Source organism: Ipomoea triloba, chromosome 8 (genome assembly GCF_003576645.1).
Source record: "Ipomoea triloba cultivar NCNSP0323 chromosome 8, ASM357664v1".
NCBI classification, from domain to species: Eukaryota; Viridiplantae; Streptophyta; class Magnoliopsida; order Solanales; family Convolvulaceae; genus Ipomoea; species Ipomoea triloba.
The window spans coordinates 14,601,898-14,673,986 of NC_044923.1; the positions used below are offsets into that span (position 1 = coordinate 14,601,898).

The following is a 72,089-nucleotide window of genomic DNA, read 5'->3' on the forward strand; positions in this document are numbered from 1 at the left end:
GTACTTGGGCACTATTTGCCTCTGTGTATTTGGGCACTATTTGCCTCTGTGTATATTTGGGCACTATTTGCCTCTGTGTATTTGGGCACTATTTGCCTCTGTGTATATTTGGGCACCATTTGCCTCTGTGTATATTTGGGCACCATTTGCCTCTCTGTATATTTGGGCACTATTTGCCTCTATGTATTTGGGCACTATTTGCCTCTATGTATTTGGGCACCATTTGCCTCTCTGTATATTTGGGCACCATTTGCCTCTGTGTATATTTGGGCACCATTTGCCTCTGTGTATATTTGGGCACTATTTGCCTCTCTGTATATTTGGACACCATTTGCCTCTGTGAACTGAGTTTGGGTTTGATGATTGGTATGAGGAATAGTATGTTGGTTGGAGGGTAAGGGTTGTGCTTATCCTTAGGTTGAGGTCTGTTTGGTCTCTTACTTGATTCTTGAGTTGTATCATATCTCGTTGATTGTTGGTTATTCTTGGATATATTCTGGTTTGGTTGTTTCTTATGAGTATTCTGTTGAATTCATGATTCGGATGATATTCTGTTATAGACTTGTTGTCTTGTGCAATTATGTTTAATATTGGTATTGTTGAAAAGTCTTGGTTTATCCTTTATTCAGCTTGTTGTTGTTGAGTATCCGATTTTAAATACTGAACAGTTCGTTGGTGTATATATTCTATATGGGTGCGTAAACCTATTTACAAACTTACTATATATATGTATGTCATTGCGGGTGTGAATGGTGGTTGCTTAGCAGTCTTTTGCTAATGGTTTCTTACATGTTTTCCAGGTATGGAATAAGTCTAAGCGAGAGCGCGTTAGAGCTTATCTTTATGAGGTGGCTTAGACATAGTTGATGATGTTTTAGACTTGTGTTTTGGGCCTGTGTGCCAATGATGAGATTTTTATATACTCTTGTTTAGATTTTGGATGTTTTGACAATGTTTTGAGGATTTATATCTATGCAGTTCAGTTTGAGTTTTGGATAGCCTGTGCATCTAGGCCGTGTTTGTCTTACCTAGATGTGGAATGATACCCCTTAGGTTATAATTCGCTTCCGCTATGTTATGTTTGATAGTTGAGATAGACAGCTTTTGTGTTAAAGTTTAGCTATCTCAGCTTGTGAAAGGTTGGGGTGTCACAGTGGGAGTTCTTTGGACTTTTCCCATGCCTTGCCACGTGTGGGGAGGTCTGTAGACTCCTCCGAGCTTTTCTCCTTCGCTTCGTTTTGCTTGCCAAGTCTACATGCTTTGTGTGTTCATCTCCGAAACCTATAAAAATATTCAAAGTGTCCAAAAATAACATTTCCACTAAATTTACACATTAGAGCTTAGAAATGCCTTAAATAGTTCGCAAAAGGGTGCAAAACCAATCTTAAATTATCCCAACTTAGACCCTTAATCTTGTTATCTTTGGTGCTTATCAACGTGTTATGCCATCTTTGTCACTGTCAATCTGGTACCATTACATAACCTGAGAGAGTGATTTATGTTTCTCAAAATCGTCACAGGGGAACCAACCTTTAATGTTAAGGAGTAATTAGGTATGCATAATGCTCGTATACCATTTAGGAATTAAGGTGTGTGGACGTCTGTGAGAATGTCATCATTCGACTCAGATCTACATACCATGTCACAACTCAAATATGTTCTACTTTTGGCCTCATGCATGTTATTCATGTACTCATTGATTGAATTGACCACATCCAGCGTTGGAGCTAGTATCGCCTGGTTTTCTAGAAAACTGTTAAAACAATTGGAACTGCTAAACATAGGGAATGTATTTTCCACTATAGTGGCAATGGGATCACCATTAGTGGTCAATAACATGTCTTGTGTGATATCAACTTCTACACAACCATCATTTTGATCCCGAACTGTCCCATCTCCAAATGCCGCAATCCAATTTGCAAAATGTTCAAGCTGTTGTAATTCAGCACCACCGTCCATACTATTCAATAAAGGTTCTTAGTCAATTTTAAAACATTGCAATTTTCCCACAAACATGATGAATTTATACTCGCCAACACGATATCCTGCCTTGTGCCTTTGGGAACTACAGGTAATATCTATCTGCAATCACCACCCAAAATAATCGTTTTTCCACCGAATGTGTGATTGTCACTTAGGATTGACAAAACGTAAGTCCCTCATTGTTCTATCTAATGCTTCAAAGCAATATTTGTGCATGCATCATTGGTGCTTCATCCCAAATTATTAGCTTCATTTTAACAATTAATTCAGCAAGGCCACTACTAGGCTTGATATTGCACGTCGAATCTCATGTTAGAGATATAGGTATTGCAAATCTTGATTGTGCAGTTCTGCCACTTGGAAGAAGTAACGAAGTTATACCCCTTGATGCAACATTAAGAACCACCTGCATGATGCTAGTATGTTACTCGTGTGATGCATGGACTAAAGTTTTAAAATATTATAATTATGCTATGTTATTAAATATTATTAATGTTACTAAATTTCATATATAAAAAGAAAATATGAGGTTTATTCATTTATAAAGTTTTATTATTTAATAATTATGTTGATTTGCTACAATAAAGTTATGAATATAATTATTTTGTAATTAAAATAAGAATTGATATTTAAGGTAGATAATTACTGCAAATAATAAAATATATTATAAGTTTAATACAAAGTATTTAAAAATACAAATTTTTAAAGACTTAGTATACTCCCTTTTCTCTCTAAAACCAAACGTCTTTCTCTGCTGCTCAACTTCAGCTTCCACCGCCGGCCTCCGGCCGGAGCTCTAATGGAGCTTTGAGCCGGCGGTTTTGGTCACCTTCTACCTTTGCTCTCGCTCTTCTTCCGTCTCGACCACCGTTGCAGCNTTTGCTCTCGCTCTTCTTCCGTCTCGACCACCGTTGCAGCTCCGTCTGCCTCCGACCACCGCCACAGATCTTTTTCTTCCGTTTTCTTTGCCTTTGAATAAAATAATAGTAGGTATGTATTGGGGTTTGTGTTGGTAGTCTTGAACTCCCAACCCTACTTTGACTTTATCCACTTTTTATTTTCTCTATTATTGTGTTTTTCTCTCGTTACTTTCACGAGCATTTTCCTCTCGTTACTTTCACGAGCTTTTCATTTTCATTAGCATAAATCGTTTAGTTTGGTTTCGGCAAGTGTTGATCTTATCCTGGGCGAGCAAAAAAGAATAATGACGAAGACCCAGATCATTGATGAAGCTTTAAGCTCCCTAAAGGAACATAGCTTCGTAGTTATGAAACAGTCTGCGATTCAAGTTTTCTATAGCATAGTTAGAAAAGTTGTTTCTATGTCTGACTGTAAGGAATGGTTTACCATTTCATTGATCGTTAATGTAAACGTTTTATGTTATGAATTAATGGAATAGCTACTTTTATCTTCAAAAAAAAAAAAGACTTAGTATACTACATTAGTAGTTGAATTACAATTTTCAGAGTCACCACAAATCAAAATTTTGAGACTTTTGGAATTTCTAACTCTAGATGCAACAATATATATAGTTGACCATGAAAAAAAAACTGGTTTCCTCAATAGCAATCAAACATGAGATAGTGTTTGCCCTAGACTTTTATTGATTGTCATGCAAAAGTAAATACACAATGAAATGTATTGCTTTTAACTATAATATATTAACACTGGATAAAAAAAGTATATATATATTTTTTTAAACAACATATTCTTTAATATTTATTAATTAATTTCAAAACATAATATGTCTTGATATTAAAAAAGAATGCAATTACTATTATAAACAATATAATATATTACGTTCAATAAATGTATGTATAATATATTAGGTTTAATACAATCATAATATATGTATAATATATTACACATATATTATGATTGTATTAAACCTAGGAAGAAGCTCCTGAGCAGATTCAAGCCTAATCTTCATCGCTTTCCCGAGGTGAAGCAATGCCAGTTGTTGTTCAATTTGGAACCTTAATTCCACATAAACGTCTCTAATTCTTGCCTCCAAAACATTCATCGCCTCCTCATCATGCATACCCACATTGGGATCATCTTCAAGATTTGACCCTCCTTTTGGTGCAGAAAGTGAATAGCGGTTTGGATTGGAGGATTGTGTGGGGGAAGGCTAGTTAGAATTGTAGGAGAATAAGGGATCTCTTTTTATAAATTAAGTAAATAAAGTGTTAATATTCTATACCTTAAGGTTTCTAACTTTGTAATTTCTATCTCATAATGTTTTATTTCTTAGGTAAATTCATTTATTTGTTGGGTTATTTCTTTATGATGTTTTATCATGAGAATCACTGTGTAGTTCTTTAATAATTTCATGAGACCTTTTAAGTTCTACTAAAGCTTCTTTGTGTAATTTTATTGATCTANTTTGCTCTCGCTCTTCTTCCGTCTCGACCACCGTTGCAGCTCCGTCTGCCTCCGACCACCGCCACAGATCTTTTTCTTCCGTTTTCTTTGCCTTTGAATAAAATAATAGTAGGTATGTATTGGGGTTTGTGTTGGTAGTCTTGAACTCCCAACCCTACTTTGACTTTATCCACTTTTTATTTTCTCTATTATTGTGTTTTTCTCTCGTTACTTTCACGAGCATTTTCCTCTCGTTACTTTCACGAGCTTTTCATTTTCATTAGCATAAATCGTTTAGTTTGGTTTCGGCAAGTGTTGATCTTATCCTGGGCGAGCAAAAAAGAATAATGACGAAGACCCAGATCATTGATGAAGCTTTAAGCTCCCTAAAGGAACATAGCTTCGTAGTTATGAAACAGTCTGCGATTCAAGTTTTCTATAGCATAGTTAGAAAAGTTGTTTCTATGTCTGACTGTAAGGAATGGTTTACCATTTCATTGATCGTTAATGTAAACGTTTTATGTTATGAATTAATGGAATAGCTACTTTTATCTTCAAAAAAAAAAAAGACTTAGTATACTACATTAGTAGTTGAATTACAATTTTCAGAGTCACCACAAATCAAAATTTTGAGACTTTTGGAATTTCTAACTCTAGATGCAACAATATATATAGTTGACCATGAAAAAAAAACTGGTTTCCTCAATAGCAATCAAACATGAGATAGTGTTTGCCCTAGACTTTTATTGATTGTCATGCAAAAGTAAATACACAATGAAATGTATTGCTTTTAACTATAATATATTAACACTGGATAAAAAAAGTATATATATATTTTTTTAAACAACATATTCTTTAATATTTATTAATTAATTTCAAAACATAATATGTCTTGATATTAAAAAAGAATGCAATTACTATTATAAACAATATAATATATTACGTTCAATAAATGTATGTATAATATATTAGGTTTAATACAATCATAATATATGTATAATATATTACACATATATTATGATTGTATTAAACCTAGGAAGAAGCTCCTGAGCAGATTCAAGCCTAATCTTCATCGCTTTCCCGAGGTGAAGCAATGCCAGTTGTTGTTCAATTTGGAACCTTAATTCCACATAAACGTCTCTAATTCTTGCCTCCAAAACATTCATCGCCTCCTCATCATGCATACCCACATTGGGATCATCTTCAAGATTTGACCCTCCTTTTGGTGCAGAAAGTGAATAGCGGTTTGGATTGGAGGATTGTGTGGGGGAAGGCTAGTTAGAATTGTAGGAGAATAAGGGATCTCTTTTTATAAATTAAGTAAATAAAGTGTTAATATTCTATACCTTAAGGTTTCTAACTTTGTAATTTCTATCTCATAATGTTTTATTTCTTAGGTAAATTCATTTATTTGTTGGGTTATTTCTTTATGATGTTTTATCATGAGAATCACTGTGTAGTTCTTTAATAATTTCATGAGACCTTTTAAGTTCTACTAAAGCTTCTTTGTGTAATTTTATTGATCTATCAAGTGTTTTCATAATTTTTCTAGCTCTAAATTTATCCTTAATACTCATGATTTTAATCTGGGTATTCTAAATTTTTAAATCTTTCTGTAATACGTGTTAATACTATTCTTCTTTTTTATGCTGCTAGTTTTTCAACTTCTACTATCTTTTTATCTAGTTTGTTTAAATTATTTATTGTTTGTTTGCATTTATCATAATGATAGTTTTTTCCTGTCTCATTTTCACACAGTATATATTTAGTTCTATGGTAATTACCTACCTGATACCAATCTCTTTTTTCTTGCTCTAATTTATTTTTATTACTAATAATTTTATTCCATTCTTTAGTAAAACTTTTAGAATTGTTACTAGTTGAAGCTTCTCCGATATACTCCATATTAATATGTTCCAAGATCTTTTAAACCTTAAAAAAGGTGGATAAGTTACTAATTTTATTTAATACGCTCAATAATTTAATAAGGCAAATAATATGAACAAACATTATAAGGAAAACACAAATCATCTTTAAAGGAAACATCATTGAGTTTAAATATCTATAACCTCCCATCAATTTGTAAACAACATACCCCTTCAGATATTACTCTTTAAAATCATCAAACAAAGTTAGCTTAGCTCATACCTTGTATAGACGTCTCAGGTCACCGAAATTACTCAACCCTTCCTGCCCTTTTGCTCCCTTGACTGTTCACTCAACACTACGGGATATAGGCTAGAAGCTGGGAGTTCTCCACGGATCTTCCTAATATTTCTACACAATATATCAAGTGTTTGCCAACAATTGTTTAATAATTTTTTCTAGAGTTTTTATCTTCTTTGGGTAGTATGTTTATACTCTTGACAATTAGTTATTGAAGAAAGAAGTTTAGAAGGCAAGGAAACACAAGAACTCAGATGAAATTGAACTTAGCTGATAACTTTTCTTATAATTTTATTTCACAAAGAGGTTCCTTATATAGAAAACCTCGTAGGAAACTTACAAAGTTTTTACAATTCCTAAAAGATAACTATTACATAAAAAGTCTTCAAACTTAGCTAACAAGTTACACAAAAGTCTTCAAATTAGTACACACTTAGTACAATAATACAAGATCTAAGTTATTACATCAAGTACAATAAGATAAGATCAAATAAAGTCTCTTTATTTTTGCTATCTTACTTTTTTGTCTTCTTGCTCCATTGTTGATAAGGCATATTTCTTGATCTTCTTTTGTCACCATTTGATAATAATACTTTCTCACTGATCTTTGGTTGAATTTTATTTCTTCTCTTGGATTTTCCATTAATACTTGCTAATACTGAGATAATACAATGATAATACTCCTGAATTTTTCGTCAGGACAAATCTTCCTTGATAATATTTTGATAATACGTCCATTGGACCGGATAATACGCCACTCGGCTCAGATAACCTTGATAATATTTTTGTGCCATAATACGCAATCACTAGGCCATGATAATAATATGTTAATACGCCCATTGGGCCAAAGAACCGTTGGCTTACTGTAGTTTTTAGGCTACATTGAGCCAGCTAATTGTTAATAATTGATAATACACCCAATATTACATCAAGCCAGTTAATACTGTGAACATAAATATAATATGTGCAGTTCAACTATCAACTTAGGCTTTTAGTTGAGATGGAGCACATGGTTCAATTTGGTATCATAGCCATGCAAAAGATCATGGGTTCGAATCTCCGCGTCACCCATAAAGAGACTTCCACGTGTTGCGCTTGGAATCCACCGCACACGTTGAGGGGGCGTGTGAATATATAATATGTGCAGTTCAACTAACAGCTTAGTTGAGATGGAGCGAAGCTCGAGCTTGCCTTGGCTGTGACTTGTTTTTCCCTTTCCTGATGACATTTGTATAATACTCAATAGTAGCTTTTTCCTTTCCTCGATGACATTTGTATAATACTCAATAGTAGCTGGATCATGCTTGTGTCCTACTACACAAGCTTTTTTATGTCTTAACATGTCTTCAATTCTTGATTTTAAAGTTACTACTCCTCATGCTCTTTTTTGACTCATCCATTCTTGGAATTTATCTAGGGTACAAGGGATTTTAAAATTGAGGCTTGTATTATTTCCTTCTATTGTAGTATTTTTTTTTCTCATTTTAAATAATTAACATATTACTATAGGTTTTCCTAAGAAGTCTATAGATGCATCAAAAAATTGTACTACCTCCGTTCCATTTTGGTTGTCTGATTCGTTTAACGAGGCTTGACTAAAGTTATTTTTAATCCAAATTTTCATAATATTAAGTTTAGCATTAATATATAAAATTTATATATTTAAAAATTACATTAAAAGTACTATTAAACACAAAAAATTAAATTTAAAAATAATAAAAAATTACTAAAGCCGTAATGTGTACTAATTTTAAATAATTAACACTATCTTTAAAATTATTAAACTACCAGAATATCAACAAAGATAGTGTTGATGGTTTTGTGGTCTATCCGGCTATATTTCTTCCGTCCACCGCTGCTACGTCTTCCTCGTTATTATGGCACATGATTTGTGGTTTCAACAAGACCAAGCCGTAATGTCCATGTTAATTTTGTCATTATTCGAGGAAACCATGCACCTAGCAGTAGGACATCGAACTTCCAAGGAAATATGGGATTCTATTGAGCGGTCGTTGACTTCCTCCTCTCGCGCACAAGCTTTGAATATTCTAGGGCAATTGCAATCCCTTCGTTAAGGAGATGCTTTTGTAGCTGACTACCTTGGATGCGCACAAGTACGTAATACTAGAGGACTTAGCTCTTGATGGCTGGCCAATCTCCATCGATGAACAGAATCTGAGTCCAAGTTATATTGTAACTCTACCTTGTACTTGTGTATTTATCATTGCTTGTTGTAGCAATTCTATTATCAATAAAATACAAGTTCCAATCTACCTATCCGATGTTAAAAAGCTCATAAACGTGAAAATCAGTCCCAGAATCAGACGAATCACCAAAAGTAACAAACTCATACCATATATTTTCAGCAAGATGACGTCGCCGACAAAGAAGTTTTAAGATAAGTTTCTAGAATTATTCTAATTTTGTTTAGATCTTCCTTATACTTTATTTTAGTACAATTTTTATTTCGTGTTTACGTTATATTTTAATACTTTCGAATTCGTTTTCTACACATTTAGATTTTTTTTTTACAAATTAATAATTTCTAATCTTTTTCTGCCATTATAGATCTATACAAATGTGCATAGCAAAAGTGAATAGTTAACCATCTTTGTTTATGCTTTGGGAATGTATTTATTTATGATGGCTTATAATATCCTTTTTTTTTTACATGTATAATGTTTTAGTCATTGAAGATGGATTTATCTCCTGAAGAGGAAATAGTTGTTTCCATGAACATGGACACTATAAGGTGTCTATGAATCAGGATTTCCCCTTAATAGTGTACTGTTATATACTAAAAATACTCTGTGAATAGTTGCCATATAGCAATTAGCATTGATATTCATGAATTGATCAAAGCCTCGTTATTGTGACATCCTTCACTTACACATACAAACTTAACATAATACTCTGTTTTACTTGTTGCTTAACACTTCTTTTTCGGTACCTATTGATTTAATCTTCCTAGTGATAACCTAGTTAAATCCATTATAGTTGTTGTTAAGATATTGCAGATCACTATGCATCACAAAACCTTTACTAGTTTCTTCAAAATGGTCTTTGTCGTTAATACATAGGATGACTACAGGTTTTAATGATTCTAATCTTAATTTGGAGACAGATTAGTACTATTTCTTTTCACAATTATGCTTGCAATAATTTTTACAAAAACAAAAAATAAAAAATAGATTTAACTATATTTTGTCAGCACGCTTAATTTATCCAAGTGTATGATTCCTCACACCAGTGTCTCTTCATTTTGAGATATTTTGATAAGATTGGAACTTCATTTTACTATTTTCACAAATACAAACTTTTGAATTCAAATCTGCTTCAGGACTACTGTAGATTGTGTCTCTTTGGCTTTATCTAGTGCACTATTTTGATGGTCAAAGCCTCTATTGGTATGTTATACTCTTGATATTATTACACCAAACAGAATATTATTGTATCTGGTGGGGTTGATGGTCAAAGTATTGGTCGTGAGTATTCTAGTCTGTATCCTGCATCCAATCTTCAAAAGTAGAAAATAAAGTAAAGGTTGCGGAAACAAAAAAAACTTACCTGAGTTCTCTAGCTCCCAAAAATATTCATCTTCCCCATATTGCATAGTATAAAACTTCATAAAAGATCTAAGATGGTGTGGAAAGGAATGGTTAATCTTCTCCGTATTGTAGCCACGACCATCCTCCCTATTCCAGCCATTCCAAAACAGAATTATAGTATTGGTTGTGAAAGATGACTTATTTATAGCGTTGAATTAGGTGTAGATGTTCATGTAAATATTGATTTTGAATTTAAATTTATTTCCAATCAATTAATGTTAGTATTGGAGATTATAAAAGTTATTTGCAATTCAAAACATGTGGTTATTGGAATTTGCAAGCATGCTTTGTTTGTTGTAGTAAATGTGAATACAATAAATACATTCATACTTTGCTAATCTCATTTGCAGTAATAATCTTACACTTGGGCGGGAAAATTTTTCCCATTTTTTCCATAAATATTGGCTTTATTATGGTTAATATATCTATGGCCAGACAGCTTTTACTCTGCTTGCTTGCCGATTAGGTGCCCAACTTAACCGAGTCAATTAAAATTGTAGTTAATTTATTTCACACGAAATGATGTTATTTTGAGCGCATTAAAGAGATTTCCAAATTCTTCCAAAATATAAAATTTCTAATGAGTGTTTGGTTGGTATGAATTGTAATTCAATTACAATAAAATTCAACATAGGTTAAAACTATAGTGTTTAGTTAGATGAAATTGCAATTCTCTCAATTCAATGAATTGCATTCCGTAATTCATATCTCCCTCATATGAATTGCAATTCAGCACGGACAAGAAAAGAAAAGAAAAAAACAAAAGGACTAAATACTCCTCAAACACAAAGTCGCAAACCTCTCGCCGCAATTCAGCACGGACAAAAAAAGAAAAAAAAAACAAAAGGACTAAATACTCCTCAAACACAAAGTCGCAAACCTCTCGCCGCAATTCAGCACGGACAAAAAAAGAAAAAAAAAACAAAAGGACTAAATACTCCTCAAACACAAAGTCGCAAACCTCTCGCCGCAATTCAGCACGGACAAAAAAAGAAAAAAAAAACAAAAGGACTAAATACTCCTCAAACACAAAGTCGCAAACCTCTCGCCGCAATTCAGCACGGACAAAAAAAGAAAAAAAAAACAAAAGGACTAAATACTCCTCAAACACAAAGTCGCAAACCTCTCGCCGCAATTCAGCACGGACAAAAAAAGAAAAAAAAAACAAAAGGACTAAATACTCCTCAAACACAAAGTCGCAAACCTCTCGCCGCAATTCAGCACGGACAAAAAAAGAAAAAAAAAACAAAAGGACTAAATACTCCTCAAACACAAAGTCGCAAACCTCTCGCCGCAATTCAGCACGGACAAAAAAAGAAAAAAAAAACAAAAGGACTAAATACTCCTCAAACACAAAGTCGCAAACCTCTCGCCGCAATTCAGCACGGACAAAAAAAGAAAAAAAAAACAAAAGGACTAAATACTCCTCAAACACAAAGTCGCAAACCTCTCGCCGCAATTCAGCACGGACAAAAAAAGAAAAAAAAAACAAAAGGACTAAATACTCCTCAAACACAAAGTCGCAAACCTCTCGCCGCAATTCAGCACGGACAAAAAAAGAAAAAAAAAACAAAAGGACTAAATACTCCTCAAACACAAAGTCGCAAACCTCTCGCCGCAATTCAGCACGGACAAAAAAAGAAAAAAAAAACAAAAGGACTAAATACTCCTCAAACACAAAGTCGCAAACCTCTCGCCGCAATTCAGCACGGACAAAAAAAGAAAAAAAAAACAAAAGGACTAAATACTCCTCAAACACAAAGTCGCAAACCTCTCGCCGCAATTCAGCACGGACAAAAAAAGAAAAAAAAAACAAAAGGACTAAATACTCCTCAAACACAAAGTCGCAAACCTCTCGCCGCAATTCAGCACGGACAAAAAAAGAAAAAAAAAACAAAAGGACTAAATACTCCTCAAACACAAAGTCGCAAACCTCTCGCCGCAATTCAGCACGGACAAAAAAAGAAAAAAAAAACAAAAGGACTAAATACTCCTCAAACACAAAGTCGCAAACCTCTCGCCGCAATTCAGCACGGACAAAAAAAGAAAAAAAAAACAAAAGGACTAAATACTCCTCAAACACAAAGTCGCAAACCTCTCGCCGCAATTCAGCACGGACAAAAAAAGAAAAAAAAAACAAAAGGACTAAATACTCCTCAAACACAAAGTCGCAAACCTCCCGCCGCACTACAGGATGTCAATCGAGCCTGAACTCAATAGACTGACCCGTTAAGCCCGAAAAATTACAGAGTTAAAATCGAAAAGATCGCTTGATAAGTTGTTCGGGTTAATCGGGCCAGCCCTATAAGGTTTAAAAAAAAAAAAAAAAAAAAAAAAAAAAACTAGGGTTCTGGTCTCATGCTAAATTTCACTTTCACTCTACCGCTCCAAGCCCCAAACTTCTTTAATTTATCTTCCCGCAGACTTGAGACCGCAGTCACCGCAGGCCCGCCGCCCACCGCTCACCGGAGGCACCGCCCAGTCTCCCACTGCCCACCGCCTGCTGGCTGCCTGCACGCCCCAATCGCTGCCTGCACGGCTGCACGCCTCACGCCCTCACGCGACTCACTCCGGCACCATAGCTACTGGAGTGAATTACTACAGGTCTAGTGCACTCTGGTCTGCCTTGATGCTGAATTTGAGCAATGACAGATTCTGCCTATGCCTTGATGCTGATTATGTATTTATTTATGTGCATATAGTACTTTCAAATTGAATTCAAGAAACCAATTATATGAACCTTGTTAGTTGCAGAGTGATATTGAGCATAGCAGTTCTAAATTTAATTTTGCCATAATTTTATCCGAATTGCATGCCAGTATCTAGTCTAGTGATTGCTATTTGCAGGAAATAGTCTCTGGAAAAAGATTTCTATTTCTTCGATGTGAATATTTGATCACTGTTGATATATTACTATTACATGTTATTAGTGCACTGTAAGTCTGTAATCACTACTATTAAGTAGTGCACTCCAAAGTTCAAAGTTCAAACTTCATAATGTATGGTTAATTCCTTAATTTAAAATTCTGACTTCTTAGTGTCTCCAATCTCCATTGCTACCGGAGTCAGGACTAGAGCACTTCCATTCTTCCTGCAGGCAACAGTGAGCACTTCCATTCTTCCCACATGCAACAGTGCAGCACCGCAGCAGCCAGCAGTCCCCAAGCGTCCGACTCCAGTCTCCAGTAGGCAGTGGGTAAGTTCACACTTCTACTTTTTTGAGTTTTTTTTCTTAATAAATTGACCGGCTAAACCGCCCGTGGCTACCGACATAGTTGTTTTTTTCCGGCTAAACCGCCTGTGGATACCGGAGTCTTGCTTGAAAATTTGAATGCTTTAAATTGTGAATGTGTATTGACTGTATTCTGTAATATGTAAGACTGTAACTTGAATAATTGGATTTAGGAGATTAATATTCTTTAGTTTTTAATTTATTTAATTTGTAATATTTGTATGATAAGAGTAAATTAATTTAACACTCTCTAGATAGTTTGTTACTTTGTTTAGGACTTTAAGCTAGTGTCTTTCATGTGCATCTGTAATCTGTTAACTATGCAAGTAATGCAACTAGTGAACTAGACAACTAGTTTTGAGTTTTTGACTTTTGATGATGGGATTCCTATTAGTATTTACTATTTAGTACTCCAGTAAGTAATAACTAGTAAGGTTATTAATTTATTATGCATTGTATATTTGTATATGGATTCTAAAACAATCCAGTGAATCCACCAAACACTAGTTTCCTGTGCATCTGTAATCTGTTAAGTATGTGTTATGTATAAATTATAATGTACAGTGTACTGCCAATGTTCATCCGGTATTTCAGTTGACCCGTTTTATCGGATTCGGATCCGGTTGATCACTTGACCTGTTTTATTACTTTTATCGAATGTAAGTATTCATTTTCGGCTTTAGTCCAGATGGTTTAGCCCGCCCGATAAAACCGACAACCCGAGGTTTAGGGTTAGGGCTAGCCCGAATCCGAGAATAAAATAATATATTAACCGACAACCCGAATACGATAAACCCTACAACCCGATAGGGCTAGCCCGAAACCGACAGGGCTAGCCCGATTGACATCCCTATAGTCACTTCACACTGCCACTGCCAAGTGCTAAATACCCAAAAATTGAATTTGTTTTCTTTGCTAAATAAATGCAATTTGTGATTCAATGATTGTTAGTGGTATGCGTGGTATGCTTTGAATCATAAAAATAATTTTTTGCTGTAATTTGACAAGAGGCAGTGTGTATGCAATTTTTTTTAAATTGTTTTGGGCAATGTGGATTGCCAATTGTAAATGTGCATTGAATTATATTTTTGCATTGAGTGTGGTAGATTGGGAGTGAAATTTCAAATTCATAATTTATAATGGCTAAATCAAGTAATTTGGCTACTCAAAGTGTTGGATCTTCTAAATCATCCACACTTAAACGGAGATTAAATGAGGTAGGGTTGGAATATGGTGTGTTAGTTGATGCCAAAAATTTGGATAGAGTGAAGTGTCTATTGTGCCGTTGTGCGGGAAGGTTATGTCGGGTGAAGTGTATAGAATTAAAGAGCAAATTACTCATATACCAAGAAATTTTGTTGCCCTTGCTTAATTCCCCACAGGTGCGGGTTGGGGCAAATATATCCCCAAATGTGGGGATGGGGCGGGGAAATATGCCCCGCATATTTCCCGCCCTGTCATGAGCGTTCACTTTGTTATTATTTTTTCTTCCAAAAAACAAAAGAATAAAAGGTGAGAAACTCATGTGCAGCTATTCAATCTCCAGGAAATTCATCTAGCATGTATTGGGAATGTGGAACAGAGGTCTAAGCCGTCGATTATTCTTCGTGGTCAGGCAGTACTCCTCGCAAAGATGTGGCATTTCTCTTAATGATGATTCTGTGATCCGAGTTTCAAACAATGTTGCCCATTTGGGCTGCCCCAGGGAAGGGTCAAAGCCGCCCCAGCTCATGTCTTTACCCCCATTTCCGGGCCACTGTTTGCCTGGAAAGAAATCCACTACTGTTCCGGGCCGATCGTCTCATCGCATTACTGCTATTAGCTGGCTAAAGTATTACTTTGACGAAATACCTGGTCCTGTTATTCAATCTCATTTCAATAAGGGTCTGGTGAGTATCCTAAATGTATTCTTTTCCTTGTTTTAAGGCAAATATTCTAATTCAAAAACTTGGTTTTTGGCTGTCTAGGATTTAGGATGCAAGAACAGAGATGTAAGGATTAGATCTTAAAGGAACGAAAAATTTTCATTGCAACATAGACAAGTGGTTTGGAAATAGATATACTCCTACCTTGGTATTCACTACTCTGGTCATAATCCGCGACCTTAGGGGTGATGCTTTCAATTTTATTGACCTAGGAAAGTAAACTAGAATAGAAGTAATTCCATGAATTTTCCTGCTTCTTATCGTGCTGACAACCTAAACTATGTACTGGATCTTGCTATCGTTGCCATGTCATCAATATTTACAATTAGAGACCCATAGTTTTTTCTTCCTCCTGACTCTATGGTCTCACAGGTGCAGATGCAATGCCATGATTCATCTAGTGTCGAAAGGCCTAAAATTTCCATGAGAAAGGTAGTGATGCTTGTATGAGGATGGTGTCCAAGCTAGCAGTTATAAGTGTCATCTTGGACACACAAACACAAAAATCTCTAGATACACTTCATTTGTTTTGATCAGTTCACTTATTTTACATCTTGGCAGTTATTTTACAGATTAAGCATCATGAGGTCATGGAGATGGGTGCAAGAGTTTATGTACCTGTATCTGTTGCAGAATCCAAAATTTCCAATCGTTTTGATATTATACCAAGTGGAACAATGTGCCCCAATGCTGACGAGATAGCCTACTTACAAAGGCTTGTAATTTACAAGGTATTTTACACAACTTAATGCTTGGTCCATCAGATTGATCTATTGATAGTTAAATTTTGGTTTCTAGCACTTCCCATTAGCCAGAAATAGTGCACTGCAATTTCTATGTTGTATTTCTTAATCATGCAAAACAATTCACATGCACTTTTTCCATTATAAATGATTGGTTGTCAAAATTCCAGGACTCTGCCTTAATTGTGCTAAATAAGCCCCCTAAACTTCCAGTAAAGGTTAGCATTTTAAATTTTTTTGAAGGCTTTTCTAAGTCATTCAAGTGATTCTTTTGTCATTTCGCATAACTTATTTGTGTTATCAGGGAAACCTTCCAGTTCATAATAGCATGGATGCTTTGGCAGCTGCAGCACTATCTTACAATTATGATGAGGGTCCTAGGCTGGTAAGGGATGCTCCATAATTTTGGTATTGCTGGAATCTCTTCCAAGGGGCCTAAACCTTTTATTATTCCTCTTCTTTACTTGGGGTCTATTTGGAAACCCAAAAAATGATATCAGAAAAATGTCTTGTTTCCAAAATGACATTAGTTGATTTGTTCACTATGAGAATCTCTGTGGTAGCCTAAATCAGCTATTGATTCTAGTCTAACTAGATCTCAACCTCTTATAGGAACGCTTCATTTTGAGGTCCGGGTGTCTAAGTTTGTTATGCATGCTTATGAGAGAGCTTATCTAAAAATTCATTGGAAGTTTGACATTTCTGGAGCTTGAAATAATTCACTCAGGAAAACCTTGTAATCAAAATTTTAGTTATGGCATTAAGAATGTTTTTTTTTTTTCATTGTATCATGATTGATGAGTTTTGTGGCCATACTTGCTAATTTATTTTAACTCTTGTTTATTGAGGTCTTGTGATGATATATCACTGCTTTTATGCAGGTGCATCATCTTGATAGGGAGAGTAGTGGCCTTCTTTTAATGGGAAGAACAGAGGAAAGCATCTCCCTTCTTCATTTGGTTCTCAGTGACTTAAAGAAGAAGAAATTTCAATCACAGGTACTATACTTATGCAACTTGAGCAGCTCATGAAGTGAGTAGGATCTATCTTCTCATTTATCTAATGTCGTGTACTCGTGTTAATTTTCCCTATTTTATCTTTTATTTTCTCTCATTCTTCAAATGGAAGTGGTTTATTTGTGGGTTACTGTGCTATGCCATGAAAACTTTGACGTTTTGAATTTCAGGCATGGGATGATTCTTGTAAGGCAACATATCGGAGATATTGGGCATTAGTAATAGGTTCCCCCAAAGAAAAGGAAGGCTTAATTTGTGCACCTCTTTCAAAGGTTCTGTTTATCGTTCTCTATTGGCCTACTATTGGATATTGGCTAAAGAAAAATGAAAACCTTGATGCTTGTGGTCATTGTCTAGCAGGTGGTTCTTGATAATGGGAAAACCGAAAGGGTTATCTTGGCTCAGAACTCAATGTTAGAAGCTTCCCAGGATGCTCTTACAGAATATCGTGTGCTGGGTCCTATGATCAATGGATGTTCGTGGATAGAATTGCGCCCGCATACAAGCAGAAAGCATCAGGTAATATGAATCTGCTTTCCTCTTTGTAAAATCACAATGCACTTCCCTTTATTTTTCTCTGAAAAGAAAACCATGTTAGTATAATGCGCATATATACGAGGTATGTAATAACTAAGATGACCCTTCCATTTGTGCTGAAGCAGCTAGTCTGTTCTCTCGACAACTGTGTTTTGGTTATTCATAAGTGCCAGGCAAAGTAATAAGTTGTTTATAATGGCTTTTAGAATGAATTGCAAAACAAGCTTCAAATGTAGGAATGCAAGGGAATTGCGGTCTTGAACCATATTAGTTGGGCTGAATTAGAAAACCATGTTTCATGTCCAACTAGTGTGAGAAAATATATCAATGGAACTCTTTCCCATCATTTTCTAGTTCCATTGTTTGAAACATGTGATACTGCTCTTGGATCCTCCTGCTTTGGGGTGACGAGGGAAACCCCACAACCCTTTTGAGTGTAAGTAAACCCCGCATTGTGACCCTAGCCGGCAAAGGACCACGAGTAAATTAGCCTAGATTATCCATAGCTGACCGGCTCAAACCAAGGGGGTAAGGATTCAAACTCGTGACCTTGTGGTTACAAGTGTGGATCTCTTGCCATCTTAGCTGGGATTACCCCCACTCTGGGATCCTCCTTATTTTTGCAGAGTATAACCATGTACTCTTCCTCTTCATAGTAATTCTGTTGTTTTGCAGCTCCGTGTGCACTGTGCAGAAGCGCTTGGTACTCCAATTGTGGGTGATTACAAGTACGGTTGGTTCGTTCATAAGAAGTGGAAGCAGATGCCCCGGGTTGATATCGAGCCCACAACCGGGGAACCATACAGAATGCGAAGGCCAGAAGGGTTGGATGTTCAGAAAGGAAGCGTGTTGTCAAAGGTTCCCTTGCTACATCTGCATTGCCGGGAGCTTGTACTTCCAAACATTGCCAAGTTTCTTGAGCTTAATAGTAATAGTAATAGGTTAAGGAATTATAATGTGAAGAGTGATACTGTATCAAAACCAGATCTCCTTCGGTTTGTAGCTCCAATGCCACCTCACATGAAAATTAGTTGGAATCTCATGTCGTCTTACTTAATATGAAAACGAAAGAAGAAAAAGAAAAAAGAAACTTGAGTCTTAGTCTTGTTTCATATAAATTTTTTATTTCATTTCTAATTTGGTAATTATTGGCATCACTACTGATTTGGTCCCCCATATTGTCATTGCTTGATGAGTAGGTTGTTATTATTACTTTGTGTATCTCTACACTATATAAATTAAGTATAGTAGTTCAGTTGGCCCAAGAACATAGGATTGAATTTTGACAGTCACAGTTGGGTGAGATAAAGATTTTGCCATTTACACTCAAGTATAAGATAAATAAGTTTTTAAGTAGAGCCATCAAAACAAGTTCAAATTATTGGGTTGGGCTTGTTTAGCCCTGGGTTAGAGCTTCAACGGCAAATTATTGCATGGACCATGCTGTGTGGACAAAAAATAAAAAGTACATTATTTTTGTACTGAAGGTATATTATTTTTGTACTGTAGGTACATTATTTGATAGTATATATCAAATAATGTACCTTCAGTGCAAAAATAATGTACCCTAAAATAATGTACCTACAGTACAAAAATAATGTACTTTTTATTTTTGGTCCACACAGCTGTGTGGACCATGGTCCATGCAATAATGATTGAGCTTCAACTGGCTCAACTTGTTTAAGCCTGTGGAGTGTACTTGGGATCGTTATACCGTGGACTAGGGTGCACAATACATTGTGCACCCCGTAAGGAGATGAGTTCTGTGTATTCTAGGCAATCATTCTATGTATTATAGTCAACCGTTCTGTGTATTCATGTTAGTAACACAGGTTGTGATGTGTCTGTCATTCAAATGTTAGGATACAAAGAATATTAACACAAAATACACAGAACTCATCCTCCTAACAATCATTCTACAAACCCTTGTTGATTCTGAACTTCGTTCGGGAAGGAACCGGACTTTTGACGGGCCAGCCGCGCCGCTTTACCCTATATATATATATATATATATATATATATATATATATATATATATATTTTGGTTCAAATGCGACCGTGTTCTCCCGTGCGGCCGTGCGGTCACACACCACTCAATGTTACGAAATACACCACTCAATGTTAAGAAACACACCACAATGAAACATAATGAAACACACCACAATGTTAAGAAATACACCACAGTGCATATTTGTGTGGTGTATTTCTTAACATTGAGTGGTGTATTTCGTAACATTGAGTGGTGTGAACCGCACGGCCGCACTGGAAGGCACGGCCACACCTGAACATGACCCTATATATATATATATATATATATATATAAAGTGTATTCATATGAGGACCTATAGATTATAGAGGATTATGAAGACTAATTTGGTGCCTTAGATTGAGATTTTTAATGGTGTAGATTTATTCTTTATTTTGTGATTATTTGGTAAGTTGGGCGCGGAACGGTTGGGTATTTTTAGGATGTGGGGTATTTTTGTCTTTGTGTTAGTGGTTTTAATTTTGGTATCTTAATTATAGCATCTTTTTGATTTCCTATTCACGCCTGAATTCATCATTCCAATACGTTTCTTCTCTGTTTTGTGTTCGAATGGAGGCTTTTCGTTTCTTGGTGTTAGTTGGCGATAGCTCTAGTGGTGTGTTCTTGGCGGAGGGGAGTCAGCAGAATTCGGTTGGCGGTTGTCACGGTTTGGAAGACTTGTGGTGCAGTGATGGTGGATGGCGGCGGTGTTGGCGGTCGGCGACCTCAGCGGTCTGGTCCGGAGATGGGTCGGCAAGTCAAGGTAGGGTTTTCGTTTTTTTGTTCGTTTTTTATGTTATTTATTTATTTTTGTTAGAGGTTCATCTATTGGGTTTTCTGGTGCATGCAATCCGGTGGGTGTGTTCGGTCTGCAAGGTTGCTTTCCCGACTTGCCGTAGGGTTGATGGTGGTTGCGATGCCGTTCCTGGTCTTTTTTTTTTCGCATGTTATCAGTGTGTGGGTTTATTTATTTATTTTAAACTCGGTCAGTTATGTTACATGCAGATTGTTATGTGCCGAGATTCATATAATTTTTCTGCCAATGTTGAGTATATTGTGTGCCTAAGTATATATTGACATCTTTTCATAGACTAAGTGTGTATTACAATGCTAGGTCTGTGTGGGTGAATTGAGCATTTTTTTATAATATTGTTTATCATTTTTTTTGGTTTTCCTGGAAGGAATTGTTTCAAAACATTTTATAACCCCTAACTATTTGCAGACTATGATTTCTTCTAATTTTAAATCTTAAATGAATGGATGAGTGGCTTATTCTATATCATAGAACTATTGGGAAGGAGTTTCTTATACCCGTTTACTTGCTCCATATCAAAGAGGTGGGAAGATTGGGCTTTTTGGTGGTGTAGGTGTTGGGAAGATGGTGTTGGCCATTTGATATAATTTGTGTGCCCGGGGGTCAATGGTTTACGTGCCCCACTTTCTGTAGGCAAATTGGCTTGCTTAGATGTGTCCGAACATCGTGATGTTAGCTATTGATTATATAATCGAGGTTGTAATAACAACCATTGAGTGTTATCTTTGGTTTTTAATCTTTTTGGGGTGTGTTGTTAATTCATTGTTGGGAATTTATTTATTAAATTATGTTTGGCCAAGTATATGTCCTTTTTTTTTTGAGTCTGCTTTTTTTTTTTTTTAATTCCAAATTCAGTGTGCTGTTAGTATATGGTTTAATTGTGTTAAAATATTGTTGGTTTCGTGGTTCAGTTTCATGGTGTGTGAATATGTATTTAATTCTATGCCAATGGGGGAAATATTGTGTGCCTGAGTTTATACTGCCATCAATTCCTAGATTAAGTATATATTTGTATGCATGATTTTCATAGGTAGTGATATTATATGCCATTTGATGTAATTTGTGTGTTCGGGGTCAATGGTTTGCGTGCCCCACCTTCTGTAGACAAATTGGCTTGCATAGTTGTGTTGAACATTGTAATTTTAGTTATTGATTATATAAAAAGGTAAAGCCGTTAAGTATTAACTATTTAAACTGCATTAATTTGTTATTTTAAATTATTTTAATAATATAGTATTGTATTCTCAAACTTCTTTTATATAATATATATATATATAATTATATATAATTGATATTTTAAAATAACACCATTAATTATGTTATTAATAAAAAGTGAATTGGAAGCCCGTTTAGCCCACCAGTCTACTCCTACCCAAATTGGGCGTAACTCCCCAAATCAGTTTCAAAACGGGCAAACTTGAACCAGTTCGTTTTCATCTCAACCTGTGACGGGCCAGTCCATTTTTACAGCTATAATGAGAATGTTTAAGGGGGGTGTATTCAATTGCAAATTTTACTGTGCACCGCGGTCCAAAATGCATGGTAGTCCATGTATCAAAGTGGTGTCGTTTCTTTTAATTAAAAGAAACGGCATCCGTTCTGGGAAAAATAAATCAGTGTCTATAACATATTTAGTTTCATTTTATATACACTGTAGTTTCCTTTCAATACAATTACAGTTTCATTTCGATATAACTACAGTTTCATTCAACATTATACACTCAAATATGTGAAACTATTATTCAGTTTCATTTTATATACACTATAGTTTCATTACAACACGACTACAGTATCATTTCGATATAACTACAGTTTCATTAGACAATATACACTCAAATATGTGAAACTTTTATTTAGTTTCATTTTATAAACATTTCAGTTTCCTTTCAACACAACTACAGTTTTATTTCGATATAACTACACTTTCGTTCAACATTACAACACAACTACTTAATCATTTCGATATAACTATAGTTTCATTGGACAATATACACTCAAATATGTGAAACTGTTAATCATTTTCATTTTATATATACTGCAATTTCCTTTCAACACAACTACAGTTTCATTTCGATATAACTACAGTTTCATTTGATAATATAAAAACAAATGTGAGGCAGTATCATTTGAGATAAACTGTAGTTTCATTTACGGGGCTTCCATTAAGATGTGACGGTAGCCATTTCTTTACTTAAAGAAACGATGCCGTTTTTGGACCATGGTCCACGATATAACGACCTGTATTCAATCATAACTTTCATAAACTTTTAAAGATTTTTATGAACTTTAAATGGAGATATTCAATTCAAATTTTTATGGGGGGTTTAAAAGTGAGGCAGTATTCAATCAAGATTTTTAAAGAGTTTTTAAAAATTAGGTTATTCGATTAAGACTTTTAAAGAGTTTTTAAAAAATCATGTGGTATTAAAAAAGTTATGAATTTTTAATTTTAAAACTTTTGACTTTCCCTTCTTAAATATAATTTTTTTTTTGTTTGAGTACTACTGTCTCTTTTACAATCACAAAGAGTCAATAGTTGCTTCCACTGAGGCTCGAACCCATTCCCATCATCCATGTGAGGGTGCTTCCACTGAGGCTCGAACCCATTCCCATCATCCATGTGAGGGTGTAAACCAGGACACTGGGTGCCATTAGACCACAAAGTCTTTGGCATATAAATAGTTAAAATCCAACCTTCAACCTTAAGATTTCAAAATTTTCTTTGTATCAACTTTGAAGGTTTTCTCTCTCTATTTAAACTCTATTTTTCTCCCTATTTAAACTTTATAAACCTTATACCTAAATTCAATAAATTATATTTTCTTCATTAGCCTATATTTTTTTCATTAGCCTATATTTTCTTCATACCTAAACTCTACCAATTTTTTGTCTCTTCTAAAATTTACAATCTTCTTCTAAAAATTTCAAATAATATTTTTTTGGGAAAAGGGTCAAATTAGCCCCTAAACTTTTCACAAAAAGTCAATTAAGCACATAAATTTTTTAAAGGTGCAATTAGACACATCAACTCACCATTTTAGTGCATCTGACCCCATTAGCCGGTCACCTCTAAGGTAATTGCCGGTAAGTGTCACTGTGGCATGCCACATAAGCTTTCTTTTAGTTGTTTGGCCTGGGCCACCATCGAAAGCTCTCTCCATGATGCGTTATCTTCCTTCGGCAAGGTCCTCGAATCAAAGACCGGGAGATCCAGAGGTTTTGGTTTCGTTACCTTCAAGGACGAGCAACCAATGAGTGATGCTATCGAGGGGATGAACGGCCAGTCCCTTGATGGGCGTAACATAACAGTTAACGAGGCTCAGTCTCGCGGAAGCGGCGGCCGCGGTGGCTGTTTCCGTGGTGGACGTTGTGAGGGTGGCGGCGATGGGGGCTATAGCCGCAGGGATGGTGGTTATGGTGGCGGTGGCTATGGCCGCAGGGATGGTGGTTATGGCAGCGATGGCTACAGCAGAGGTAAGCGGTACTGTAGGGCAGGCGATGGTGGAATCTGGAGGAGCTAATCTAGAATGAGTGTTGCGTAATTAATGTTTCTCCCCTGGATCTGTAAGATTTTAGATCTTGTTAGTGTCCTTCTACTATGGTGTTTGGTGTTACTTTAAGTCTGATCTGTGTGATTGTTTGTCCGTTTCGGTTATCTGTACAGTAGTTGACTTTGCTTGTAAATCTGTATTTACAAAGTTCTGGAGGAATGATGTAAACGATGATTTTCATTTAACAAAAAAAGATAGAAAAAAAAACGTCCAACAAAGCCAAAGCAAGTCTCCTTGACGAAGTTGTCGTCCTGAAATTTGGATTTCATGTTTAACTACAAATTAATTAATCTTGGAAATTTGGATTTCATGTTTAACTACAAATTAATTAATCTTGAAAACGCATACCAGGAGATTTGGATTTCATGTTCAACTGCAAGATTTGGATTTCATGTTTAACTGCCACTGCTCTAAGGATGACCATTGCCTGAGTATCGCCGGAAAATGTATTAGAAAGCGCTACATTCACTTGAGTATCGCCGGAAAATGTATTAGAAAGCGCTACATTCACTTCACCACCGTCTGATTTTATTTTCTTTAATTTAATTTATTTATTTTACTTGTGTGGCGAGAAAAAAAACTAAAAGAAAGCTTATTAGGCATGCCACAGTGGCATTTACCGGCAATTACCTTAGAGGTAACCGGCTAATGGGGTTAGATGCCCTAAAATGGTGGGTTGATGTGTTTAATTGCACTTTTAAAAAGTTTATGGGCTTAATTGACTTTTTGTGAAAAGTTCAAGGGCTAATTTGACCATTTTCCCTATTTTTTTTTACTTTGTATATTTTGATTTTTTTTTTCTACAAACTTTTTATCCCTAACTTCTAAAACCAACTTTTCTCCCTAACTTCTAAACAACAATTTGGGACTGCAAACAGTAGCACCTTGTTGTTGTTCGCAGTCCCAAATTGCTATTGCAAATAATAGCTCTTTGCTTGATTCCTTGCAATATATATATATATATATATATATATATATATATATATATATATATATATATATATATATTAATAGTATATTATTATTATTTTTATTTTATACAACTAGTAATTATATTTTTAAATATTTTATTTGAACAATTCTATTACTACAAATTTTAGTATTCAATATTGTTATGAATTTCTTATTTGAAATATTTGTTTTTTTTGGTTGATTCTTATTAATACTATATAAGTAATTAACATATAAGTCTCACTATACTATGGATAAAAATAATAATGTTGATGTGGATGAAGAACTACATATATAGCCAGAAGAATTTTATGATATACTACCTCCGTCCCAAAATGATTGTCTGGTTCGTTTAACGAGGTTTGACTGAAGTAATTTTTTATCTAATTTTTCTTAATATTAAGTTTAGCATTAATATATAAAATTTATATATTTAGAAACTACATTAAAAGTACTATTAAACACAAAAAAAATAAATTTAAAAATAATAAAAAATTACTAAAGAAAATAAGCAAAGAAGAAAGAGTTAGTCTGACCAATGAATAGTAAATATGATAGGTAAAATGGGACAGAGGGAGTATATTATAACATGTTTGGTAAGAAAATTATAAGTGATAAGAATCGAAATCATTGAAAGTTTGTAAGGATGTATTTACCTTAGAAATTCAATGACTTTGTAGACTTTTTAAAATAAAAAAAGTTGATAAAAGTTTATGAATATTTTTTACGTAGACTCAAAAGTTCCAATGGAAAAAAATTTTCATCCAACCAAACAACGGAAAAATACATTTTCCTCCACTTCCAAACACCCCCTTATAGACTTTTACAAAGTTTTAAAAAGTTTTGGACAACTTTATGAAAATCAATAAAAGTTTATTAAAATCTATCACTTTAAAAGTCTAAAAACATTACGATTGAATACACCCATAAGCTAGACATTCAATAAATTGGTGCGAAGGATCGTTTGGGTAGACCGACCAATCGGTTGGGAAGTCTATAAATCTATCTTTTGCTTGTCATGCAAGCAAGACTTTCCAATCTTGGTGGCGAAACCAACCAATCGGTTGGGTAGACCGACCGAGTGGGTAATCCGATCGGGTGGTCTTGATTTGGGTAATCCGATCAAGATTTCAAACAGAATAATTTTCCCTCTAAAGGAATTATTTCTCAACTCTCTATAAGAAGCACTTGAAGATTGAAGACAAGTGTCACGAATTTTGGAGTGACAAATTTATCTAGCTTACATAGGTGTTATACAAAAGTGCGATCGAGAAGTAAAGTGCTAAAACTGAGAATATCTTCCAGATATTCACAATTGGGAGAAAAACACATCTAGTGTTTGAGAGAGTTCAAAAGCTTAACGTCATACATATCCAGACGGTGATCAAGGCTTTCTTGCAAAGATATATCAAACGGCAAGCCACTGATCAGATTGGAGACTAAAGCTCAACTGTGATCAAACAACCACCTTACTTTGGAGAAAGTAAGAAGAGGCGGAGTAGCTGGAGGCTGTCTTGTGAAAAACCTAGGAGAGACGGAGTAACAGGAAGCGTGTGAAAAACCTGAGGCTTGAGGTTGGCTTGGTGATCAAAGTTCAAGTGCTCGTCATTGTACTAAAGGGAAGTTAGTGCAATCCTTCTAGGGAGTTTCTAGAAGAAGAGTGGAAGTAGGTAGTGTTGGCCGAACCACTTAAAAATCTCTCTCGCATTTACATACTGCTTTTATCTCTCGCTAACTATCTTACCTCTTGCATCACATAGCATTATTAATCCACCTCTCGTGCTAATATAAAATGGGATAACATTTCCGCTGCGTACAAAACTCTATCTTCAACTTGTGAGAAGTTGGACCTAAACATCCTAAGTCCACTATTCACGAGAGGTCGATAAAGATTTGCAAAATCTTATACAAGTTTATTCACTCCACCTCTAGACTTGTACCCCATCCCCTCGGGACCGACAATTGGTATCAGAGCAAGTTCTTTGATCGATATAAACCTTTGTTTATATTGCCTAGAGATCTTTCTTTGAAAAGCTTAAAATCTTTTTAAAGCACGAGATAATTTTAAACATGGACAACATGTTATCTAGTCATCTTTTGTTTGATCTTAGCAGGTTCGACGACTAGAATACACGCATGCTTGCGTACCTATCAGCCCTCCATGATGAGATGGCTGAGGTTATAACGATAGGGCCATTCAAGATCTTAATGGTGAATACTGCTGCGGAACATACCGCAACCACACCCAAGTACATCCCTAAGCCAAGGGAAGAATGGACTAGCGATGATAGGAAGAGAAACAACCTTGACAACATTGCTAGGGACATCCTCTTCAGAGCTGTTGATGAGACCATCTTCCCACGCATCAAAAACTGCAAAAACGCTAAAGAGGTATGGGATACGTTATTGCTAATTGGTGAAGGTGATGAACAGGAAAAAGGAGAACAAACTCACCATAGCAATGAAGAGATTTGAGGACTTCAAGATGAAGTCGGGGGAAAGCATAGCAAGTTTGGAATCCAGATTCATGAAGCTTATCAGTGAGATAAGCGACCTGAAGAAGGAAACCCCCCAGAAGGACCTCAACCTGAAGGTGCTACGAGGACTCACCAAGGAGTGGGAAGTGAAGGTGATCTCCATGAGAGATCATAGAGATTTGAAGGAGACCACAACTGACAAGCTATTCAGAGATCTCAAAGCCTTCGTGTTCGAGATGTTCCCCAGAGATGAAGATAAACGCGGAATAACGAAACGTTGCACTCGTTGCCAATCAACCATCCACATCTTCCAGGTCATACTTTAACCCTAAAAACCTTATGTCTGACGAACAATTTGCTCTTTTTATGAAGAAGTTCAAAAGGTTCATGAGAAAGAAAGAACCAGAGAACAACACAAGTTCACATTCTTCCTCAAGAAGGAAGTTCGAGAAATCCTCATCAAGAAGGGTGGATGAGGAACACCAAAGTCTCTGCTACAACTGCAGGAGACCGGGACACTTCAAAGCAGAGTGTCTATATCCCTTTATGAGCAAGTACCAGGGCCAAGAAGGCAAGGATTCTAGCAAGCTAGAGGAATCCAACGAGAAGCCAGCGAGAAGTGGCTTCAAAGGAACACCAAAGTACAATCAGCGCAAGAAGGCGCTAGTAGCTGAAGAGGTCGAGATGGTGGTAGAGGAATCTGGAACATCCAGCTCTAGCGAAGAGAGCAGCAGTTCGGAAGATGAGAGGGGACTCATCTGCCTCTATACTCAAGAAGAAGAAGACTATTGCCTGATGGCAATCGATGACGAGGTAACTTCTACATCCACCTCGCGTTGTTCTACATCTACCTCTCGTTGCTCTTCATTTGATAGCGATGAGGATCCTTTCGAGACCATTGAAAATCTTGGAAGGAACCTCAAAATAGTTAATGACACTCAAGCCAAATTGGCGGAGGAAAACAGCAAGCTAACGGCTGAATGAGACATGCTTAAGAATGTCTCGAAAGAAAATTCAGAGCTAGCTCTCAAAGTAAGTGAGTTAGAAGTTGAGATAATCCTACTCAAGGAAGAGTGTAAAGTAAGAGAGACCAAGGACTATAATCTCCGAGAGGTCATTGCATCATATACTAATTCCTCCAAGATCATGGAGAAAATGGTAGATGGTCATCGACCAACTGGTGACAAAATCGGCCTGGGTTTTAGTCAAGACTGTCTCTCTAAAAATAAACTGACCAAAGTGTTAGGAACCCCGAGTTGTTGATTTTGATGATACCAACTATCCGAGGAGACCCCTAACTTTTGTCTTGTCTTTAGAATAGGTTTATGCTTTGTATCTCAGTCTTACAGGATAACCGAATCCTTAGTAATTTCTAATCATTAAGGATCCGAGTCTTATTTACCGAAGACTTGAAGACTCCAATCGAAGAGTGAAGTACCGAAGAGTTGAAGATCAGAAGTGATGAAGACTTGAGGAATCGAAGACTAGGATCATAGGCCGAAACATGGAAGGGCCAGGCTTTTATGACCGAGAAATCAAGAATGATTGTCTCGAGGAGATTAAGAGAAATGATAAGGTCAATCATTCTCGCACAACCAATGCAAAGACATTCTCTGATGAGTTGTCTTATCTACTGCCTTGAGAATGGATATAAACTGAATGTCATTTTGGGTCCTATGCAACGATCCCAAGGAGCATGTAATGATTGTCACCTTTTTGAGGGACAAAAGACAAAATGTCCTTGCACAAAAGTGGACAAACGGCTAGAAAGTACTGACATTCTGAAAAAGATGAAAACACTACCCATTAGATATTACACACTGGACAATAGGTTTTGAATTTCATTTTCCCTCCAACGGATCTGAAATTCCACCTATAAATACCCTTGTCCCATCTCACTTTGACAAGGTTGATATACACGAAATATTGTCTATCAAGTGAAAAACTTTCAGTGTGATATTCATAAGCTTACAAGTGATATTCAGATTTCATTAGAAATTCTTGTGTGATTAAGAAGCTGATCAAGGAAACTAATCACAAGGATTTCAAGTTGGAGAATCATCACAACCTTTCAACCATCTCTACAAGTGAAGTAGAAAGAGGCAGAGTAAACTTGGAAGAAGTTGAAAAACCTACAACAACAAGGCTGCCGGGCTTAGTGATCAAAGGAGCTTGTTGTAACGAAGATTGTACTATAAAGGGGAATATAGTGCAAACCTTCACAAGTTGTGAAGAAGAGTGGAGTAGGCTTAGTTAACAGCTGAACCACTATAAAAACTCTCTCTCTCTCTCTCCTTTATTTATTTTACGTATTGCATTGCATATATCACTCAAACATAATATCTTTTACAAGAAAATCCTAAGTGCAAAGTGAAGCTAAAATTTGATATAACATTTCCGCTGCGTTATCTCTTTAGAAGAAAAAGTTTTCAAAAACCTCTTGTGAGTCTATTCAACCCCCCCCCCCCCTTTCTAGACTCACATTGTTACCACCGGGACCAACAAGTGGTATCAAAGCCTGTTACCTTGAACGGTGAACACTTTGTGTATACTGCCTGGTGATCCTTTTTGGAAAATCATCAAAATATTTTCGTACTTTGCACTATGTCTAAAATGGAACATCATATGCATTTTCTCATGTTTAACTTAGATAAGTTTGATGACTGGAAAGTACGTATGCAGGCTCACTTGTCTGCCATGCATGATGAGATGTGGGACGTGATAACTGATGGACCCATCCAAATACTACAAGTGAACCCCAATCGTGTTGCTACTGATCCTACATCACCAGCGATGATTCCGAAGGAGAAATCTTTGTTAACCACCGAAGAGAGAACCCGAGTAAATATCGACAATATAGCCAAGGATATACTCTACAAGGGTCTGGACGAATCATTGTTTCCGAGAGTAAGAAAGTGTAAGAATGCTAAAGACATCTGGGATGTACTTATGCTCATAGGTGATGGAGACGAACAAGAGAAGGAGAACAAGTTAACAATTGCCATGAAGAAGTTTGAAGATTTCAAACTCAATCCAAAGGAGTCCATAACTGAAATGGAAGCTCGGTTCATAAAGTTATTGATGGAGATCAACGATCTTGATGAGAAAAAGCTATCACAAAAGGATATAAACTTGAAGATTCTCCGAGGACTACCCAAAAGCTGGGAAATGAAAGTAGTAGCTATGCGCGATCATAGAGATCTCAAGACAACGAGCACTACTCAGACCTTTAGTGATCTGAAAGTTTACGAGTTTGAGAAGGAAACACAAAATGATGAAGAACCTGAGACGAGAAACATAGCCTTAGTTGCAAATCATCAACCTTCATCATCAACACCAAGGTCGAATACTAATCCCTCATCTGATTTTTTCACTGACGATCAGCTTGCTTTGTTCATGAGAAGGTTCAAAAGATTCATGCGAAAGAATCAGTCCTACGACAATTCTGACAAGATGAGAAGAACGAAGTACCGAAGCAATGACAAAGCAAGTGGATCCAGAACACATGAAAAGGATGAAATACAAGTGCTGTGTTACAACTGCCGAAAACCTGGACACTTCAAAGCTGAATGTCCGTATCCCATTGTCAAGAAGCATCAGGACGAGCACAACTACAAGAAGAATTCGGGAAACTATCACAACCCGAAGAATGCACCAAATGATGCTGACGAGGAGCCAAACAAAAATCAGAAGAATGATAGGCGAAGGAAGGCTCTAGCTGTAGAAGAGAAGTCAGGAGATAAGAATGACGAGTCATGCACGTCCAGCTCTAGTTCAGAAAGTGACAGTTCGGAGGATGAGAAGGGACTACTATGTCTCTTCAGTCAAGAGGACTCAGATGAAGAGCTGTGCCTTATGGCAGATGAAGAAGAGGTAACTTCACAAAACCACTCCTCTAATTATAGCTCCGAATCCACATATCATGAAAACCCTAGGGAAGCATTCGAAAGAATGATGAAGAGTTTTGATGGTATCGAGGATTCACACTTCAAGCTCAAAGAAGAGAATGCCAAGCTATTGGCAGAAAGACAAGATCTCGAGGACTTAAGGTCCAAAAATGCTGAGATGCTTGAAGATCTCGAGGACTTAAGGTCCAAAAATGCTGAGATGCTTGAATCTATAAGCCAGCTTGGGTCCAAAAATGCTGAGATGCTTGAATCTATAAGCCAGCTTGAGAAGCAAAATGCTGAGATGCTTGAATCTATAAGCCAGCTTGAGAAGCAAATTCATCTTCTTGAGGAAGAGTGTAAAGCGAAGGATGATAGAGAGCAAAATTTGCGTGCGGTGCTTGCGACATTTACAAATTCATCCAGATTAATGGATCGAATGGTAGATGATCAAAGACCATCAGGGAGTAGAACCGGACTCGGTTATAGCTCTAGCTCTCATCAACATGTTCTCTTAACACGACCAACTGACCCTTCTACTAGTGGAGGTTTAAGTTCTGTCTTTGTCCAAGGACAAACTGAAAATCTTGAGCCAGTGATTAACGCCATAAATGGAACAGAACCACAATCAACGATTCGATTTAATGATCCGACTGAAACACGTATTGTGGAACCTACGAGAGGGAATTCCCAAAACGGTAACCCAAGAAGTCAGCAGGCCCCTCGATATAGACCGCGCGTACCGAACCATCATAGTCGTGTCGCAAATGGTTAACCACTTGGGAATAACCAATCTAAAGGAAAATTCCAAGGCAATAAGAGGCAACACTATTCACAGAGGCAACGCAAAGGTAGACCTCAGGGAAGATCGAGTTCTTACTCGAATAGTGTCAAGAATTTCAAAAAGTTCCCTAGCAAGCATAATGGCGGAGATGGTAGACTATACCCCAGTGATGAGGACTGGTTCATGGACTACGAACCAATGACAAGAGCAAAATTTCTGCTCCATCATAGACATTAGCAGACCTCATACACTAGGATAAACTCGAATAAATAAACGCCTTCTCTTCAAAAGGTTTATTCATCGAAGTCACCTCAAGCCTACTATGCTATCCCTTATGATTATCGCGTGTTTAACGGGTATCGTGGACCAAGGATGAACCTTAAGAGTTCTAGGTACGCATGGATGCCCAAGCTCACCGCTAACCATCAAGGACCCAAGAAGGTATGGATACCTAAAAACACCTAATCTTTGAATGCAGGGAAACATGACTATTTGGTATGTAAATAGCGGATGCTCAAGACATATGACTGGAGATAAATTATAATTGAGCAACTATAAAGCGAAGAATGGTCCTAAAGTAGTCTTCGGTGGGAACTCAAGTGGACGAACCATGGGCACTGGAGATGTTATGAAGAATGGCTTAATCATTCAAGAAGTTTCTTATGTTGAAGGATTAAAGTTCAATCTGTTAAGCACAAGTCAGTTTTGTGACAAAGGATACAAAGTTGTATTCTCATGAGACCAATGCCAAGTTATCTCAGAGCTAACTCATGAAGTTGTACTAACGGCAAAACGAAGAAAGAATATGTATGTTGTCACATGGGAAACAGTAAGACCGGATACTTGCCTGATCGCCAAAACCAAGAAAGATCTAAGTTGGGAATGACATCATAAACTCAATCATCTTAACTTCAAGGCTATCAACAAGCTTGCAAGAAAGGAACTGGTTGAAGGATTACCGAATGTAATCTATGACAAGGATAAAGTATGTGAAGCTTGTCAAAAGGGAAAACAGATCAAGTCTTCGTTTAAAACGAAATCTCTTAACACCAACGCAAGGCCATTAAGTCTACTCTATATGGACTTATTTGGACCAGTTGATCCAGTTAGTCTAAGTGGAAGGAAGTATACTCTTGTGGTAGTAGATGACTACACAAGATATACATGGACATCCTTTCTAAGGAAGAAGAATGAAACTGAGAAAGTCCTTCCAAATCTGCTCTGAAGACTTCAAAGCGAAAAGGACCTAAGTATTGTCAAAATCCGGTCTGATCAAGGAACTGAATTTGTAAACAAAGTCATTCAGGATTTCTATGGACAACACGGTATACTACATCAGCTTTCAGCAGCAAGAACCCCTCAACAGAACGGTGTGGCTGAAAGACGCAACAGGACTCTCAAGGAAGCAGCAAGATCCATGATCGCATTCTCAGGCTTGCCTAAACGGTTTTGGGCCGAAGCCATAAACACTGCATGCTACACTCAAAATAGATCTCTTATTCACAAAGATCATGGAGCTACACCTTATGAACTTTGGAAAGGGAGAAAGCCTGTAGTAAAATACTTTCATATCTTTGGAAGTAAATGTTTCATCCATAATAATGGGAAATCACATCTAAAGGCCTTTGATGAACGTGCTGATGAAGGAATATTCATGGGATACTCTGAAAAGAGTAAAGCTTTTCGAGTATTAAATAAGCGAACCATGGTGATAGAAGAATCAATACACGTAGTCTTCGACGAGTTATCTAAAGAAGACATGGTGATCTCTGAGAAACAAACCGATGAAGAAACGAAGGATAGAGAAATTGTAGAACTATCTGAAGGATCAGAATCAGAAGACGATGATTATCCACTCTTTCCTAATCATCTACCGAATACTTCATCTCAAACCGAAGTATTACCAAATGATGATAATGAACCAAATCAATCACCAGTACAACAAGATGAAAGCAATCAAGGTGAACCCACAATTGATGAAGGAGCACCACCTACTTCTTTTCAACCAGATCTAAAGTGGTTGAGAAACCATCCTCAAGATCAAATCATTGGTGATATCCATGATAGTGTACGAACTCGTGCATCCATTCGAGAATGCATGATGGCATGTTTCATATCTCAAATTGAACCGAAGACTGTAGAAGAAGCGTTAAATGACTCAGATTGGGTCATAGCCATGAAAGATGAACTGCATCAATTCGAGAGAAACAATGTATGGGAATTGGTTCCACGACCAACTCATCAGAAAGTTATTGGAACCAAATGGGTCTTCAGAAACAAGATGAATGAGCAAGGAGTCATTGTTAGGAACAAGGCATGGTTAGTTGCAAAAGGTTATTGTCAGGAAGAAGGGATTGATTTTGATGAAACCTTCGCTCCTGTTGCTAGACTCAAAGCCATAAGAATCTTTCTAGCATATGCTGCATGGAAAGACTTTAAAGTCTATCAAATGGATGTCAAAAGTGCCTTCTTAAATGGACTTTTGGAAGAAGAAGTATATGTCGAGCAGCCACCAGGTTTTATCTCAGAAGTCGGGATGAATAAAGTCTATAAACTCAAAAAGGCTTTATATGGTTTAAAACAAGCTCCAAGGGCTTGGTATGACACGTTGTCATGCTTTCTTATAAGCTGTGGATTCACAAAGGGAATAGTTGACAAAACACTTTTTAGAATAAAAAATGGAGACCATATCCTGTTGGTGCAAATCTATGTAGATGACATCATATTTGGAAGTACCGACTCGGACATATTTGGAAATCTATGTAGAACGCGATGGGATTTTTATAAATCAAGCAAAATACACCAAGGATCTCATCAAGAAGTTTGGAGTTGATGGGAAGTCCTCGGTTAAAATTCCCATGAACACTTCGTTACGTATGGATATCGATAACGAAGGGAAAGAAGTGGATCAGACAAAGTATAGAGGAATCATTGGTTCTCTACTATATCTTACGGCTAGTCGACCAGACATATCGTTTGTTGTGGGAGTATGTGCTCGGTTTCAGGCCAATCCAAAGGAAAGTCATTTGGGTGCTGCCAAGAAGATTTTAAGGTATCTAAAAGGAACTCAAAGTGTGGGACTTTGGTACCCGAAGAGTGACGCCTTCGATCAAGTTGGATATTCTGATGCAGACTTTGCTGGTTGCAAAATTGATCGAAAAAGTACATCAGGGACATGCCAATTCTTAGGGGGAAGGCTTGTCTCTTGGTTCAGCAAAAAGCAAAATTCTATTGCCACAAGCACTGCTAAAGCCGAATACATAGCAGCTGGCAGAAGGGTACTAGCAAACTCAATAAATTGAGGGAAAAGGCAAGAAAGCATGTTCCGAAGAGAAGCCTGTAAAGAAAAGGTTCTCATTTCGGTTCCTGTTGAAGGAGGGTACTAGCAAACTCAATAAATTGAGGGAAGAAAAGGGAGAACCTCTCCAAGGAGACACATCTGCACATCCTCTAGAACTCTCTGATTCAGACTCTGAGGATTACGTGCCCAAGCCACCAACCATGTCTGTCCCAGGCTTCTACTCTGGAGGATTAGCTCCACCTGACGAAGAGCCTTTCTGGCCAAATCAGGACCTTGTACCAAGACAAACTCCTACACCCTCCATAAACAACACTGGAGACGATGCCTGGAACGACATCCAAGGATGGTATCAACAGAATCAGGCTCCAAACCAGCCAGAGAATGCAGACTTTGACGAGGACTATCTCCGCTACCTTGAGGAGATGCTCGAGCCAGACGATATATCTGATAAGTCCTCGGTACTTGAGAATCAACCTGGTTATGGACCTATGGCTCCATCCTGGAACCCTGACGCTGCCCCGAGTGCTCCACCTGCTCCAAGCCCTCCTACCATGGAGAGCAGTCAAGGACAAAACCTTATGTCTACTGCTAACAGTAGACATGCAAAGAACAAGGGCAAGGGCAAGGCAAGAAAGTAGTTGTCACGCCTTGTAATGAAATCAGGGTTGGGTTGGTTAATCTAGTGTGTTGTCTTGGTTGTCACATGTTACCTTTTGAATGAATGGAACTATCTCTCGCTTGTGTAGTCTGTCTCTCGCTTTTCGAATTATTATATCTTACCGAAGAATGACAAACTCAAAGGCTGAAACACTATCAGTACCGAAGACTGATAAAGCACAAAGCAAATGGTGATAACCGAACTCATACTAACCGAAGGATTGAGCTACCGAATCCTTAACCTCTAAAAGTCCCTATGCACTACTTATGATTGAAGGGTTACAAATGTATCGTGTTGAACAAGCTTCTTGGAGAAACCCTCTTATGACCGTTTAACTTGAGAACGTGGGATCGTGATGATACACGTGTCAATGCCCTATTCGCAGAAAATGCCGAAGCATGCGCTCCAACTTCTTTGAACCGACAGACATGAAAGGACGGGCCATCAAAGATGTGATGGTAAAATAAGTACTTTTCTCTCTCTTCATTAAATGGCAATTTCATCTTATGGGAAAAATACCCTTATCAGTACAAACCACGACTATGGCTTTATGCCATTTTTGCCCCCTCATTAAAGGGCATTTAAGGGTTTTTGTCTTATGTTCATAAATTCGCTCCATTTTCTCTAAGATGACCCGATCCACTATTTCTCACCATATATAACCACTCATACCATTCACTTTTCACCTTTTACCCTCCCAAAAGCACCGTTACCCTCAAAAACCCTAAAACCTCTCCAAAAAAGACCAAGTGTTGGCTATCATGTCGTCATTAAGTTCAAGTTCGTCATCTGGAAGTTCAAACTCCTCTTCCGATGAGGTATCTGATACTCATGCTCCAATTCCAAAACCCTCACCCTCACCGGAAAAGATCAAGACTACTCAAGAAACTTTCAGACCACCAAGGATTATAACCCGTCCATGTGAGGATGTGGAAATTTTCAAATTCTTCTCCACCACTGTTAAGGGTCAAAAGTCCAACCACTGCATGGTTAAAGCCGGTTCAATGCTTGATGTCAAAGGCTTCCTCAATAAAGTGGTTGATAAAGATTTTGGAAATCACGCGGTTAAATGTCTCAAGGACGGTAATCTCTACAATTTTGTTACCTTTAAACACAATGCTTGGTATCCTATTGATGTGACACAGTTTTACATTAATGCTGAGGTACAAACTGTAAATGGCATTCATGAAATTCATTCAGGCTTCAGTTGTTCATTCAGTATTCATGAAATTCTTAGTATATCTCTCTTATACTCAAACGCACAGGCAAAACCTACTACCAAAATTACTATTACAATGGTGGAATTCCTAATGGTACAATAAAACGATTCACTCTCATGCCAAGTGCCATGCCAAATATTTCCTGCAAAAACACTATGGTAGAAACAAAGTCAGCACGACGACTGGTAAGACATACTCTACCCCGTAAAACATTTTGCACATAGCACTTTGGAGCACATAAATTTCCACATAATAAATTTAACCCCTTAATATATTCTTAATCTCATAAAACAATAATCTTTAATCCATTAGAAATATAACTTGAGGAAATCACACATCCAAATATGTATAAAAATACATACCAAAAATATCTATAAAATTTCCAGGAGATAAGGTCATTGCCTATTTCATAATGTAAAATCGTTCAGCAACTATTTCCTCAAGATTCACCATATACAATCTTTATATCAATATTTCCATATAACAATTTCCTCAATATATATCATAATATCATCACTACTCAAAATTCCTTTAAACCAAAACTTATTCACCAATAGAGAGATTTCCAACTCTCAAAATAAATACCTAAGGAATAACTCCAATATCTCAAAATAATTATCAAATAGATAATTCCAATATCTCAAAATAAACATCCAAAAAATAATTCCATTATCTCAAAATAAATACCAAAGAGATAATCTCAATCTCTCAAAATAACCACCAAATAGAGAGTATCCAAACTCTCACAATAACCACCAAAGATAATTCTTCAAATAATTGATTAAACTTTTCATATATCCAAAAATAGTTATTATATACAGTGTCAAGGAGGAATGGATCCAAATGGAAAGTTTCGACTTCCAAACTAATACCGAACCAACCGGACGAATCCACGAACCGGTGGCCAAAACCAAATCAAAACCAACCAGACGAATCCACGAACCGGTGGCCAAAACCAAATCCAAACCAACTGGACGAATCCACGAACCGGTAGCCAAAACCAAATCCAAACCAACCGGACGAATCCACGAACCGGTGGCCAAAACCAAATAGAGAGATCTCAACTCTCATCATCATAATCATAATCTTAATAATAATAGTCATAAAGGATAATTCAAAACTTCCAAGTATCACCACCCTCCGGGACAAAATATATAAATAACCATATCCTTCAAAATATCATATCTTACATCTATAACCCAAAATTACTTATTCAATGTCATATCTTATGTCTATAACCTTCATATTCATAATATCCACATACCAATATTTTCTTTTTCATAATCCATATACCAATAATTTCATCACCAAATCTCTTCAACATCATAATTTCATTACTTATCATAATCTCTATAAATCTAATAATTTCACTAACGATCACAAGAACAAACAATATGTATTCACATCAAATAATTTCATAAGACATGTACTCACATTTTCACAAAATCATTTAAACATAATATCACATAAGCACATATTAAATATTTTGATTTGGGGTAAAATAAATTTTGGATAGACATAAATCTTACCTATAACCAACTCTTCTACTTCACTTGCCCAATTCTTCTCCCACACATATATGATTTCTCTCCTCACTTCTCCTGATTTTTCCTCACCACACAACCCCTCTATATATAGGCAAAAGGGAAAGGAAGACAAATCTTGAAGAGAAAGACATATGGGATAAGAATGAAGAAACTTGGAGATCAAGTCTCTATTTATAGCAACTCTAAATTAATTTAATACAAGCATGTGGTGTAGGGAGTTGCCAAGTGTCAAATTCCTATGGTAACTCAAGGAAAATATCTTTGGCTAGACTGTTAAGGGTTAAAACAAATATAGTTACGGTAGGAAATAATTTAGGTACGGTAAATTCGAAACCAAAATTATCCCAAACTCAATTCTAACCTTAATTTCTAAAATCGGGCAATGTTCGGTACATCGCGAAATACAGCGATGCTACGGTCGAAATAAATTTTCACCATTACGGGCTAATTTAATTAAATAGGAAATTCAAGGTTAATGGTATGGTGCCTAATAACCCACTTCCTAGGACAATCGGGACAGAACACATACTCCTAAAATTTTTACGGTAGAAAAATTAGAGAATTATAAATGGGCCAAAAAAATTGGGCTAAAATAATTAATTTGGAATTGGGCTAAAGTTAGGTTCAGAACATTACGAAATAATCACATTTGGGCTTAGGGATTTAAGTAGTAAAATAAGTTGACCCAATGCCCATAACAAAATAGTTAGATTTATATAAAATAATAATAATAATCCCTTTTTGAAAATATTTATTAAAATAATAATGTTAGAAAAATACGGGGTATTACAACTTCACTGGTATTGGGCTTTTATGGAGATTGGTATCCTCTGGTTTTTTTAGGTGGTGTTCGAGCTAGCTTCTCATGCCCGCGTATATCCTCTTGGGTTGGCTGATGGTCGTGGATGGGCTCTCTCCAGCTAACCTATCTTTGGTGGTATTTTTTGTTCAGCTCCAACTTCACGGTAATTCCTTCTTATTTTTTGAAATTTTTAGCGCATGGTTAATTCGAACCTTAGGGGGATCGAAGTTTGATGGCCTCTATTCAACGACGTGGTTTCTTGGTATGGCAGCTTAAGTGTTGGAAAATGGTGGTTGATGCTCCGCCATTGCACTCTGACGTGCCATGCATGGTGTTTAATTTACCGGTTGGTGAGGGTGGTGAGCTTCGTTCTTGGCTTGTAAGGTTGCTAGTTTGAGGCATGTGCTTACACGCGTTTCCTCTCGATTTTACTGGTGAATGGGGTCTTTTCCGACGGCTTTGACGATGGTTGCGATCTTGGATTTTGCTAGCAGGAGTTCCTTTAATTTTTTTTCTTTTTAATTATTATTATTATTAATTAAAAATAAAATTTAATATAATATATAATAAAAAATATGTGGATTCCACGTCAACACGCCAAATCAACTTGAAAATCTAATCATCAATAATTTACAGGTTACCTAGAGATAACCTACAAAATAGTGCAATTGCATTATTTATTTATTTTTTTTAAATTTAAGGTTCTAATTGGAGCTTTTTGAAGTTGAAGGGCCTAATTGCACAAATCAATATAGTTAGAGGTTTTATTTGACCTTTATTCCAAAGATGATTGATAATTTAAAATTTTCTGCAAAGAAAGTTACAATGATTCAAGACTGACTACTTACCAACTCGCGGTTTGGTTTCGTGCAACGCCCTCGCAGCAGGAATAAGCAGTTGGCGAATACCACATATGATCAAGAAAAGAGTACATATAATCACATAAAAACCATTCTAATTTGATAAAAAAAAAATATATGTTGGTGATGTTACCAAAATGTGAATATTTAAGATTTTTAAAATAAAATTGAGCATGTAACACTAAAAATAATCAAAAACTAAAAGTAAAAATGTTATTGCATTCATAGGAATAAAAGTGATTTTTTTAAATGTATAAAGACATAAATAACCTCAAAAAAGTATCACATGATTTGCTTGTTACACTTTTAGGGTACTGTTGAGAAGTAAAACTGAGAATGAATTAGTTAGGACAAAAAATAAATATCACTATACTTGTGAGACCAATAATGAAAGAAGATATTTGCAAAACTATCATTTCATTGCGGTCAACGGGTCAAGTTTAGAGGTAGAATAATTTTGATATTTGATTTGTTTTTAATGGCAAATTTTACACTATAAAAAAAATGCCTGGTCTATTACTAGAACATGTGCTCCATATTTCTACTCCACTTTTATTCTCGATGTAGCAATTGATGATTATCTTCATCCTGTAGGCCCCAATGAAAGTATCAACATCAAATTTTGTGAAATGGAATAAAAGTTGATAGTAGAATTTGAAAGTAAGAGTAGTATTTTCCTACTATAAATGGGAAAAGAGTGATATTTTTTTATAAATAGAATGGGTATTGTTTATAAAGATTGCTCCACCATTATTATTTTTTATTATTAGAAAAAATTGTATTTTTGATCATTCAGTTATACCTATGATATAAACTTAGCTTTTGAGTTATATCTGTGACCATTTTAACCCTTAAGTTATGCAGGAAGTGGCGATGTTAGTCTCTCAGGAACTTTCTATCACTAATTTATCACTTAATAAAGTGACTGATTTGGTCCTTCAAGGACTAAAATTGTCACTCTATGCATAACTTGGGTTAAAGATGGTCACGTATATAACTCAGGGACTAAGTCTATACCACAAGTATAATTGGAGGACCAAAAATACAATTTTCCCTTATTATTATTATAGTAATTTTTTTGAGTGCTACTAACTCTATTACATTGTAGTATCTGTTCATCTATACTTTCTCAACCAGTTGACCTCCCATATGAGAGAGTCACTACATGCCATCTGAGCACAAGGTGCTTGGCATATTATTATTATTATTATAGTATAATAATTGATACATTGTAAAATATTCTTGTATAAATTCATTGCACAATTATGGCTATTGGCAACTACTTACCCGCATGGTAAGTCAACTGGTCACAAATGTGAAATTTGTTATGAGACCATGAATCAAATCTCACCAACGTCAGTGAGCAAAAATCTTACTTTCTGTTAGTTTGTTAAGTCAGATTTACCCTCTCCACAAATTGTCGGGCCAATTTCCATTTCCTTCAAATTGTTCATGTGTAGAAAAGAGGAGAAAATCTACTAAGGAATTCATTATAGCATGAAAGTGCAACAAGAAAAATAAAGAATTCACACTTGCTCTCTAGTGGAAAACTACAAGCCACATACAAGTGATGTAACAAGAATATAGGCAATGGGGCATTCAATTCAAGAACCTCCAATGCCTTGCTATTATCAGCCTAACAAGAATTAAAAACTTTACAATGATTATGTTACTAAATCACCTTTAAAATTCAATTGGAACCAACAAAAAAGCAATAGGAAAATATCCAAATACCGTCCGTCCATATCAAATTATGCCCAGCACCAAGGCAATTTTCCTGCATATTAGCTGGATTAACGTGGAAAGGCAGACTCACATGATTGTGCAGTTGCATTTTGATTCCAGTTTCGGAGGAGGCTTCATGCTGTCGCCCTTACTAGGAGACCCAACAATACGAGCCATTGGTTTCTGGGTTTTCTCATCGCTGTCTGTGTTGCTTGGAAGCGGTTTTGATTCAGAATCCATCAACTTTTGTTTAACTTTTTGAGAAGATCTAGAGTTGCGCCTGGCTGTGGTTCTACTCCACAGATCCCTTCTATCTGGACTAGCTTTGCCGACAACAGTCAGCATTGGTCGGGAAGCATCCATCAAAATAGAATTTTCCTTGCCAATGGCTATATCTGCAGCCTTATATGCCAAATTGTGGACAATCGAGCTGCAAAACAGTATTGTATCTGTTGCTTCTTCTAATGTCAGGCTTCTTGTCTTGACTCCAGCTTGTCCCTCAACCACCACAGTTGATTCCTCTGTCCCAAAACACATGAAGAGGAATGTCAGAATCTTTAAGGTTCTTGTTATTTTTAATACAAAAAAGGTCTCTAATTAAGCCCGATTCCAATACAGGTGTACGGTGGCAATGACACCATAGTATGAATTTCAGAACATTCTATACTTGAGATTCCAAATACAGCAAATTAAAATTGAATAGAATTCATTGCAAGCAATGTTGTAGAAGGCGCTAGGGTGACGCCTAGAGCGCCTAGGTGGCTGAGTAATAATAATAAGAAAAACAGCACAAAATAAAAATAAAAATAAAAAACACTCGGCCGAGTTGGCTGACTTGGGCACCTAGTTTGATCGACTTGGGCGCCGAGTTGGCCGACTTGGGCGCCTAGGCGGCCTAGTTGGCCGACTTGGGCGCCTAGGCAGCCTAGTCGGCCGACTAATCGGCCAGCCGACTAATGTCCGCCTAAGGGTAAAATCCCCTCGGCCTAGGGGTGCCTAGCGCCTAATCAGTGCCTAGGGCCTAGGCAGCCGCCTACGCTGATTTTTGCAACATTGATTGCAAGTAGGATTATTAAAGTGTAAAAGATGTGTACCATATTCATGATTGGATGAGTCTTCTACTTCAACAGGATCTGTAATATCATTGTCAGTTGCTGTATGTAAAGCAAAGTTCTTTACTTCATCTGCACTGTCCCTTGAACTGCCATCAGATTGCAAATGATGAGAACTTATATTATCTTTCTCAATTTCTGTTCCACATTTTGCATCCATACAGTCCTGCTCGCAAATTTCTGTCACATGCAAATTGACAACACAAGAATTTGGCACATCTTCCTTAACATCTGATGAAACAGGTAGCATGCAAGAAGGATTAATGTCTGAGGAATTATCCGAGTTTGTTATGTTGTCACCACTCTCGGATAAAGTACACTCAAAGTTTGCAGCTGAAGCTTCATCTGTATGACTTGTTGGATTTGAGGAAATTCTACAAATACTTTCACTCTTATTTTCAGTGCATAAGTTCACTTCTGCATTTTCCAAACTCAATGATGATTCTTCTGGATCTACATTTTTAACCTCATTATTTTTTTCCATTTGGGAAGCAGATACCTCAACCTCCTCTTGAGAACTTGTTGTAAGACTCAAAGGTTGATGTGCTTGACTTGAAGTAGCAGACAAAGATGAGATCGAGCGTTGGAGTTTTGTATAGGTCTCATTCCGATAACTTTCTATGTCTGGCTTTCTCCCACTGGACTGCCGCTGAATACGAGCCTCTATTTGTCTAGTTGAGCCAAAATCAACCGAAGATGAGGCAGATGCACTACCATGCCCAATGGAGCTTCTCATGCTGCTTACACTGTCACGTACGTAGGATAGATCATCATAAGCAATGCTAGTGGCACTGAGTGTCCTGTTTTGAACAATATGGCCTTTGCCACTACCAGACCTCTTCAGCAGCAAAGAAATACCTGCACCCTCTGGGACATCAACAATCACATTAGGGTGGTCAGTGAGGGGCTGCAGTTGTTGATAGCCAGCATCACCATCAGATGCACAAATGGTCGAGCGACTATTCACTTGGTGTGTGACAAGAGAGTGCTCGCCTCCTTCTGCATGCATCTGATCAATGGACTTATTTGAAATCAAGTCCCAGCTGGTCTCATTGCAGAGATTCTCGCAGTAACTATAAACCTCTTCATGGTGACCAGCCTTCAATTCACCCTTGCATGTTACTTCTGACAATTTGGGTGAAAGTTCAGATGTCTCATAAGTATCTACTGGCCCATATTCTATGATATCTGTATAAACTCCGGGAGAATCAGTGCTGACCATCATTTTAGTTAACGGGGAACTCAAACTCGGTTGTGCTTCCAAGCTTTTGCAGTCTGGACAGAGCTTGGGATCCTCTTCAATTGATTTACTCGAAGGGTAACTCTTGTAGCATTTGGAACAAATTACCAGAACCTCGAGCGCATCAGCTTGTGCCACAACAGTTTCATGAATCAATACTTCAGAAGTTGCAGCGACTGTCATTTCTTTCTCCAGTTGACTGAAATCTTCAGCAACAATCAATTCAGAATCAGCTATAATGGAACCATCTACTTTACCAAGCCGGCAACTAGGTGGCACATCATTTTGCTTGCCAAGATCATCTAGCACATCAACACTATCTAGGGTAAACACTTCCTCCGCATCATGATACAATGACTGTACACGTTCACTATTCATATCCTCCTGATTTAGCTCACTTCCTTCAGTGTCATGCGCAATACTCATACATTGATCAGAGCTAGCATTACTGCTGGTTGTGACTGAAGAGTGTCGAGATCCAAGGGTACGGTGTGCAGCACTTGCTTTGCCTGAATAGAATGTTGAACTAGGTACACTTGATAACAAAGGCCTGAACATATTATGCGGGCTTTTCCGCTGATCCTACAAACAGAGAGGAGAGGAGCATTTGTAATCATCATATTAACAATGTTCAAGAGTCATGTTTGAAAGGTTCAATTCAAATGCTCTTCATACTCTTCAACAAATGTTTGAATTAAATATTCCTAGCCAAATATGATAACAGGTGAAATTTATAGATCTCAACCTTCAAAGAATGTGTGCTCAGGTAATGAAATCATAGAATTATAGTGTTAAAACATTATTAGATTCTAAAGATGAAGTAGTCATAGGAGTTTCCTTGTTCTTTGATAATTAGTAGACCTGGGTCAATGCCTTGAAAAAAATATTAAAAGTTAGTAGGTTACTTAGAAGAGGACAAAATGCAGGTGAAAATAAAATCACAGCTCAAATGAAAAAGAATGAACATAAAAATCAGAGGGCTCATGCAAGTTTGTTTGTCTCTCCTATATAATTGTGACACTAGTTAGTAATTGCCAAAGCTTCTGACACCAGATCACAATATTATTAAGCCAGAAGATATCAATACTACGCTGTATTGGTAACTTAACTTATTTAGTTTATCATCTAAATCCAAAAAAAAAAAAAAAAAAGATACCGTTTGTCGAAGTGCCAAGTCAAAGGATCTCTTTGGAGCAGAACTCGAAGATATTACTCTAGTTGTCTTCTTGGTTAAACCCTGAGCTTTATTGTGTTGGAATGTCCCAGAGCTTCTGGGACCTGAAGGGTCTGAACTGCTGATGGGAATTGATTGTAGAGATTCTGTGTCATCATCACCAGATGATGCAACTGAACCTTTGCTATAAAAGCTAACTCGGTCCCGTTCATGACTATATGCTGAACTAACACTTCTAGCTGGGGACATTGACTTTCGGCCAGACCTGGATCCATTTCTCGAAGCTGGTGAGGACCCCCTAACATATGATGTTGGTCGGTCTGCCAAGGAAGTACGAAGGTTAGGAGGTGCCTCCAAGGAAAATCCTGGGATATTGGATTGCCATGCCCTAATCTTAGGTGATGCAGAGTTTCCTCTATTTGTCTTAACAGGGGATGTACCCCTTACCCTGGTGGCAGATGCAGTACCGCTAGAACCTGTGCTCAGTCTTCTAGGAGTTGGGGTAGAAGACCTTGGAGGAGGTGTTGAGAGCTTATTGGGTGAAGGAGATGGTCTCCTCGTAGGAGTAGCATGTCGCAAACTTGGCGGTGGACTTGAATGGGAAGGAGAAGAAGGCCTGCCTCTTGTCTGATTTGTATTATTGCAAGACCGAGGAGAAGGGCTTAGGCGATTCGGGCTGGCACTACCTCTGCTACTTCTATAACTCCTCTCCATCTGTATATGAATCCACAAATGAGAATGCCAAGGAGAAACAGAAAAACATGGAAAATGTTCTCCTTATTGATGTAACATATATATATATATATATATATATAGGGTGATGTTCCAATAAGAACCCCTCCTCCCGTGAGAACCTGTGAACTCGTACATAAATGTACACAATCTCAGTCTCCAGAGCACAATGCACACAATCTACTATGTAATAGTTCGTGTGCATTTATGTAGACGATTGTGTGCATTCATGTTGGTTCACAGGTTTTCACGAGAGGAGGGGTTCTCATTTGATCATTAATCTATCTATCTATATATATATATATATATATATATATATATATATATATGTTCCACTTAGACTGCACTTACCGTAGATGACCTGGAGATTGAAATTGGTTGACTTCGAGGTCTTCCCCTCTGTGCAACATTAACTGGTGGTGTCTCATCATCCAAGGAAGGAAAAAGAGGAGTATCGGGTGGAGTTAATAACCTTCAATCAAGAAGCTCAATTATTAAACAAGTAAGATAAACAGCTAAATAGCATTTCATATTGAAACAAAATAAACAAGCAGGGATGAAGAAACATAAAAATCCATTAGTGTCTCTCTAGTCTCTAAGTTTGTTTCTAAAACAAATAAGAAACTGTGTGGTTCCACATCCTAGTACCAAAGCTATTACATCAAATCATTACAAGCCAAGTTAGAAGAATGAAATTGGATATATACTCAAGGCGAAGGAAGGCAAGGCCATAATGGAATCCCAAAATGTCAGCCATTAATGCATGTTCAGAAATAGTAAGAAATTTAAAGATATAAAGACCAACCAGTCATAATCATTCTTGTCCCCCTCGGCATTAAGCAGCTCACTGCTCTCTCCGCGAGCAGGAATGGATATCCCAAGCTTATAGTCCGAAAAGTATCTAAATTTAGTTGCTGTCAAAAGGCACCGAACATGGGAAATCGTGAGTCCATTGATGGGAAAGAATTAAGTACTACGTTAATAAAATGTAAAAGTAGAGGAAATTCCAGGAATTACAGCATATGTCATCAAAGTCATCCTTGGTGTCAAGCAAGAAATTCTCTCTTTCTCGGCTTTGCACCTCATTGAACAAAGCAAGGTCATCATCCTTCTCCCTGAAAGCAATCGCGCTTTCTAGACTGCGGCCTCTCTTGTGATTTTCTGTCTTCAATTCCCTTCCAGGAGAACGTCTCATTGCCGGTGAAGGAGGCATTTCAGTACTCTAAGTCGGGTAATCAAAAAATTCCTCTAAGGTGCCTCATGAACTGGGATCCAGCTAAAATTCCTTGACAAAGAACATAATAATGCAATCCACATTCACATCAAAGTGAGAATATGCAGAACCAGAACACTAACATATAACCCCTTATTCCACTTCTTCACCAGCCAAATCTGATATAATGCAAAGCTCCTCAAAGTTTCCTTTACAATTAACCATTAAGAGATTTCCCAACTAAACATACCAAAGAATGCCCAATATAGTTACCAATAAAACCCAAATCACAGTAGCGAAATGCGAAGCAGTAACAGTGGAACTCAAGTGCAAACCAATCACAATTCGACTAAAAACTAATACTTTACGCCCTGAAGCTCTCTGAACCCTAACCTAACCATACACTACACAAAGCAAGCAAGCTAGCTACCCTCAAGCCAAAATTCAAACTTTTCAACTGCAGAATTCACGAGAAAGGCTTGAGCTTCAAGCAAAGAAGCGTCGTCTCTAGAATTCAACAGTGCCCTTTGACTTACCGCCGGCAAAGACAAACGGCTTCAAGTTTTCAACTCCACTACTGGGGAGATCGCAACCCACCAAAAAGTCTTCAAATTCAGAGAATTCCGGAGCTAGGAAGTGGAAACCCAAACCCGGATCTGCCCGCATTTGAGTAGATCAAGAAATGTAGAGATCGGTAGATCAACTCAACCTAGAAAAATGAATACAATTAACATAAATTCATGGGTGGGGTGGGGTGGGGTGGGGTATACAGGAACGCAGACAAGAAGCACGTGAAAGATGGATTGCGAGGAGGGAAAGGTGAAAGTTGAGAGCAGAGCAGAGCAGGGAACAACTGGATTGATTTGGTAAGGAGAAGAAGCTTTCTTCTTTGCTTCTCAGCAAGCTTTTCTGTAGTATTTTTGTTTTTGTTTTATTTTTCTTTTTATCTTCTTGGCAATGGCAGTAATAACTAATAATAATAATTCATGGAATTTGTTTGAGGAAATTAATTATAATTAGAAGCAGTAAGTAGATTCATGCGTTGGATGAAGACCCATATGCCTGCCTGCTTTTACACTGTTTACTTTTCTTTTCTGGCCATAAGATGGGATGTCGTTTGTGACGTCCCAATTCCCCAGATAAGGAACTACTGCTTGCCAATACGCTGCTTTTTCCATAGCCCGGTTAGAATGTTAGATCAGTGATTAATGAGATTATGTGTTTTTCTTTTTTTTTTTTCTTTAAACGAATACATTTTATAAATTAACAGGGTAAAATGTTTTGATTATGATTGTTTTTTTAGCTGGATTTATGCCCATTGGAATAAACATCAATGATTAGAAGAGGTTTGCGACTAAAGTAGTTGTAATTTGACCAATAATAATTGACAAATAATTATCAAGTAATAATAGGGGTTATATTTGAGATTAGGGTTGGGTGGTTTGGTTTGTTATCAAAAATCAAATGGTAACAAATTTTTAAAATTGAACGGTTCGGTTTAAAATCGAACCGAATAAAAAATCGTTCGGTCTCATATATACTCCGCCTTTGTAATCCACCTTCGGGTATCTACCATTTGCTTTGCCCTTTTGCTCCGTAACTTTGACCCTCCAATCCCTCCACTACTAATCGCCTAATTTACTCTGCATTTCACCCCTCGCATCCTCCATGTGGCATGTGATATTGCGATAGCACCAGGCCTTAATTACGGTGACCGTCCCTCACTTGCAATTGCGCTGAGTTTGTCGACGAGAGCGATGCACTTCCCCTGTCGACGAAGGTAGGCGACATTGTTTTCTTATAGTTTTCTACTCCGTCCTTCTAATCTTCTATTATAATATGAAATTTTCAACCTTAAAAGGATGGAATTTCCGGTCTTGAAGCCTGGAAATTTCCAACCTTCAAGGATGGAAAATCCTGTGTTAAAGGCCAGAAGTCGAAGACTGGAAATTTCATCCAATTTTTGGCACTTGCTTGATTCCATGTTCTTAACTTCTTATTGAACCTTAGCATTCATAATTTGTTTAGTTGATGAAGTTTCCATGTTCTTATTGAACTTTAGTTATATAAGGGATTTTGTGAATGTTGATTAGACTTCTATACTGATTATTGATTAATTAGGTTTACTGGACTTGTTGATTTAGTTTGAAAGTTCAATTCATCAATTGTTAAATAGTTGAAAATTGTTGTTTTAACTTTTACTAATTCTTGTTATGCAAATATTGACTATACAGTAGATAATTCTTCATATTGCCAACAAAACACCCCAACATCTACAAGTGAGCCAATCGAAGAATCAGTTCAACAAAAGAGGAAACGCTCTTCCACCAAAACCAATTGTTCCAAGGTTTGAGATATGAGCTCACTTTACAAGGTTAGAGGACAACAAAGATATGCGTACATGTAATTATTGTGGTACATAATTTAATTGTCCAACACCCCATGACACTAATGATTTAAAGGCCCCATAATCAAAGATGTACTGCATTTAAGAATAATCTTGAGAGTAAAACTCAAAAAACTGTAACCATATATGAAAGTGCAAGTGTTGTAAAATGTGGTAGTAGTAATCTTGTTATGATAGGGTTTAAATAAGATGCTTGTAGAAGGACAACTATTAAGATGGTTATGTTGGATGAATTACTTTTTCTTTTCTGATTCTGTCGGGGTTTAAACATTTCTGAAGTGTTGTTTGTCCAAAATATATTATCCCTTCAAGAAGAACAACCACAAGAGATGTAGTTGAAATGTACATGAAAGGAAAAGCTTTATTGAAGTTAATGATTAGTGAGTTAAGAGTGTTTCAGGAATTGCAATTCAGTGGATAGGGTAGGAATTGAAATTACAGTGTTTGGTATGCAAGAATAGAAGTACATGGAATTGAAAGGTAATAAGTGACAAAATGACTAAAATGCCCTTATGTAGTAGTAGTAGCAGTAGTAGTAGCAGTAGGAGTAGCAGTAGCAGTAGTAGTAGCAGTAGCAGTAGTAGTAGCAGTAGTAGTAGCAGTAGTAGCAGTAGTTGTAGTAGCAGTAGTTGTAGTAGCAGTAGTAGTAGTAGCAATAGTAGCAGTAGTAGCAGTAGTAGTAGTAGTAGTAGTAGTAGTAGCAATAGTAATAGTAGTAGCAGTAGTAGTAGTAGTAAAAGCAGCAGCAGCAGTAGCAGTAGTAGTAGTAGTAGTAGTAGTAGAAGCAGCAGCAGCAGCAGTAGTAGTTAGTAGCAGAAGCAGCAGCATCAGCAGAAGTAGTAGTAGTAGTAGTAGTAGTAGTATGTAAACATATTACTGCATCTATCTCTTTTTTTTTTTTTTAATTCTTCTTGCTGCATCCTCACAGAATACATAATACATATATACACATCCAAAAGGGAGGGAATTTAGGGAAAGTAAAAGAAAGTGCATATATCATAAGAAACCTGGGGTTTGCTATAAGTTGCCACTGCATAGCACACGGTGAATTTCTTTCTGCATGAAAAAATGGCAGACAAGTGCAATATTTCATAAGGGTAATATTGTCTTCACAATCCCATTTTTCTCCCAAAAACTACTGAATTGTAATTCTTAAGGGGGGGGGGGGGTTCGAAATTGGAAATCAGCAAAAGGAGGGAATTGCAATTCGGCAAACGCAGTAGTTTCTCAATTCGTTGAATTCAAATTCAGCCCACCCTAAACTACATTGAACCAAACGCCCCGTAAGTGAGTTAGTTTTACACACACACACACACAAAGATAGTTTGTATCAAGAGAGTTACCTTTCATATTGTAATTCACGCTTTTACATTGAAGTCATTCCATTGTAAATGCAATGTTTCATATTCTTCCAAGATAAATAAAACTTTCTTTGTCATCATTCTTTTACACCATATACACTTAGCATTTCTCATAGCTTTTTGATCCCTATAATCTTAAAATGGTATTAGAGCCATCGATTTGAAGCCTTGTAGCCATTGTTTAAAGTTGACAACTGAAGTTGATATAGTGTGTACGGTGAGGTGTAAAGATGAATTAGATAAAACGAAGAGTCAAGACTCCCCAAGTGTCGGTCTCAAAGGAGGCAATGCGGAAGATTGCTTAGCTTTGATTCAAGTAAATGCGTGATGAAACATGTGAGGTTGTTAAAGAGTGTGTAGTGGCATTTGTAATTGGAGAGTTTGGAATCAAGTAAAGTAAACAAAATTGAAGTAACAAATAGTAGTAAACAAGGGAATGAATTGTGCTAGCTATGTTGCCTCACGGTGTGTCTTTAGTAATGGAATAATGATTCAATCATGTTGGCCATTCATGTAATACCCTGTATTTTTCTAACATTATTATTTTATCCTAAGGCGTTGACATTCATAAGTTATGATCTTCAGATATTTCAAAAGAATTTTTATAAGTGAGTATAGTTGTTATTAAGCTGCGATCGTGCGTCCCGGTCACGAACCGTAAAAATTTTAAGAGCTAGTATTCGGACCCGTTTGTCATAGGAAATGGATTTTTAGACACCATACTATTATTCTGGAATTTCCTATTTAATTAGATTAGCTCATAGCAGCGAAAATTTATTTTGATCGTACATCGCTAAATTTCGCGGTGTACCGAACCTAGCCCAATTTTGAGGGTTAGTCTGGAATAAATTTTTAGTTTCGGAAATTATTCTATCTGGATTATTTTCCACCGAAACTTTATCTGTTTGGACCCCAACTGATAAGTTGGAAGATATTTTATTATTTTATTATTTTTTCCCTCTTAATCTTATCACATAAGATTGGGATCAATATAAAAGCCATTTTCCTCTCTTTTCTTCCCCACTTTGCCGAAATGCAAGAGAGAGAAGTGTGTGATCTCCATTGTTTTTCTTCCATTGAAACCATAGCTAAATTCCTTCTCAAGTCTCAAGAATATTCGGTAAGATTTCAATATTATTCAGTAGAAAGCTTTATATCCCTTCCTAGATCTTGAATCTAAGCTTAGTTTCTTAAAATATTGTGTTATGGTGTTGATTTTGATCCTAGGATTTTAAGGTGAAATTGGAGGAATCAACTCCAAAAGTCTTCTACTAGGATTAGAAACCCGGTCGAGGTAAGGAATTCCCTTAAGTTGGTTTAGTCACTTGAAATTAGATAATTGATTATTTGGTTGAAATATGGTGTTTTGGAGCTTTGGGAATATTTTTGTATACATGTTCATAGCTTGGATATGCTTGTATATGTTGTATTTATGTCCATATAGGCTTATACTTGTGAAAATAGTGAAAGGAAATCAGGGTAGATTCTGGCAGTAACTTCCGAGATTTATTGGGAAAAATTGGTAAGGTATTTTGATCCTATTTTTTTTTAAAATTTTATAATGATCGGAGTAGTATAAGTATAGTTTTCGAATTTTTCTCAAAAACTGGTCCAGGGAGAAAAATTCTGGACAGCACACTGCCAAGGGCAAAAATGGAATTTTCTGTGTTTATTCGTGGACCAAAATGGCCAAAAATTTTTACGGACATCAAGTATTATGAGTTGGGGTTCTACCATAAAAATTTCAAGTGAAAAAGAGTTCGGGAACTATTTTTACCGGCTCAATCTTTCGGACTGCGCCAAGCTGAATTACTGTCCAGAATAGGCATAACGTGTTGGACGCGGACCTGGACGCGCGTCCACTGCGCGTCCAGTGGAGTCCAGTAGGTTCAGAACTAGGCAGAAGGGGGCGGACGCGGTACCGGACATGCGTCCGTCGGGCGTTCAGCGGTGCGTCCATAGTGCGTCCACCGGGCGTCCAAGGGCGCGAAAATAAGATTAAATGGTGTAAGCTTGATTATTGATTATTGATGTTTAGATGATGTGGTTGTTTGATGTTCGTGAGATCAAACTAAGCTTTGATTGTTGTTGATGTTAGATGATGGGGTGGTAAGGATCCTAAGAGATTATTAGGAGTATAAACATGATGATGTTGGACCGATTTTGATACTGATGATGGTGGCGTTTATTAAGCTTAATGGTGATTAGTATATTGCTAAATTATGGGTTATGGTAACTAATTAGTTTGATTATGGACTTATAATGATTAAGGATGCTTAGTGATAGTTGAAATAGGAATTTATGAGCTTTGTGTTGAGGTGTTTAAGTGCAAATATTATTGATTTTGGGAATGATTAAGGATTAATGATGAACTGATTATGTTAAGTATATTGATAATTGTTGGTGATGATGCTACTATAATTAGAGGATAATTAGGCTTAGTTTCTAATCATGGTAATTTTTGACATTGATGATGGGTTAAGGGATCATAATTACGTTATTATATATATATATATATATATATATATATATATGCGAAAGTATGTTTATACTGTTTAAAGTGCATAAGTGAGAAAGTAAAGAATGAGACAAAATGAAATCACGGTGTGAAGTTGGAGGATATTCCTTTTTAGCATTCATAATGGAATCACAAACATTGGGCCCCAAAATGATTGGTGTTAACCACGTTGAGTAACCTTGTAGAAACATATCCAGGGTTACTAGAGCTAGTGACTAACCTGCGGGCTTGGAATCCCGACAAGGGGTGTGCACACTAAAGGTCCTAGATCTGCTTCCCCTAGTTGGAATAACTAGGTTGTGGTGAGGTGATGGAAATGAGAAGGAAATGGTGGTGTTAATTGGAATATCTTTAACTTTATTATGGTAAGCTGGTTATTACTATTTAAATGCTTATATAATTATGACTGTGATGATGAGTATGATTATGGAGTACCGATGAGAATTGGATTGTAATATGGACTGAAATTTATGATAAGGAGCAAGATTAAGGATGTTAATATGAATGGTGCTAGGAATCGATTGATTCATAAATGGTTGACTATGGGTTCGTACCATTATAATAATAGTATTAAGAATGGATATATGTAGTGTTAGTGGAATTTATATAAGTGTATAACTAGGTAGATGGATTTCAAGTAAGAGACAGGTGAATGTTGATTCACTAAACACTTTTTGTACAAGTCTTCATTGTTAACTTATTTTCAGGTGAAATCTCATCAAATGGGTATAGTTACAAAACTCTCTTATGCGTGTTTTCAAACCTTTGTCTACTTTTAAGTGACATTGGATTTCCTTACTTAGCCGTCGCGCTAACTACACTTCAATGTGTTCTTATCAGTTGCAGATTAGTGTGGACCCCTGTAGCCCAGCGAGCTCTGAACAGAAGAGAAGTACAGGTTGAGGTCTACTCTATCTTAGAATAGATACTCTGGAAGGAGGACTTCCTTATGTATTAAGTTTGATATTGATGTTGTAGTTTGATGTTGTATTTTGAGGTTGTAAGTTTAGCCTTAACGTTTGGGTATAGGAGAGATACCTAAGCGTGGCGGTAACACCCAGTTTTCTGCTGGCTAGATGTAAGGTTCCGCGACGCATTATCAGTGATTTTGTAATACAAGTAAGAGTTGAAAATTGGGGTGTTACAATTCAAGAGTGTGATCTCATAATCCCCTTCCACATTTGTGGACTAAGGCCCTCCCCAATAGTGAGAATTGGCACAAAACTTAAGAAAAGTGAGATGAGTTGGATGAGTGAGAAAGGAGAGAGATAAAAATGGAGGTCACCCTGCAAGGAAGGGGATTTTGCAGAAATTGTGGGTCCCATCTTTACTTTCTCCATCGCTCGAAGCGCGCGTTGTGCGCTATTTGCGCACCCAGATGGCGCGTAAATACTTTACTTTTTTTATTTTTTATTTTTCAGTTTTATTTTTTACTTATCTTTTTTCCCTCCACCTCATTTTCTCTTTCCTAATCACACTCCTCAAAATCTACACCAAAGTTTAACTATTGTGGTTGGCCTAAGGCTTCTTAGACTTAAGAGTACTTATTAGCAATCAAAAGCCTTAAGAGACATTTTATCAAACACCTAAGCTTCACACATTCCTACTATTCCCAATCATGAAATTCCATAGGATCTAAGATTGCAAAAGCTATCTCTCAACTCATATCAACAAGCATGATAGAATCAAGATCTCAATCTCCTAAGAGATTAGCCAAATCTACCTAGGATCAAATCAATTCAACAATTAGCCACACATATTCATGGATTCAAAATCATAAAACCTACTTCAATCTAGAAAAATATGAATTGCAAATAGATCGTGGCCGACGACCTCCATGGCAACAGCAACTCCTCTCCTCCAGCGTTTTCCCGTTCGTGAAGAAGCTCCCCCTAGCTCGGAAGATATCTCTTCTTGCGACGGTGGGAATTGCAGCAGCGGCATGGATGGACTTCTCTGTTCCTCGGCGATGGTGATGTTCTCCTCTCGGCCTCTGGCGAGTGTGGTGACGGCATGGACGAGTTGGCAGCAACATTTCTCCCTTCTATTTAGGCAAGTGTAATACAGTAGGTAAGGCTTGTTATTTAGAATCCATATTTGTTGTTATAGTAATTAGATTATTAGTTTAGTATGGTTAGGCATTAATCCTTGTTAATGATCCTTAATTTTGATTATAGGTTCATGGTTTATAGAGGCAACCTTTGCCTAATGATTATCTTAGTTTAATTAGTGATTAGGCTAGTTATTAGTCATTATGAAATGATAATCATATTATTGTGTTTAATCATAGCTTAGGTAATAGTGACCCTTATTAATGCCTAAGATTGATCTTGGTCCAATTAGTGATTGTTATGGACTCCGAGTAAGGACTTTGTTGGGCCAAATAGGGATCTTGATATTTTTATCGTTATGGCAGCCAATAGTGATGGTATTAGGTTGAATTAATTCTCAGGTTCATAATTGTGGACTTGCTTTGAGTCAAGCTTAGGATTAGTGATTGCTTTTGGATTGTTAAAGCTTCAAGAGGTAATCTTCCATGTTACACTAAAACCTACTTTCACTCTTGAATATATGAATATTATTTGGTGTTGTGGAATCCTGTGGAATTTGGGTTTAGCCTTTGATTTGTTGGATTGTTGAACCTATATTGTGGATCTATGGACTTGTGTTCATTATCATTTCATTTTGATGTATATGAGTATTTATTATTAGGGATTCCATGTAATATTTGGCCTCTGAGATGTGTAATCTGTGTAGTCTGATCATATTCTGTATACTGGATTGAATTACCGTGTATTCTGTTCTGGTCTGGGAGTGGTGTATTGGGATTGCACTTGTGGTGCGTTCGGGCGGTATAATATGTCCCGCCTGGGTGATCTGCAAGTGTACTGGTGGTCTGGGTTAACAGAAGAAGGGACTCCACTGGGTGGCCCCGTACCTTCTCGCAGAAGGGAACGGCGGATCACGGTGTTCAGCCGATGTATTCCGTTAGCGAGGGCGGTAGGTTGTAGCGGTCTAGTGTGTTCCGCCACTATGTTCCTTCAGTTCATTCTGGTTCTGTTCCAGTGATGGTTGATGGTTCGTTGACTTTGTTGTGTCACCTGTGATTCTGGAATATGTCCTGAGCATGTTGTTGAGTATCCTTCCGTGATTGTTGAGTAATTATTCATTATCATTGGTCATTTATCTTAGACTATTGAGCTAGTATGGTTGATTGATTCTTGGTTGTTGTTCTGAGCATGCCTTGTGTCTATGTTTTGAATATGAGTTGATGAGTTGAGACCTTGAGTCCTTACGAGTATTTCTTTGGCTTCTTGAGTCTTGGATACCCTTTGGGGAGTAGTTGATTGAGTTGTGGCTTTACTTGTGGGTGATATTATGAGAGGAATCGTGTGGGCTTCGTGCCTTCGTGCCTCTGTGGTAATGAGCTTTGTGCCTCTGTGGTTGGGCTTTGTGCCTCTGTGGTAATGGGCATTATATGCCTCTGTGGTCGGACTTTGTGCCTCGTGCCTCTGTGGTAATGGGCTATGCCTCTGTGGTCGGGCTTTGTGCCTCTGTGGTAATGGGCTTCGTGCCTTGTGCCTCTGTGGTAATGGGCATTATATGCCTCTGTGGTTGGGCGTTGTGCCTCTGTGGTAATGGGTTTTTATGCCTCTGTGGTTGGGCTTTATGCCTCTCTGGTGAGACATTATTATTATGGTTTGGTATTATGGTGTGGTGTAATGGTTTGGTATTATGGTTTGGTGGTTGTGGTTTTGATCTTATCCTTTGTATCTTGGTTTGGGGTCACTCTAAGGGAGTGATGTGAGATTGTGTTGGGTTGGTTTCACTTGTGGTTATTCTATTGAACTTATGCTTTGATTGAGTCTTATTATAGAACTGTGATATTATGGATTCGTTCCTTGGTATTGGATTCACTTGGAAGTGTCCTTGGTTTTTGATTCATTTAGCATGTTGTTGTTGAGTCATCTGGCTTTAAATAAAGAACAGTCTCGTTGGTGCATATATTCTATATGCGTGTGTAAACCTATTTACAACCTATGTTATACTATGTATTTCTCACGAGTGTGAGTGGTTGATTACTTAGCATTCCTTTGCTAATATTTTCTAACTGTTTTCCAGGTATGGAGTAGATTGAGCCGTGAGATCGCTAGCCTTAGATCTACTTCGCCTTATGAGTAGCTTAGTGATATATTGGGTTTGTTTAGACATTTTCAGGACTGCGCGCCTTAGACTCTGATTATGTATTGACTCATACAGCTATGTTTACTTTTGATGGATTAGTTGTGGATTTTGGCCTTAGCATCTAGGTGCAGACTTACCTAGATGTGGTATGACACCCTTTGAGTACTAGTATTGCTTCTGCTTTATTCTGTCTTTGTTCTGAGATTTGCTAGCTTTCATATTAAGTATTTGCCTATCTCAACGTGAAAATTTAGGGGTGTCACACCATCCAAGGGAGACAAGCAATCTGCATACTCTCTTCTCCTTGCTGAAAACATTTGCAATAAACTTGGGGTGAAGGTATCTACAATAAGCTGTTATCATTTTACCTTTCAGAGTTCCACTTTTTATTTAAAAAAAATTAAAAAAAATCTATGCTACTTTTTCAAAACCTCCTCTCAATCTTTTGCTAGAAAAGAGGTTAGGGTAACAGAAGATATGGAATTTTATGTAATTTTTCTTGTGTATTTGGTGGCAATTGGGACATAATCTTGTTTGTAAATAATAAAGAGATGTTAGTGACCTACATAGCTATTGGATTACTTCCAGTTGCTAGGTAATTTTTCTTGGAACAAATGGTTGCGACCATGTGATAATTGTGTCCATGTGATACTTCGCTGCAACTTTTAGAACCCTAGCAATCTGACACTAGTTGCTCTTTGTGAACAGAAGCAGAAATGGCAAAGTCAAAGAACCACACATCTCACAACCAGTCCTACAAGGCCACAAAAATGGCATCAATAGTGGAGTGGCTACTGAAAGCACTGCCATACCTCCACCAAAGGGATGGATCCCAAGTTCTTGAGGAACCAGAGGTTTGCCAGAAAGCACAACAAGAGTGGAGAGGGCTCCGCTGAGGAGTAGATAACACTGTAGTTTCCAAGAATAGCATAATGTTATATGAGATTGTGTCTTAGAATTATTAGATAAGGAATGCTAGCAAATTGTTATACACCACTTTTTGAACTAAGTTTTCAATGTCGTTTGTGTTATCGTTATTTATAACCGACGTTGTATAGTTACTTTATAACATCGCCTACAACAACGTCGGTTAAAAACCAACGTTGTAGGGTCCAAATAATCGACGTTAAAAGTGTTTTTTGTACTAGTGTGGCATGCTCATCTGATGCGGCCCAACATAACGAAGATCCATTAACTGTATCAATTGGGCTAATCACAAGGCCCAAGTCCAAACAATTAAGGAAACTCTTCATTGGTTATGTTCAAAGATGGTGGAAACCCAAGTCAAGCCCAATTGCAAAAGATGAAGAAGAACTCAAGGCTTTTTATAATTGTTTAAGTGCTGATTTTGGGAATTAAATTAGGCCCAAATCAGCCCCATTATTTTTTATCATCATTATTTTAAATTGTTTGGCATGAAAGAGAAAACACTAGTTTGTATTTAGAAATGATTCCTTAAATCCCTTTCTAAATAGGACTATATTTACTTGCTTTCTAGATTAGGTTTAGGACTCTTTTTTCCATTGTATTTAAGGATTATAATGATGTCCCTATACCTATAAATAGGGCACAATCATATCAGTCTAAAGATGCTTTCATTCAATAAAATTCTTAAGTTTTTCTTTACACTTGTGTAAGAAACCTTATGGCTAATTGTGTGACACCCCCAACTTTTTCATGCTAAGATAGGCATAACTTAAATACAAAAGCTATAAATCTCAGAAACTAACCATAAAACATAGCAGAAGCATTTAAAACTTAATGGGTGTCATGTCACCTCTAGGTTAAACCAATCCTAGATGCTCAGGCTAAAATCCATAAACATCAATCCAAATCATAAAGACAAAGGTAATAGTCAATACATAATCCATCACTAAGGCTCACAGGCCCAAAAGTCTAAAACAAGAACTAGTCTAAGCATAGCAAATAGAAGACTATCTCTATCGCGCTCTCAGCTCAGACTACGCCATACCTGGAAAACAGTTTAGGAAAACCATTAGCAAAAGAATGCTAAGCAACCAACCATTCACACTCGTGAGGAAATACATAGTATAATAAGGTTTGTAAATAGATTTACACACACGTATAGAATATACGCACCAACAAACTGTTCTTTATTTAAATCAGAAGACTCAACAACAATAAGCTGAATAAGTCACAAACCAAGACTCTTCCAAATGAAACCAATATCCAAACGAATATACAAGACAACAAGTCTATAAACAAGACACCAACTAAATCATAATTCCAACAGAATAATCACAAAGGAACCAACCCAAACCGCAATACCAAGGAACAACAAGATACCAACTGAGATACAAACTCAACCAAATAACCGCAAAGAAACCAATTAAACCACTATACTAAAGATAAGCATCAAACCACAACCTCCAACCCACAATACCAACCACTAAACCAACCCACCATATCAATATCACAACACAGAGGCAATAACCCGACTACAGAAGCATACGAGCCTAATCACAAAAGAAAATGATGCGCAATATCACAGAGGCAAAAGCCCAACACAGAGGCAAATGATGTCCATACAATTCCTCTCATAATACCATCCACAAATACACCATAATCCCACCAACTAATTCCCAAGGTTATCAAAGACTCAACAAGATAAGAAATACTCATAAGGATTCAAGGTCTCCACATACCAAACTCATATTCATTCCCACAAGAATCACCCACCAACAGTGTTGTAACACCCCCAAATTCTAAAGCCATAAATAAATCAAAATAAAAGATTTTCTTACTAAAAGACTGAATATAAATGCAGAAGCGAAACCAAAACTTAAACAAAGGGGTGTTATGCCACGCTTGGGCTACAACTAAGCTCAAACGCACAAGCTATAAGATGCTATCTAAATTTAACAATTAATCCATCGTCAATACCCAACATCTATCAATATCCATACTTTCCAAAATAGTATACGTTCTCCAATTTAAAATATAGTAGTATGCAAAGTTGTATTTCTCTAGATTATGCCTTTCCTCCAAAATCAATAATCCTTCAAAAGTAAATATAACTCATATCCTCCAATAAAATTATAGTTTCACTAATTTCAATAAGCTCTGATTTTCAAACATAATTTCTCAAGGTAGGAGTTCTCACCGAACTCTATAACAATATTCAAGAATATATATATAGACATAACACCAACACATATGATTTCCAATACTCAACCATTCCCAAAAATAATAGTTTCTTTAGTACATATAACTCTTTAAATATCATATAATAGTATATTAAACCTAAATATTTTTGATTGGGTTAAAGTAGCTTGATTGTAAGGAACCCAAATTATTAAGCATTAAGTGCATGGTTCAAGTCTTACTCTAAACACAAGAAATCATTTATTATGTAAAACATATATTAAAAACTAACAATCAACTGTTGGCAAGGGGAGTCGATCCCATGCCCTTAAAAACGCAAAGCAACAACACAACCAACACAACACTCTGCTTAACAGTAATAAATTTGGGCAATTTTATTATATTCCCATCCTTCCAGCTCGTTACCCAGCCAAACACCCACTCTGAAAATTCCAGCAGCCAATCTTCTTTAATCACAGTAGCATTTCCAGATTATCACACTCAAACAACATTTTTATAACCCAAAATCNTGTAAATAGATTTACACACACGTATAGAATATACGCACCAACAAACTGTTCTTTATTTAAATCAGAAGACTCAACAACAATAAGCTGAATAAGTCACAAACCAAGACTCTTCCAAATGAAACCAATATCCAAACGAATATACAAGACAACAAGTCTATAAACAAGACACCAACTAAATCATAATTCCAACAGAATAATCACAAAGGAACCAACCCAAACCGCAATACCAAGGAACAACAAGATACCAACTGAGATACAAACTCAACCAAATAACCGCAAAGAAACCAATTAAACCACTATACTAAAGATAAGCATCAAACCACAACCTCCAACCCACAATACCAACCACTAAACCAACCCACCATATCAATATCACAACACAGAGGCAATAACCCGACTACAGAAGCATACGAGCCTAATCACAAAAGAAAATGATGCGCAATATCACAGAGGCAAAAGCCCAACACAGAGGCAAATGATGTCCATACAATTCCTCTCATAATACCATCCACAAATACACCATAATCCCACCAACTAATTCCCAAGGTTATCAAAGACTCAACAAGATAAGAAATACTCATAAGGATTCAAGGTCTCCACATACCAAACTCATATTCATTCCCACAAGAATCACCCACCAACAGTGTTGTAACACCCCCAAATTCTAAAGCCATAAATAAATCAAAATAAAAGATTTTCTTACTAAAAGACTGAATATAAATGCAGAAGCGAAACCAAAACTTAAACAAAGGGGTGTTATGCCACGCTTGGGCTACAACTAAGCTCAAACGCACAAGCTATAAGATGCTATCTAAATTTAACAATTAATCCATCGTCAATACCCAACATCTATCAATATCCATACTTTCCAAAATAGTATACGTTCTCCAATTTAAAATATAGTAGTATGCAAAGTTGTATTTCTCTAGATTATGCCTTTCCTCCAAAATCAATAATCCTTCAAAAGTAAATATAACTCATATCCTCCAATAAAATTATAGTTTCACTAATTTCAATAAGCTCTGATTTTCAAACATAATTTCTCAAGGTAGGAGTTCTCACCGAACTCTATAACAATATTCAAGAATATATATATAGACATAACACCAACACATATGATTTCCAATACTCAACCATTCCCAAAAATAATAGTTTCTTTAGTACATATAACTCTTTAAATATCATATAATAGTATATTAAACCTAAATATTTTTGATTGGGTTAAAGTAGCTTGATTGTAAGGAACCCAAATTATTAAGCATTAAGTGCATGGTTCAAGTCTTACTCTAAACACAAGAAATCATTTATTATGTAAAACATATATTAAAAACTAACAATCAACTGTTGGCAAGGGGAGTCGATCCCATGCCCTTAAAAACGCAAAGCAACAACACAACCAACACAACACTCTGCTTAACAGTAATAAATTTGGGCAATTTTATTATATTCCCATCCTTCCAGCTCGTTACCCAGCCAAACACCCACTCTGAAAATTCCAGCAGCCAATCTTCTTTAATCACAGTAGCATTTCCAGATTATCACACTCAAACAACATTTTTATAACCCAAAATCNTCAAACAACATTTTTATAACCCAAAATCATACATATATCTATATACAAAAGATTTATGAATCAAATAAACTTTTAAACAAGATTTTAGACCAAAGATTTGTACCCAAGAATACACATTTCAAGTTATAGAAAATGGGCAAAATAGATTTGGGCATCCATAGAACCTTACCTCAAATGCTATCATCCTCTAGCAAAATCTCCTCCTAATCCTTAGGCTTAATCACAAGCTTCCCCTTCACCTTAAGTCTAAGCAAAACCCCACACAACCATAAATATCATTTTTCAATACATACACAAAACAAGAACAAGGTAAAAATAGAGGATGTGAGAGATGAAGAAGGAATAATGGAGAAGAAGATGAAATCTTACCACTTAGGGTTTCTTGGGGATGAACTCACGTGAGTGAGAGAGGAGAGGGGAGGAAATGAAGGGAAAATGGGGATATTTATAGAGAGGAGAAGGAAGTGGGTTAAGTGAGTCTAGAGAATTCCAACTCCTCATAATTGGGATGGGCTAAAAATTGGGCTTAGGAATATTTGGGCTCAAGCAAAGTCATTGGACTTGGGAAGAATAATTTATTTGGGCTTAGAAAGTTTGATAGTTATAAAAATGATATTGCTCCTCTCAGATAGATTTTGGATAGAAAATTTTTGGATCATAAAATAGTTTATTTAAAGCCTTAAACAAAATAATTTATTTTAATAGCATTTAAGCTAAAAATATTTATGGTTGTAAAATAAATTTTATTTTTGAAAGTATTTGTATTAAATAATATCGCTTATTTGGAATAATTTTACAGGGTATTACACTCTACCACCCTTAAAAGAAGTTTCGTCCCCGAAGCTAAAACCATTTTGAGAATAGAAAGTCAAACTGAAACGAGAATAAGTAGAGGAAAACATTAAAGAGAGTATGTTTGATTTTAAATAGTTTGACCTCACGGAGGATTTAGAATGAGAGATTTAAGAGTTTAGAGTTAACTGCAAAGACAACACATGTCAAGGATATAATCAAGGTTATCAAGGCCACAACTTAGGAAATAAGGTTGTCAATTTGCACATAATCATTTCGAGGAAAAATAAAAACAAGGTTCGAAAAGACAGCAACGATTTTCTCAACAATAGGGTATTTGGGTCTTCAAGGAAAAGAGAGAAATCCGGCTTCAAGAGGAACAAGGAATCCCCACTTCGAGTAGTCTCTTTGACTTGACGATTCGGTCACAACACTTCGACCAATTGACGGTTTTCTTCCTTCTCGGTCTTTCTTCGTAACTTAAAGTCTCATTCGTCTTCATTATTTCAGAAGGAATCACACGTGACGAATCACAAATATCCTTCTTCAATACACTCTAAATTTTCGTCTAATTTAGGTAGCAAAGGCAACCTAGAAGCCACTTTTCCATCATTCTCCATTCAATCATTGACACCGTCATTATATGAATTTAGTGACCTTATAGAACAAATTTAGTTACTTACTATACCTTAAAACATCGAGGCCTTAATACCAATGCATCACTTATACCTCCTTTAACACAGAGAAATTCTGTTCTTCTGATCATACCATACCTTATTAGGAATCCTTTGAATACTCGACTGGTAAACATTCTTGTAAGAAGATCCGATCAACTCTTAGTGTTCATCCTATGATCCATACAAGTCTATAGCACAAATTCTCAATTCGTCGTCTCAGATTTTTTTTTTTTAATGATTCTTCTTGTCGATCATCCGTAGTTAGTGAAACGCACTACTCAACTTCAATCTTTTGTCTAGTGCGGTCAATTGTACTTTCCAAAAGCGCGATATGAGCTAAAACTTCTCCTACAATCAACCTCTTGAAGCGTTCCATGGCATTTTGCTTTATGTTTCACTTATGTCCTTGTTAATTGCTTAGTAGATTAGATCTCGTTCACGATTAACCATCATGCGATCTCATAAATCAAACAACTATAATCCAACTTTATTTTCACTTGTCTTAGTTAATGGCAAGTTTTCTACGAATATCCATTGATACACCATCCCACTCTAGGAAAATCCAATGGTTGAGCTAGTCCTTAGGTCCACTCCTGTTAGTCTTATTTCTTGACAATCCAATCTTCCAATTGCAAGCTCAACTACTTCTTGTTCCATTCTCACCACCAAGATTCCTTCCTTAAGTCGTTATACAAGTTATAACTTTCAAGGTGTACCGAATATATAATGTCCTTCCTCCATAATTCACTTCTTTGATCTTCCTATGCTCATAGTTACACATGACGTTCTTATAATGCTTCTTCTCATCATCATGCTTCTCAAAAGATCCAAAGTTACCACTCATCGTCTTAAACTTCATTCCCTCCGAGTTCACAACTTCTGACTTGTCCATTATTTGTCTCTCCAAAGGTCGATAAAACTACCTTCAGGTTGTATGTTTCGACCTTACGTTCCAACTCTTTATATTCCAACTTTCCAAATTTAACTTTCAGTCTTTAAGCTTAACTTTTACAATTCCTTTCACCATCGATCCCGAAATGTCCACTAGGCGGGATTTGACTCATTCTTAGTGAGTCGGCATCTACACTTGTCTTCCTTTCATGATCAAAAATTTTCATATCTTAAATTTTTTTTTTCAGGCTCTAATCAACTTCTTTGTCTCGTCCAAACTTTAGTTGCGTGAAAATGCACGACTCTTGTGGTTAGCATGAATCTTGCAACAGTACATCACAAGTGATAACATCAAAAAAAAAAAAATTTAAAGTGAAGGCCACTATAGCTAACTCCAAACCGCAAGTAGGGTAGTTCTCTTCATAAGTTCATCCAATTGACTAAATGCATACACCACCACCTTACCGTTTCGCATCAATAGGCATTCAAACCACTTTTTACTTAAATTCCAAACCTGAAATAAATCATCCAATAACGAAAGAGACACCACTTACCTTCTTAGAGAGATGCACACCCTTAGGGTGCATTAGCCACAGTTCAAATATTATCCAAGACAATCACAATAATTTACAAATAACTAGATTAGCACAGACAAGCAATCTTAAGGAACTCACATCTCACCGCAATTCCTTAAGAAGTCCTCAAATCTTAGAGTTCCAAACCTATATTTCCATTTTCAAGTGTTCAAACCTAAGACCTTATAGTCAAACTCCTACATCTTAGGGTCAACTTAGGTTTTCAAAGTCCAACACTTAACATCCTGAGGCTCTAACAAAGGGGTGTCATGCCACGCTTGGGCTACAACTAAGCTCAAACGCACAGGCTATAAGATGCTATCTAAATCCACATACACAGGTCATTGGGCCAATCAAAACTAACTAGAACATCAACAGATCAAATTCTAATTTATACATCTATACCATAACCAATTCTCGGACACAAGTTCTACTCCGTGCTCTCAACTAGCCACAAGTCCAGGTCCTGAAAACATTCAAGGTTTGGAAAACAAGAAGTAAATGGATTAGCATATAATGCTAAGTAAGCTCTACCCCGCCCCGTAAAATAAGTACATATGTAGTTTTGAAAATAGATATGCCTTGTAAATAGGTTTTGGAACCATTCAGTAAAAGAATTTAACTCACACCAAAGATACATAATATAGGTCTTTTCCAAAATTGTTTTCCCACACATAACTTAAATAGTCAAGAATAAAACACACTCCACTCAAAGTCTTAATAAGCTCATATAAGTAATAGGTCTTAGTAAAATACTTCATACGATTAAAACAATATAATATCTTTATACATCATCACTGCTCACTTTCAAAATAATAAGTATGAAGTATAAAATAGCATTTCTCGATACGCCCCAATATCATTTAAGGGCATAGCTCTACAAATAATTACTTTCCAAATACGTTTGAATGTATATAAATATAAGGAGGAATTCAAAACCATATAGTCATTTCAAAACATAGCTTTTCTCCATATCCTTCTCAACATATATTCATAGTCATAGATAACTCAAGTCTCATTCTCAAATATCACAATAGCATAATATTGCTCAAGTGGAGGTATCCAACAATTCTTAGTTTATAGTCAAATCAACAAGTAAAACATAAGTATGGAGGTACTCAAATCACCAATAGGAGGATAGGAACGGAGCTTACCTCCACTACCGAACCTTCACACCTATACAATATAAATGGAAACAGGAACTAGAAACCTATGTGCGCACACCCCGGGGATTCCAAGCCCCTAGTAACCCAGGATTTTTGCTACCAGGTTACCCACCCAATCAATAACCAATAGGACCGCAGCCCTAGGTTCTCATATCAATAGCAAATAGAACCGCAGCCCTAAGTGCTCACAATAATCTGGACCGCAGCCCAAGATTTTCGTAACCTCCAATAATAAAAATATAGATAACCTCCATATAGATTATAACATAAGTATATTCTCCAAAATAGGTACATTATTATATAATTCCTCCAAGATAGTAATATTCATTCGAAATAGTTTTCATAGATATTTTCCATTGCCCGTAGGCTATTCAAGTACACTTCCCAAAACAAGATAGAGTATATATAATATATGTACATTTCCAAAATAGGGTTTACATCAAACATAAGCTTTATCCTCCAATCATAATATAGTTTATATCTCTCGCAATAAATATAGTTTATACCTTCCAAAAGCCATATAGTTTCATACTCAAATAATTTACCATAATGTCCTCACTATATAACCATACACATATTCATACTTTGTAAATCATAAGGTGACACCGAAATATACTCATTTGCTATTTATCACACTTTTAAACTCAAACACATTTCCAAAATAGTTTAAGGACACAAATTAGGTAAATAGTACATTTGATAGGGAAAGGTAGTTTTGACGGACATAGAAACTTACCTCAAGCTTAGCTCCAAAAGCAAGCTGTCGATCTAAGGCTCAACTCTTAGACTAGCCACGTCAACGGGGAACCTGTGAATTAATCACACCTCACTTATCAACTATTACTAATACTAGTATTAATATCAATACTAATATTCATCCATTCCTCCTTAAACCATCATCATGTTTTAAAATTAGTCCAAGCATTTCTTATTAATCTCCCTTAAACCCACAGCATTAACAATTGATCACCATCCTTCATCAACTCCTCACCATCTTACTCATAATCACACCTCACCATTAAACTACCATAGCACCATCCTTCCACTTCCACCACCATCATTAATAATTAAACACCATCTTAGTTATTATCATCCTCTTTAACTTAATTAGTCCGAAATTATAAAATATTCAACATCAACCCATTCACATAATCTCATAGTCATGCATAACTATCCCATTAATCAATCAATAATCAATAGTCCTAACCATCATCATTAATCAATTTATCCATTATTATCAACTAATCACCATTATAATCATTATTAGCCATATACCCATCTATAACCATCTTAAATCACCAAACCATCATTAATTAATTAATAGCCAATAATCACATCACTAGTAATAATCTTCATTGGTCCACTATTAATTCAATTACCATTCATAACCACCCAAAATCATTATTGAATCAATAACATAATCTATTCATTACTCTACCTATTCATCATCAACTAATCAACATTAATCACCAATTAAATCATCATCAATCCATAATCAATAATTAATCATTAATTAAACTATAATCACTATTAACCCCTAATCGATAAGCATTCTCATTTACCCACGAATAATCCACGAATAATCCATAAGCATCCCTTAATCCATCATTACTCCAATAGCATCTATATTTAACAATTAACCCATCGTCAATACCCAACATCCATCAATATCCATACTTTCCAAAATAGTATACGTTCTCCAATTTAAAATATAGTAGTATGCAAAGTTGTATTTCTCTAGATTATGCCTTTCCTCCAAAATCAATAATCCTTCAAAAGTAAATATAACTCATATCCTCCAATAAAATTATAGTTTCACTAATTTCAATAAGCTCTGATTTTCAAACATAATTTCTCAAGGTAGGAGTTCTCACCGAACTCTATAACAATATTCAAGAATATATATATAGACATAACATCAACACATATGATTTTCAATACTCAACCATTCCCAAAAATAATAGTTTCTTTAGTACATATAACTCTTTAAATATCATATAATAGTATATTAAACCTAAATATTTTAGATTGGGTTAAAGTAGCTTGATTGTAAGGAACCCAAAATTATTAAGCATTAAGTGCATGGTTCAAGTCTTACTCTAAACACAAGAAATCATTTATTATGTAAAACATATATTAAAAACTAACAATCAACTGTTGGCAAGGGGAGTCGATCCCATGCCCTTATATACGCAAAGCAACAACACAACCAACACACCACTCTGCTTAACACTAATAGATTTGGGCAATTTTATTATATTCCCATCCTTCCAGCCCGTTACCCAACCAAACACCCACCCTGAAAATTCCAGCAGCCAATCTTCTTTAATCACAGTAGCATTTCCAGATTATCACACTCAAACAACATTTTTATAACCCAAAATCATACATATATCTATATACAAAAGATTTATGAATCAAATAAACTTTTAAACAAGATTTTAGACCAAAGATTTGTACCCAAGAATACACATTTCAAGTTATAGAAAATGGGCAAAATAGATTTGGGCATCCATAGAACCTTACCTCAAATGCTATCATCCTCTAGCAAAATCTCCTCCTAATCCTTAGGCTTAATCACAAGCTTCCCCTTCACCTTAAGTCTAAGCAAAACCCCACACAACCATAAATATCATTTTTCAATACATACACAAAACAAGAACAAGGTAAAAATAGAGGATGTGAGAGATGAAGAAGGAATAATGGAGAAGAAGATGAAATCTTACCACTTAGGGTTTCTTGGGGATGAACTCACGTGAGTGAGAGAGGAGAGGGGAGGAAATGAAGGGAAAATGGGGATATTTATAGAGAGGAGAAGGAAGTGGGTTAAGTGAGTCTAGAGAATTCCAACTCCTCATAATTGGGATGGGCTAAAAATTGGGCTTAGGAATATTTGGGCTCAAGCAAAGTCATTGGACTTGGGAAGAATAATTTATTTGGGCTTAGAAAGTTTGATAGTTATAAAAATGATATTGCTCCTCTCAGATAGATTTTGGATAGAAAATTTTTGGATCATAAAATAGTTTATTTAAAGCCTTAAACAAAATAATTTATTTTAATAGCATTTAAGCTAAAAATATTTATGGTTGTAAAATAAATTTTATTTTTGAAAGTATTTGTATTAAATAATATCGCTTATTTGGAATAATTTTACGGGGTATTACAAGTGTTCATTTCAGAATATGAACATAGTACATACTCAGGATAATAACCAAGGATTCAACCAATAATACTAACTCAATAGGTCAAGATAAATGTCCAAAGATCATGAGTAAATACTCAACAACCAAGGTGGAATACCCAACAAAATGTTCAGTACCCATTCTAGAATCAAAGAGAAATCAAACAGAGTTCACAGACCACGAAACAGCACTGGAACAGAAGCAAAGTTGAACTAACGGAACACAGTAGCGGAACGCTACGGTCCGCTGGACTGTACCGCAAGAAGGCAACAGAGGAGATCCACGGATCACACCTCACCACCGCACCACACCGCTATGTTCATGAGGAAGGGATTGGCGGGAGACATTATACCGCCACTCCCTTCCGCAAGAACAACTCCCTCCCAGATTACAAAACAGAATACACGATGAATTAATCCAGAATGCGAAACATTCTCAGAATACCCAGATTACACATCTCAGAAGCCAAATAAATCATGGAATCCATAACAAGAAATACCCACACTCATCACGAGACAAGGAAGATGAACACAAGTCCAATAATCCACAATATATACTCACAGATCATCAAAACAAAGCTATAAACCCCAAGAAATTCAAAGGATTCCAACACCAAGTCATATACATAGATCATGAGTGAAAATAGGTTTAGTGAGACATGGATGGTTACCTCTTGAAGCTCTACTCAAATCAAGCAATCTCCAACCACCTCACAAGCCACCACCTCCTTCTTGATCATCTTTTTCCCAAGAAAGATCCCCAAAAGAATATATTGAAAACTTATAAAAGACTATGAAAACATGATGAGAAATGATGTCTTCCTAAGGAGAAATACTTACCCAAGAGCTATAGTCCCTAAAAGAGCAATCTTGACTTGAAATCTTGAAGAATGAAGTGTAGTATATGCTTAGGGTTCTTAGAGGTGAAAGAGTAGGAAGAAATGTATTTTGCAGGAAAAGGAAAGATCTAGGGGTTGTTAGTACAAGGCTTTTTATATGAGTTGGGAAAATCACTACATACACCATATATGTATCATATTAGGGTGTTAGAATAAGACATGGGCTTATTTGTAAGAAATGGGTCATCCATATCCAATAGTAATTTAATGGGTATAAACATGGTCCTTCCAGTGATTGGGCCATTAAATAATTAATATACTTGTAAGGAATAAAAAGGGTCCAAATAAAGAACATCCCTTATAAAATTAAATCTAGGAAATTGGGCCTTTGATTAAATAAATAATTCCGAATAAGAAATATATCTCTATTAAAAGACCGGAGCCCAATTAAATTAAATTAATTACACGGTATAATTAATTACCGGGTTTCAAGGCTTGAATTAAATCCGGAGTATTACACCTTGAGTTCCCTTTGATCTAGTGTGAATCAACCTTTAAACAAAAGACAAGATAAATGTGTTCCCGAAACTAAAATTAGTTACTAGGAGTTATGGTGTCACAAAGTAAACAATGTACAAAGA

General features: G+C 36.4%; 3 protein-coding genes and 1 long non-coding RNA gene across 8 annotated transcripts; 3 read left to right on the forward strand and 1 right to left on the reverse strand.

Annotated features, from left to right (window-relative positions):
• The first annotated feature begins 12,495 nt into the window (after positions 1-12,495).
• On the forward strand, positions 12,496-18,711 carry LOC116027737 (RNA pseudouridine synthase 3, mitochondrial). 5 transcript variants are annotated; one of them, XM_031269474.1, is made up of 11 exons: positions 12,496-12,725; positions 13,191-13,317; positions 14,885-15,242; positions 15,651-15,710; positions 15,851-16,009; positions 16,192-16,239; positions 16,326-16,406; positions 16,903-17,019; positions 17,208-17,309; positions 17,398-17,556; positions 18,250-18,711. In XM_031269474.1, the coding sequence occupies exons 3-11, from the start codon at positions 14,925-14,927 to the stop codon at positions 18,634-18,636; spliced, it is 1,431 nt and encodes a 476-aa protein (XP_031125334.1). In that variant the 5' UTR covers positions 12,496-12,725; positions 13,191-13,317; positions 14,885-14,924; the 3' UTR covers positions 18,637-18,711. The 5 variants fall into 5 exon arrangements, with proteins under 5 accessions (XP_031125334.1, XP_031125333.1, XP_031125331.1 ...); XM_031269473.1 differs by having other exon boundaries at positions 12,497-12,725; positions 13,160-13,317; positions 14,900-15,242; XM_031269471.1 differs by having other exon boundaries at positions 12,497-12,725; positions 14,900-15,242.
• Positions 18,712-20,051: 1,340 nt separating this feature from the next.
• On the forward strand, positions 20,052-24,396 carry LOC116026996 (glycine-rich RNA-binding protein-like). Its single transcript, XM_031268425.1, has 3 exons — positions 20,052-20,363; positions 23,600-23,888; positions 24,317-24,396. Exons 1-3 carry the CDS (start codon positions 20,292-20,294, stop codon positions 24,394-24,396), a joined length of 441 nt encoding a protein of 146 aa, XP_031124285.1. The 5' UTR covers positions 20,052-20,291.
• Positions 24,397-41,914: 17,518 nt separating this feature from the next.
• LOC116027132 lies at positions 41,915-48,772 on the reverse strand. Its single transcript, XM_031268564.1, has 6 exons — positions 47,453-48,772; positions 47,241-47,349; positions 46,787-46,907; positions 45,686-46,417; positions 43,272-45,111; positions 41,915-42,698 (listed from the first exon to the last, which is right to left on the reverse strand). The coding sequence occupies exons 1-6, from the start codon at positions 47,646-47,648 to the stop codon at positions 42,265-42,267; spliced, it is 3,432 nt and encodes a 1,143-aa protein (XP_031124424.1). The 5' UTR covers positions 47,649-48,772; the 3' UTR covers positions 41,915-42,264.
• Positions 48,773-52,453: 3,681 nt separating this feature from the next.
• On the forward strand, positions 52,454-55,067 carry LOC116028033. Its single transcript, XR_004100049.1, has 3 exons — positions 52,454-52,536; positions 52,644-52,710; positions 54,775-55,067. It is a non-coding gene; the product is annotated as an uncharacterized LOC116028033 (long non-coding RNA).
• The last annotated feature ends 17,022 nt before the right edge of the window (positions 55,068-72,089 follow it).

Excerpts from the sequence above, each read along its gene's own strand:
- LOC116027737 (XM_031269474.1), top strand. The coding sequence starts at position 14,925 with ATGTGGAACAGAGGTCTAAGCCGTCGATTATTCTTCGTGGTCAGGCAG. Across the intron at positions 16,010-16,191 it reads AAAGGCTTGTAATTTACAAG|GACTCTGCCTTAATTGTGCT; the intron begins GTATTTTACACA and ends TCAAAATTCCAG. Across the intron at positions 17,557-18,249 it reads ATACAAGCAGAAAGCATCAG|CTCCGTGTGCACTGTGCAGA; the intron begins GTAATATGAATC and ends GTTGTTTTGCAG.
- LOC116026996 (XM_031268425.1), top strand. The coding sequence starts at position 20,292 with ATGGTGGATGGCGGCGGTGTTGGCGGTCGGCGACCTCAGCGGTCTGGT. Across the intron at positions 20,364-23,599 it reads AGATGGGTCGGCAAGTCAAG|GTCCTCGAATCAAAGACCGG; the intron begins GTAGGGTTTTCG and ends TCCTTCGGCAAG. Across the intron at positions 23,889-24,316 it reads CAGCGATGGCTACAGCAGAG|GAGATTTGGATTTCATGTTC; the intron begins GTAAGCGGTACT and ends AACGCATACCAG.
- LOC116027132 (XM_031268564.1), bottom strand. The coding sequence starts at position 47,648 with ATGCCTCCTTCACCGGCAATGAGACGTTCTCCTGGAAGGGAATTGAAG. Across the intron at positions 46,908-47,240 it reads GACAAGAATGATTATGACTG|GTTATTAACTCCACCCGATA; the intron begins GTTGGTCTTTAT and ends TCTTGATTGAAG. Across the intron at positions 42,699-43,271 it reads CTCATCCAATCATGAATATG|AGGAATCAACTGTGGTGGTT; the intron begins GTACACATCTTT and ends GTTTTGGGACAG.